Source organism: Globicephala melas, chromosome 11 (genome assembly GCF_963455315.2).
Source record: "Globicephala melas chromosome 11, mGloMel1.2, whole genome shotgun sequence".
Lineage (NCBI taxonomy): Eukaryota > Metazoa > Chordata > Mammalia > Artiodactyla > Delphinidae > Globicephala > Globicephala melas.
In genome coordinates this window covers 50,540,656-50,612,744 of record NC_083324.2, presented here as the reverse complement: position 1 = coordinate 50,612,744, position 72,089 = coordinate 50,540,656, and the positions used below count along the sequence as shown (strand labels likewise).

Sequence of the window (72,089 nt, the reverse complement as noted above, 5' to 3'; positions counted from 1 at the left end):
CCAGCCTTCTCTTTGCTTTCCCTTCTTCTGGCCATCTTTTTAGTCTATTATGCCGCCTCTACAGATGCTGAGCAAAATCAATAAATCATAGTTGCTCTATTTTAGCCAGAGGGAAGTTTCGGTAGGCAGGGCTTTTACATGTTTGCCTGAGCATCTGGGACTGTGTGGGTTGCCTTTTTGGAGTTTCTTCCTCACCTCCATCTCGAGCTGTGTGAACTTCCCTGACATCTGCTGACATCCTTGTCCCAGCAAAATGAGGGATGGAGCTCTCTCCACTGGCAAAATTGTGGCGAGAAGTCAGCACCCCAGCTGTGCACACATGTCCCCACACAGGGCTGGGGGAGTCTCAGACGTCTCTGGGGGTCTGGTCTGTGGATCCTTGGCACCTGACCCTCAGGATAGGGCCCGTGGCCTGGTGGAGCTCAGTGCAGGCTTGGACTCAGAGCAAGAACAGCAGGGGGTCCTGTGGCGTGTGCCTCTTGCCCTCACCTGGGGCTCCCCGCCATTTGTTCTGCACCCCAGCTGTCTTGATTACTGGTGGTTCCTGAGCAGTCACTCCTCACCCTGCCCCCGTTTCCCCCCACTTTTTTGCTAGGCTCTGACTCATTCTTCACTGCTCTCTGGGTGCTACCATCTCGGGGATGCCTTGGCCACCTCCTTCCTGGCCCCCTGCCTAGGTGAGGCAGCTGTCTCGCTCTGAGGCCCCTTGGTGCCGAATCCCACCTTTTCTTCGTTTCCATCACACATATTATGGGAGTCTGTTGACTCCTTAAGGAAGGGGTTTCACCTCATCAGTCGGAGCCCTTCTTCTCTGTGTTTCTGAACCTGACCCTCACTCTTCTCCCCTCCTGTGGTCATCCCGCTGGGATCCTCCTCATCTCTAGACAGACTCTTCCAGTCACCTCCTATCCAGTCTCCAAACCAGCCACCGGAGTGTCCTTCTAGAATGTAGGTCTGACTGTGTTGCTTCTGTCAGAGGCTTTTGGGGGTTTTCTCTTGCCCATAGGAGGCTGCATCAGCCTAAGTCCTGTTGGGGTGCGTCAGAGCAAACCCTAAGACAAAGAACCAAACACCAGCAGTTTATTTGGGGGATGAAGGGAACACAAGATGGGGTAGGGACTTGAGACAGGGAAGGATGTGCCTGTGAGCAGATCACCTGCAGGGTGCCTGGGAGACTGTAGCACGTGCCCCAGAATTGTTACTTAAGGGGTTATAAACCCAGGTTTTCTCTCCAAAATCCCATTGGTCATTAGCTGAGTGCACTCCCAGGGGTGGTAATTACCTGCCGCTGTGGCCTGCCCCACACAGCACCCAGCAGGCTCCACTGGTCCAAGGGTGCCTGCGGGCAGAGAGCACAGGTACGTGCAGGGAGAAGCTATATGTGGAACAGCGGGTGCTGAGGGCAGTGGGAGGGGCTGACAGGATTCCCCACAGCCTGGCTCCTAAGGCCTTCTGTGACGTGACCATTTCCCGACTTTCCAGCTCCTCTACCTACACCAGTCCCTGTGCTGCTGTGGGTTCCTGCAGAGCCCCGCTGGTTATTTTTTGCCTTCATGCTATTGATCATGATATGCCTTCTGCTTTGGACGCCCTTCTCTCATTTTTCCATCTGGTTAACATCTACATATTTTCCCAGATTCATCATCACCTTTTCCAGGAAGCCCTTCTTCTTTTTTTTTTTTATATGCTTTTCCATTATGGTTTATTACAGGATATTGAATATAGTTCCCTGTGCTATGCTATACAGTAGACCTTATTGTTTATCCAACCTATATTTACTATTTTGCATCTACTAGTCCCAAACTCGCAATTCACCCCTCCCCTACTCCCCCTGCCCCTTGGCAACCACAAGTCTGTTCTCTATGTCTGTGAGTCTGTTTCTGTTTCGTGGATAAGTTAATTTATGTCATATTTTAGATTCCACATGTGAGTGATATCATATGATATTTGTCTTTCTCTGTCTGACTTACTTCACTTAGTGTGATCATCTCTAGGTCCATCCATGGTGCTGCAAATGGCATTATTTCATTCTTTTTTATGGCTGAGTAATATTCCATTGTGTATATGTACCACATCTTTTTTATCCATTCCTCTGTCAGTGAAATTTTAGGTTGCTTGCATGTCTTGGTTATTGTAAATAGTGCTGCAGTGAACATAGGGGTGCATGTATCAATATATTTTTTTTATTGGGGTAAAATTGCTTTACAATGTTGTGTTAGGTTCTGCTATACAGTGAATTGAATCAGCTATATGTATACCTATATCCCCTCCGTCTTGGAACTGCCTCCCACCCCCCATTCCACCCATCTAGGTCATCACAGAACACTGAGCTGAGCTCCCTGCGCTATGTAGCAGGTTCTCACTATTTTACACATAGTAGTGTATTAATGTCAAACCTAATCTCCCAATTCATCCCACCCTTCCCTTTCCCCCCGTTTCCACATATCCATTCTCTACATCTGTGTCTCTGTTCCTGCCCTACAAATATGTTCATCTGTACCATTTTTTCCTAGATTCCACGTATATGCATTAATATACAATATTTGATTTTCTCTTTCTGGCTTACTTCACTCTGTATGACACACTTTAGGTCCATCCACATCTCTACAAATGACCCAGTTTCGTTCCATTTTATGGCTGAGTAATATTCCATTGTATATATGTGCCACATCTTCTTTATCCATTCATCTCTCGATGGACACTTAGGTTGCTTCCATGACCTGGCTATTGTAAGTAGAGCTGCAATGAACATTGTGGTACATGACCCTTTTTGAATTATGGTTTTCTCAGGGTATATGCTCAGTAGTGGGATTGCTGGGACATACGGTAGTTCTATGTTTAGCTTTTATAAATTTATTTATTTATTTATTTATTTTTGGCTGCATTGGGTCTTCATTGCTGCGTGGGCTTTCTCTAGTTGTGCGAGAGGGGGCTACTCTTCATTGGGGTGCACAGGCTTCTCATTGCGGTGGCTTCTCTTGTTGTGGAGAATGGGCTCAGTAGTTCTGGCACATGGGCTCAGTAGTTGTGGCACATGGGCTTAGGTGCTCTGCAGCATGTGGGATCTTCCTGGACCAGGGCTCAAACCCATGTCCCCTGCATTGGCAGGTGGATATTCTTAACCACTGTGCCATCAGGGAAGTCCTATTTTTAGTTTTTTAAGGAACCTCCATACTGTTCTCCAGAGTGGCTGTATTAATTTACATTCCCACCAACAGTGCAACAGGGTTCCCTTTTCCCCACACCCTCTCCAGCGTTTATTGTTTGTAGATTTTTTGATGATGGCCATTCTGACTGGTGTGAGGTGATACCTCATTGTAGTTTTGATTTGCATTTCTCTAATGATTAGTGATGTTGAGCATCCTTTCATGTGTTTGTTGGCAATCTGTATATCTTCTTTGGAGAAATGTCTGTTTAGGTCTTCTGCCTATTTTTGGATTGGGTTATTTGTTTTTTTGTTATTGAGCTGCATGAGCTGCTTGTAAATTTTGGAGATTAATCCTTTTTCAGTTGCTTCCTTTGCAAATATTTTCTCCCATTCTGAAGGTTGTCTTTTCATTTTGTTTACGGTTTCCTTTGCTGTGCAAAAGCTTTTAAGTTTCATTAAGTCCCACTTTTATTTTAGTTTTTCATTTCCATTTCTCTAGGAGGTGGGTCAAAAAGGATTTTGCTGAGATTTAGGTCATAGAGTGTTCTACCTATGTTTTCCTCTAAGAATTTTATAGTGCCTGGCCTTACATTTAGGTCTTTAAACATTTTGAGTTTATTTTTCTCTATGGTGTTAGGGAGTGTTCTGATTTCATTCTTTTACATGTACCTGTCCAGTTTTCCCAGCACCACTTATTGAAGAGGCTGTCTTCTCTCCATTGTATATTCTTGCCTCCTTTATCAAAAATAAGGTGACCGTATGTGCATGGGTTTATCTCTGGGCTTTCTGTCGTGTTCCATTGATCTATATTTCTGTTTTTGTGCCAGTACCATACTGTCTTGATTACTGTAGCTTTGTAGTATAGTCTGAAGTCAGGGAGCCTGATTCCTCCAGCTCCATTTTTCTTTCTCAAGATTGCTTTGGCTATTTGGGGTCTTTTGTGTTTCCATGCAAATTGTGCAATTTTTTGTTCTAGTTCTGTGAAAAATGCCATTGGTAGCTTGATAGGGATTGCATTGAATCTGTAGATTGCTTTGGATAGTATATTCGTTTTCACAATGTTGATTCTTCCAATCCAAGAACATGGCATATTTCTCCATCTGTTTCTATCATTAATTTCTTTCATCAGTGTCTTATAGTTTTCTGCATACAGGTCTTTTGTCCCCTTAGGTAGGCTTATTCCTAGGTATTTTTTTCTTTTTGTTGCAAAGGTAAGTGGGAGTGTTTCCTTAATTTTACTTTCAGATTTTTCATGATTAGTGTATAGGAATGCAAGAGATTTCTGTGCATTAAATTTGTATTCTGCTACTTTACCAGATTCATTGATCAGCTCTAGTAGTTTTCTGGTAGCATCTTAAGGATTCTCTAAGTATAGTATCTTGTCATCTGCAAACAATGACAGCTTTACTTCTTCTTTTCTGATTTGGATTCCTTTTATTTCTTTTTCTTCTCTGATTGCTGTGGCTAAAACTTCCAAAGCAATGTTGAATAATGCAGGTGAAAGTGGGCAACCTTTTCTTTTTTTCTTTTTTTGCGGTATGCAGGCCTCTCACTGTTGTGGCCTCTCCCGTTGTGGAGCACAGGCTCCGGACGTGCAGGCTCAGTGGCCATGGATCATGGGCCCAGCCGCTCCGCGGCACGTGGGATCTTCCCGAACCGGGGCAGGTACCCGTGTCCCCTGCATCGGCGGGCGGACTCTCAACCACTGCACCACCAGGGAAGCCCTGGACAACCTTTTCTTGTTCCTGATCTTATTGGAAATGGTTTCAGTTTTTCACCATCGAGATTGATGTTGCCTGAGGTTTTGTCATATATGGCCTTTATTACGTTTAGATAAGTTTCCTCTATGCCTACTTTCTGCAGGGTTTTTATTATAAATGGGTGGTGAATTTTGTCAAAAGCTTTTTCTGCATCGATTGAGATGATCATATGGTTTTTCTCCATCAATTTGTTATTATGGTTTATCACATTGATTGATTTGCATATATTGAAATATCCTTGCTTTCCTGGGATAAACCCCACTTGATCATGGTGTATGATCCTTTTAATGTGCTGTTGGATTCTGTTTGCTAGTATTTTGTTGAGGATTTTTGCATCTGTGTTGATCAGCGATACTGGCCTGTAGTTTTCTTTCTTTGTGACATCTTTGTCTGGTATTGGTATCAGGGTGATGGTGGCCTCATAGAATGAGTTTGGGAGTGTTCCTCCCTCTGCTATATTTTGGAAGAGTTTGAGAAAGATAGCTGTTAGCTGTTCTCTAAATGTTTGATAGAATTCGCCTGTGAAGCCATCTGGTCCTGGGCTTTTGTTTGTTGTAAGATTTTTAATCACAGTTTCAATTTCAGTGCTTGTGACTGGTCTGTTTATATTTTCTATTTCTTCCTAGTTCAGTCTCAGAAGGTTGTGCTTTTCTGAGAATCTCTCCATTTCTTCCAGGTTGTCCATTTTATTGGCATATAGTTGCTTGTAGTAATCTCTCATGGACCTTTGTGTTTCTGCAGTGTCAGTTGTTACTTCTTTTGCATTTCTAATTCTATTGATTTGAGTCTTCTCCCTTATTTTCTTGATGAGTCTGGCTAATGGTTTATCAGTTTTGTTTATCTTCTCAAAGAACCAGCTTTTAGTTTTATTGATCTTTGCTATTGTTTCCTTCATTTCTTTTTCATTTATTTCTGACCTGATCTTTATGATTTCTTTCCTTCCGCTAACTTTGGCGATTTTTGTTCTTCTTTCTCTAATTGCTTTAGGTGTAAGGTTAAGTTGTTTATTTGAGATGTTTCTTGTTTCTTGAGGTAGGATTGTATTGCTGTAAACTTCCCTCTTAGAACTGCTTTTGCTGTATCCCATAGGTTTGGGGTCGTCGTGTTTTCATTGTCACTTGTTTCTAGGTATTTTTTGATTTCTTCAGTGATCTCTTGGTTATTAAGTAGTGTATTGTTTAGCCTCTATGTGTTTATATTTTTTTACAGATTTTTTTCCTGTAATTGATATCCAGTCTCATAGCACTGTGGTCAGAAAAGATACTTGGTATGATTTAAATTTTCTTAAATTTACCAAGGCTGGATTTGTGACCCACGATTTGATCTATCCTGGAGAATGTTCCATGAGCACTTAAGAAGAATGTGTATTCTGTTGGTTTTGGATGGAATGTCCTAGAAATATCAATTAAGTACATCTTGTTTAATGTATCATTTAAAGCTTGTGTTTCCTTATTTATTTTGATTTTGGGTGATACGCCCATTGGTGAAAGTGGGGTGTTAAAGTCCCCTACTATGATTGTGTTACTGTCGACTTCCCCTTTTATGGCTGTTAGCATTTGCCTCATGTTTTGAGGTGCTCCTATGTTGGGTGCATAAATATTTACAATTGTTACATGTTCTTCTTGGATTGATCCCTTGATCATTATATAGTGTCCTTTTTCTCTTGTTATAGTGTTTATTTTAAAGTCTGTTTTGTCTGATATGAGAATTGCTACTCCAGCTCTCTTTTGATTTTCATTTGCATGGAGTATCTTTTTCCATCCCCTCACTTTTGGTCTTTATTTGTCCCTAGGTCTGAGATGGGTCTCTTGTAGACAGCATATTTATGGGTCTTGTTTTTGTATCCATTCATCTAGTCTGTGTCTTTTGGTTGGAACTTTTAAATGATTTACATTTAAGGTAGTTATCGATATGTATGTTCCTATTACCATTTTCTTAGTTGGTTTGGGTTTGTTATTGTAGTTGTTTTCCTTCTCTTGTGTTTCCTGCCTAGAGAAGTTCCTTTAGCATTTGTTGTAAAGCTGGTTTGGTGGTACTGAATTCTCTTAGGTTTTGCTTGTCTGTAAAGCTTTTGATTTCTCTTTCGAATCTGCATGAGATACTTGCTGGGTAGAGTAATCTGGTTGTAGGTGTTTCCCTTTCATCACTTTAAATATGTCCTGCCACTCCCTTCTTGCTTGCAGACTTTCTGATGAAAGATCAGCTGTTAACATTATTGGGGCTCCCTTGTATGTTATTTGTTGTTTTTCCCTTGTTGCTTTTAATATTTTTTCTTTGTGTTTAATTGCTGATTGTTTGATTAATATGTGTCTTGGCGTGTTTCTCTTTGGATTTATCCTGTATGGGACTCTTTGCACTTCCTGTACTTGATTGACTGTTTCCTTTCCCATATTAGGGAAGTTTTCAAGTATAATCTCTTCAAATATTTTCTCAGTCAGTTTCTTTTTCTATTCTTCTTCTGGGACCCCTATAATTCGAATGTTGGTGTGTTTAATGTTGGCCCAGAGGTCTCTGAGACTGTCCTCAATTCTTTTCATTCCTTTTTCTTGTTCTCTGCGGTAGTTATTTCCACTATTTTATCTTCCAGGTCACTTATCTGTTCTTCTCCCTCCGTTATTCTGCTATGGATTCCTTCTAGAGAATTTTTAATTTCATTTATTGTGTGTTCTTCATTGTTTGTTTGCTCTTTAGTTCTTCTAGATTCTTGTTAAACATGTCTTGTATTTTCTCCATTGTATTTCCAAGATTTTGGATTGTCTTAACTATCATTATTCTGAATTCTTTTTCAGGTAGCCTGCCTACTTCCTCTTCATTTGTTTGGTGTGGTGGGTTTTTACCTTGCTCCTTCATCTGCTGTGTGTTTCTCTGTATTCTCATTTTTCTTAGCTTACTGCATTTGGGGTCTCCGTTTTGCAGGCTGCAGGTTCGTAGTTCCTGTTGTTTTTCATCTCTGTCCCCAGTGGCTAAGGTTGATTCAGTAGTTTGCGTAGGCTTCCTGGTGGAGGGGACTAGTGCCTGTGTTCTGGTGGATGAGGCTGGTTCTTGTCTTTCTGGTGGGCAGGACCGTGTCTGGTGCTGTGTTTTGGGGTGTCTGTGATCTTATTATGATTTTAAGCCGCCTGTCTGCTAATGGGTGGGGTTGTGTTCCTGTCTTGCTAGTTGCTTGGCATAGGGTGTCCAGCACTGGAGCTTGCTGGTTGTTGAGTGGAGCTGGGTCTTAGTGTTGTGGTGGAGATCTGTGGGAGAGCTTTCACCGTTTGATATCATGTGGATCCAGGAGGTCTGTGGTGGACCTATGTCCTGAACTCGGCTCTCCCACCTGAGAGGCACAGGCCTAACACCCAGCTGGAGCACAAAGACTCTGTCAGCCACATGGCTCAGAAGAAAAGGGAGAAAAAAAGAAAGGAAGAAAAAAATAAAATAAAGTTATGAAAATAATAAATTATTACAAAAAAGAAGAGAGCAACTAAATGAAAAAACAAATCCACTAATGATAACAAGTGCTAAGGACTATAGTTAAAAAACAAACCAACAAATAAACAAAAACGGAGAGATGGAACCCAAGGACAAATGGTAAAAAGCAAAGCTATACAGACAAAATCACACAGAGAAGCATACACATACACACTCACAAAAAGAGAAAAAGGAAAAAAAATAAATATCTTTTGGGAAGTCTGAGGTCTTCTGTGAGTGTTCAGTAGGTGTTCTGTAGGAGTTGTTCCAGATGTAGATGTAACTTTGATATATTTGTGGGGAGGAGGGTGATCTCCACATCTTACTCCTCTGCCATCTTGAAGGTCTCCTCCATGTGCCTGTTTTTTCAAGTACTGAAGGGGGAGACCCGTGGAGCTGAAGTTCCAGGCAACAAAGCAGAGAGCAGCAAACATGGGGTACGGGAGAATATTCAAAGTCCGAGTGCTCACAGCCTTCTGGGGGAAGGCAGTTTTATTCTGAGCCTAGATTCCTTTTTTGCAGCATCTTTCTCAGATATGCCTCCCTCACCAGACCATGGGATCTATAGCACATGTGCCTCATCTGATTCCTCTTTGAGTCTCTAGTAATGAGTGAGCCTGTGGCCCGGTGCATAGTAGGCACTTAGTAAGTAATGCACTGGATTGAACCGTTCATCTGCAGTTCATTGTTTAGCACATGGTTGGGACCCTATACTTCTGTCCTGAGTTGAATTAATCTTTGCTCCACTTCCTTTTTTCATTGGAGGAGGCAGCAAGGGAATAAAACCAAGTCCTCCCCTACTCCAGGGCACTCTTCTACCCAGAAAGATTAGAGCTGCAAGTGGTGACCAAGGAGAGGCACAGAAGCCATAGGAGACAGAAAGCATCAGGGAAGGGCACATGTGTGTGTATCCACACACACACACACACACTTATGTATACACATGCAGAGAAATGTGGACAGACAGATCCACACACACACAGAGACAAATATAAATGTCAACAGACAGATCGAGAGGGGTTGGACCCACTAGAAAGGGGTAAACAGAGTAACAGGCATAAATGGAGGGAAGGGGAAATAGACAAAGAGAAGAATAGAAGGAGGAGGAGGAGGAAGGGAGAAAATAAGATCAAATAATGTGCTAATTGGGAAAGTAGTGAATAAAAGCCCCTGGAGGGAGGTTTCCCACCTCTCAGGGCAGCAGGGATGGAGGCTGGGGCTGCAGCCACTAGCTCTTCGTCTCCGTCCCTGTTGCTGGTCCTCAGGCGGAGGTGCGTACAGGGTTGTTGCTGTCGGGGGAGGACGAGGGGCTGCTGCGGGCCATCTGGAGCCACACGTCCCGGCACGCGTCTGCTGCCATGGTCTGGTGGCACCTCCTTTGGTGGCGAGTGGTGTGTGCTGTCCGCTGGACCTTCTTTGCGCCTTCTTTTAGGGGCTCTAATCCATAAGGAACAGCAGAGGGAGTCGGCAGCTGCCACGTGTCTGCCCTTGGCCGTGTGCTGTTGGATTTGCGGTGGCTCATGAAGGAATAATCACCCACATCAGTTTTTAAAGCTGCCTAATGCCCCACTCAGCCCAGCTGTCTAGAAGTTTGCAAAACAGGCAGCAAGGCTCCCTGGGAGAGGGCCACAGACACAACCGAGTAGCAGGCCTGCAGATGTCACTGCCAGCGCCCTGGACGGTTCCTGGGCGTTGTCATGGTGCTGGGGAGGGCAGAGAAGTGGTCCCACCTTCGTCTGGGTCAGAGGGCAGGAGCTGAGAGAGCAGAACCTCGTAGTACTGGAGGTCCCATATCCTAGCAACCAGCCTGGTCCCCGGCCAATCAGGTAGCTCACTTAGTTACTGCCTTAACAATTTTATATCAAGATAGCAAGTCTTTATAGTAAAATTTCTCTGTTAAAATACGGGTGTGATCTCTGTCTCCTGATGGGAACTTGGCGCATGCTCACATGGAATTCTCAGGAATTCAATCAGAGAGCATCTATTACTTGAGGGGAAAATCCGAAGTGTTCCACTAAGGAGTATTACCTTGTTTTATTGCTGCTATTTTGATCACTAAGGCTATAGCAGCAGCTGCTGCTCAGGTGATAACAATACCTCATATACGTACAGCATCTCATGTTTCACAAACACTGCCGGCCCCCTTTCCTCACTTGTTTTCCACAGGAGCTCCGTGGGCTAAGTACTGTTATCTCCAGTGACTTCACGGAAGGAGAGTGACTTGCCCACAGTCATAGCTCGTCACAGATGACTGGGTTTCAAACTAATTAAAAAAAAAAAAATTCCAGTTCCTCTTTTTACCTTGCAGCTTTTCTTGAGATGAATTCATTTGCAGGCAAGCAGTAGTTACCTCCCTTTCCTTTTTGGCTTCCCACCCAGCCTCCCCAGCTCTTCGCTCCCTAAGCTTTTGAATGTTATCTAGCTTTCCTGCATGAAATGGACCATAGGGATGCATGGACCAGGGGAACTAGGCTGTTTGGATCCTACCCATTCTTCTGGACATCTCCTTAATGCTGGCATGGCTCACATTTCCAGTGGGTTTGCATTTAAATGAAAAGCTTTCTAGAATCTTGGACTTAGACCTGGTGCACTTAAAAGGCACTTCCCAGAACACTCAATTTTATTAATACCATAAAACAATGTGCATTAAATAGCTGGATCATTTCACATTCAGAAGACATCTCCAATTTGAACTGCTTTATTTGGATGGTACTGAAGTATTCCTGTAAATGATGTTGCAGGTGGCACTGGGGAGGCTTGCCTGGAAGATGGAGGTCTTCCTTTCCTCCCTCCCTCCCTCCTTCTCTCCCTCCTTCCCTCCCTCCCTCCCTCCCTCCCTTCCTTCCTTCCTTCCTTCCTTTCTTCCTTCCTTCCTCTCTCTCTCTTTCACTCTCTGTCTCCTTCTCTCCCTCCCTCTTTCTTTCTTTCTTTCTTTCTGCTCTATTGTGGTATAATTGATATAAAAAAACCACATATTTAGAGTATACAAGTTGATAGGTTTGCACATATCATACACCTGTAATACCATTACTGCCACAATCAAAGTAACAAATATATTTAAAACGTTAGTTTTCTTGTGTTTCCTTGTGCCCCTTTGCTTTTTTGTTGTTGTTTTGAGAACACTTAACATGAAATCTGCCCTCTTAACAAATTTTTAAGTCCATAGCACAGTATGTTAACTATAGCATGATGTTGACCAGCAGATCTCTGGAACATATTCATCTTTATAACTGTAACTTTATATGCACTGAACAATAAATCCCCATTTCCCCCTTTTCCCATCCCCTGGCAACCACCATTCAATTTTTATTATTACGATTTTGTGGGTTGGCTGAGCTCTGCTGGGAGGTTCTTCTGCTCTACATGGTGTTGGCTGGGGTCACCCATGTGTCTACATTCAACTGGGAGTTTTAGTTGGGGCAGAAAGTCCAAGGTGGACTCATTGATGTGTCTGGTGCTTAGGTGTCTAGAATGGCTGGCATCTGGTGAGGCCTCAGTCTCCAGTTGGTCACTCAACATTTCTTCACACAGCTGCTGGGTCCTAAGAGAGTGAAAATGGAAACTGTCAGGTCTCTTCAGGCCTAGACTCCAGAGGTTGTATGACATTATCCTCACACTCGATGTGGAAAGCAAGGTTCAGTTCAGCCGTGTAGCATCTGAGGTCACTCAAGAAAAAGGAAAGGGCCTCGTAGAGGGTTTGAAGGATCTACCAGCTCTCAGGGGCTTTGTTCCCACTGAAAGCCATGACATTTTTGCGAGAGAATCTGTCAGTCCCAGCTTGAGGAAGAGCAACTAAAAGCTGCTTACTTGGTTCTAGAGAACACATTTTATTTATCTCTGAGAAGTAAGCTAGAAATGCAATGCCCTCAGGATTTGAAAACATGTCTTTAAATTTTAGGCACTTAAATCCAAAGGGAGGTAATGAATTTTGCTGCATCACTAAAGCTTCAACCTCTTTGACGAGCATATGTAACAAAAACAGAAAACTAAATGCACAAAATTACCATGGTGATGGCTAATTGTGGTGAATCTGCATCAGTTCACAGAAACGCAAATAACACTCCGGTAAGCTAAAGTGCTAAGATACAGAAAGTATTGTTCTGTTCAAAATGTTGTGAAAATCACAGTCTGCTCTGATTAAAATAAAATGTTAGCAAATTAAATATTGTTTAATAATGAAGAGGAAAAGAAAATCATTTTTTCCCCAAAGCTATTTGAGAATCTGGTTTAGGATGATGGTGTGAGGGGCTGGAACGTGGTTGATGTATACTCTTCACTGGAGAGAAATTTGAAAAAGGGTATGGATCTTTGTGGTCCTCCTGTCTCCCTCTCAGCATCTCTTTTTATGACGGCATCCTCTTTCCCAGATGCCCAGACATCTCCTCAGTAACTGACACCGTCGTGGGAACTACAGGGAAGACAAAGAGATGGACACTGCCTGTTAGGAGAAATACCAGCCTGAACTTTACCTACCGTCGTGCCCAGGAGGCCTAGACACCTGCCATCTTTGGGCAAACATTTTCCCTCTGTGAAACTGATAAAAGCTGTAATGCAAATAACACTCTCACTGGTAGTTACAGAAAGTATTGTTCTGTTGAAAATGTGAAAAATCACAGTCAGCTCCGTTAGACTTAATCTCCTCATTTGTAAAATGGGGAGACTATGTACCTTGAATGAGATAATGGATATCAAGCATCCAGAATGTGACAGTTGTTTAATGTCAATGATATTAGAAAAGGCCAGTGCACTTGAAGTAATGGCAGAGTCAGGGAGACCCTATAGTGATGTGCCAAACTGTGGTTTGGACTCCAAGTTCTGGAAAACTTTAGAAAAGGAGGTCAGCTTCCTGAATAAGGAGAGGCTTTAGCTGGGCTTGGCGGGGGCGGAGAGGATGTTCTCAGAAGGTATCTTAGGAGAGAAGGTGTGGAGGCAGAACAGGGTGCGTTGGTGGACAATGGGGAGACTTAAATGATTTCCATGAACTAAATGGAGACTAGTGTTGGGATCTGGGACCATGAAACCCAGACACAGGAGTCTACTTAGCAAGGAGACTTAACTCTGAGTGCCCTTAGGAAACTGCATCTATTCCCAACTCTTTAAAATTTGTGTGATGTACCCTCCCCCCCCACACCCAAATCCATTTCAGTTTCCCTTTTTCTCTCTTTTTTCCAAATCACACTCTCAACTTCACTCTATAGTGTGCTGGGCCAAAAAGGCCCAGGACTGGGCCTTTTAAAGGACTGGGCCTTTTAAAGGACTGGGCCAAAAAACAAATGGAGCACATCTTCCCATCTCTTCCTGCAAAACGCATTACATTTGTTTAACTGTGACTCAGATTTGGAACGACGGGAAAAGGAAAGGGCAACAGTGTTTGGGTGACGACAGCACCATCCGTTACCTTGCTGGGAGCCCCTGGAACTATGTGCGGAGGGGTGAACCGTGAAGCAAGCAGTGATTCAAGATTAATACTAATTCCTCATGCCTGTATTGTGATGTATAAGTGTTTCAAACGCTCTCATAGCCAGTAACTCATGTAACTTTTAGGACAACCCTATGAGGTTGTTAAAGTAAATGCTGTCCTTATTTTACACACGAGGGAGCTGAAATGCGTAAGAAAAAGACGGCTTGCCCCAAGTTACACAGCAGGCAGACGGTGAAGGGAAATGGGGATTCAGGATGTTTGTTATGTCCCCCATCACATGTTTGTTTGGTGGTTACTTCTCCCCCCATCCCTGTCCCAGTGGTGGACTATTGTTTGCAGACTTTTTGACGAGGGCCATTCTGACCAGTGTGAGGTGGTACCTCATTGCAGTTTTGATTTGCATCTCTCTAATGATTAGCGAGGTTGAGCATCTCCTCATTATTCACGTTTTGCCTACCTCTGCAGCTTCCTCTTGCTCTATTCTCTTCGTTCTTCCCACTCCTTCTCACATCAGGGTGTCTGTACACTTTCCCCCTTTGCGTAGAATTCTGCCCTATCTCCTCACTTATTTAACTCTTCCTTGTCTTTGCACACACAGCTCAGAGTTTGCTTCACAGAGGCGCTTCCCTAACCTACCAAATGTGGCCTCCCATTCATATGCCTTCATAGCTCTGGCTTTGTTCCTCATGGGGTCCTTTGCACAGTTTGCAATTGTATATTTACGTGAATATTAGATTAATAATGGTCCTCCATTGTTGACCGTGTGCTCCATGAGAGGAAGGGCTGATGTTTTTACTTAAGGACCTAGCAGAGTGTTTGATGTGTAATACACACTCCACAAATGTTTTCTGAGTATGAAATAGATACAGCTGATGTTGGTCATCTTCACATGAGTGAATATCTTGAAGCCATCCCTCAAACTGAACTCATTCTTTCTCCCTTAACCCTTGCCCTTCCCCTCCTACCTTGGACTCCCCTCTACGTGAATGGCCTGGCCGTCCACCAGTCACTCCACTAGAAATCTCTGTGTCATCCTTGATTCTCCATTTCCCGCCACGTGTAGTCACTAGAGTCCTATAGAGTCCATCTCTTTAATATCTCTTGGATGTGTGCCCTTCTCCTGAACCCCACCTTGCCTGTCTTAGTCAAGAGATTCTTTTGTTTGAAGTATTACAGTTTTCTTATTTGAGTTCCTGACTCCACCCCTGTCTCCCTTTCACTTTCTAAAATACTAATACACATATTGTTTCCTTTTCAGAGTTTCAGTGGTCTTCTATTTGGGTGAAAGATCCAATCTAAACCCCTTAGCATTCCTCTCATGCTGACTGTTGCTAACACGTCCAGTCTCCTCTTCCTCTTTTCCTTTCCTCTCCTCCATTCCTTTGTTCCTGACACAGTGATGCTCTTCCTGTGGTCTTCAAATGTTGCCAGGCTCGCCTACGCCAATGTGTTTTTGTTCATGCTCTTCATTCTTCCTGGGATGACCTTGCACACCCCGCAAATGTTTCCCTATCCTTCTAGCTCAGCTGCCTCACATCACCTCCTTCTCCTGGGAAGCCTTTCTTGCCCCCCACCTTAGGTTCCCCAAAACACTTCTTATACACCTGTTCTAAAATAAGTACTTATTTCTGAGTTTGGATTCCCAGTAGAAGGGTACCTGCAATGCTTAGCACAGTCATGCCTGGCTGACACTGAATCAGTGATTTTAAAAAATATGGATATGTTTTCCTCAGATGAGGCCATTGGTTGTCAGCCACAGGAACCCACCCACTTAAGGCTAATTAGTGTAAACAGGGTTTGTGGAAAGGTTCCCGGGAAATCTCATGAAACCCAGTGGTAGGCAGTTCAGCTGGGCTTTACCAGCAGTATTAGAAGTTGTCAGGCATGCTCTCTTTCTCTTTCTCTGGAGCTTCATTCTTTGTTGTCTCCTTTTATCTGCACATCTTCTCTCGTCTCTGCAGAGCTTGCAGTCTCTGAAGCTCTGTCCTGGGTCACCCAGCTTGGGTTACGAGTCTGCCCTTGACACATGCTGCAGTGCCAACATCTGACCTTCAGCAGTCCCTGTGTCTCAGTTCAAATTATCTAGAAAGGTTATTGGTTCCTGGCCAGCCACTGGGATGGCTGGCTTTGCATCAGTTCTATTCACTGTTGCTAGAGGGAAAAGTCACTTGGCCTGAAGCTGTTGGTTGGAGTGGAGTCTCTGAGAAAGGATGTGGGAGGGGCAGGAAAACTGATTGATGTGCTAAAGCAGGAACAAAATCATAGTTTTGTGATTTGCTTATCGGGACCACTGCAGCTGGGAGGGACGTGAATAGCTGAAATCATGGACAGTTCTCCAAGCCTTCAGAATCCCAGAGTCTGATGTTGACCTTGGCCCTATGCCAACCAGCTCCCTCATCCTGTCTCTAGCCTTAGTGTCTTTTAACCCAGCAAAACAGTCTCACACGTAAGACATCCAGTAGAAACCAACTGTTAAGTCAGCAAGGGGATGGCTGGGCTTTCAGGTGTTTGTTCAAACTGGGTTTACTCGTCCAAAAGTGATTCTGGGCAGACAGCGTGCTTTGTCCTGAACTGTCATTTCTGGAGGGAGTAGCTCTAACTACAGGTACAGGAGTGGGCTGTAGGCTCTGGCTGGGCCTTGCATTCTCCAACTCTTCTGCAACGAATTACTTTCCTGGATTTGAAAGTATCAAGAAGTGGCATGGAGTAGAAAGACCACAATTGTGGAGTCTGTTTCATTTTTATCTACAATCTTTGCGTGCTTCTATTTTTCCTTCTCTGATTATGCAGAGTAATTTCCTAGGGAACACATTTATAGAGCTGGGTTTTCTAGGCCCATTTTGGGTTTATGATGCAAAGAAGTCCTGGGATACCTCATCTATTGCCTCCAACCAGTAAGCAAGTGTGTCTTTTAACTCAAGGCATCCTGATTCTCTAGGCCATCCGATTAAAAAAAAAAAAAAAAAAAAAAAGGTTTGTGCTTGAGGTTCAGATGTGGTGAAATTGATGTTGCCAAGTCCTATTATCTTTTAACTCAAGGCATCCTGAGTCTCTAGGCCATCAGATTTTAAAAAAAAAAAAAAAAAAAAAAAAAAGGTTTGTGCTTGAGGTTCAGATGTGGTGGAATTGATGTTGCCAAGTCCTATTGTCTTTTAACTCAAGGCATCCTGAGTCTCTAGGCCATCAGATTAAAAAAAAAAAAAGAAAAAGGTTTGTGCTTGAGGTTCAGATGTGGTGGAATTGATGTTGCCAAGTCCTATTTGGACATTTGGCTGTGGGGCTTTAAGTCCAGTTTAAGAACTGGCTTTTTGAATATTATTTGGGCATCTAGGGGCAGGAGAATCAGGCTGAAAAGAAAACATTTCAGGGAGAATTATTGAACCTCCCAGGCTCTCAGTTTCTTTCTTTATGAATTGTGGACCATAAGGAATATAGTGTCTTGAACGTGGTAGTTGTAGTAAACAGTCAATTGAAGAAGGTGAAGGTTGCTGCTGTTCCTCCAGCTGTCTCTGGTAATAAATACGGTGCAAGCTGTGCTAATTCCCAGGACACCAGAGGGCCGGTGAACACACTGAAGGAGAAGCTTGAAATTTGGTGGTCTCCAAACTGTAGGCAAAAACTAAGCCTATTTGGGCGCTACACCTACACTCACAATGTTCTGTGGCCATATAGGGAGACTAAACTCTGCCTAAAAAGAAGTTAAGCAGGTTTTCTTTGTAATTAAAACAATCTACTGCAACACTGCTCAGAATTTTTAATATGCTTAGTAATATATATTAAATCTGGAGGTGCATATAATATCTAGCACATCAATCTTATTTTGTGTTACAGCCTTTTCCCCTCCTTTTTTAGTAGAATATCTTGTAAGGCTGTCATTATATGAAACACAGATATAACCATATAACAACTGAGTTCAGTAAACACTGTTGAGCATTGCTTGTGGACACAGGGCTGTGTTAAGTAGCAGGAGACAGACAGCATTTGTGTACCAGGCAGGACTCCTTCAGCTGTAAGAGACTGAGACCCAGTTTTAGCTGGCCTAAGTAAAAAATGGAATCTATTGACTCATGGAATTTGGAAGACCAAGGAGGGTGCTAAGGAGGGTAGCATGATCAGATCAAGGTGTCCAGAGAACATAGTTGGATTTCTCTATTTCTTGTCTCTTCTTGGTATCATTATGAGACAGGCTCAATTCATGCACCAACTATCTTAAGTTGGGTTCCCAGGAAGCAGACTCTTGAATGGAGAGCTGTGTAAAGATTTACTGGGCAGAGCTCTTGGGAATTATACCTAGGAAGAAGTGAGAAAGCCATGATTGGGCAGAGGAAGACACTGACCCCTGGAGTGGTTGCAGCTGAAGCCTCAGCTAACCCTACAGGAAGCTCTAGAAGCCTTCAGAGTTGTCTCCACATTGAAACAGAGTCTCTGCAATTGTATCTCTCTATTAGCAGGGCATTGGTTATAAGCTACTCTCCGGGAGGGAGCATAACTTTGATGAAATGTTTTTTCGTGGCAGATTCCTGGTGAGAGACACACCTCTGAGCCATCAGTAGCCAACACTTTGGCAGTTGGGGAAATGAGTGGCTTGGCTTGAAAAGGGTAATTGGACAGAGCATCATGGTCCACTAAAGTCAACCAACATGGCCCTTCCAGCTCAAGCCTTAGCCTTCTTACTATTTCAGAGGGAGAGAGACTTTCTTTTCAGGTGATGTTTGTGAAAAGGGAATTTCATTATCCAGCCTGGGTTCTTACTGCCCCTGTGATGCAGGAGGTGAAGTCATGTGGTTGATGCACCATATGAGGGAGGGGCAATCCCCAAAAGGAACACACACGGCATAGACAGAAAAGGGAATCAATTATAGCCTTCAGCAACTTATTGTACCAGAGAATGAGAAAGCATATCCACAAGTGATGAGTAATAGCACAAAAGATTTTATGGCAGATACTTCTAAAAACTGTGACCTGGGGTCACTTAGTCTTCATGTTTTATTGGTTAAGATGGAGAAGGGAAACTTGTTTCTAATTTACATTTGCACTTACCACTGTCTTTATTACATGTTTTAATTTTTTTTTTTTTTTTTTTTGCGGTACGCGGGCCCCTCGCTGTTGTGGCCTCTTCCGTTGCGGAGCACAGGCTCCGGACGCGCAGGCTCAGCGGCCGTGGCCCACGGGCCCAGCCGCTCCGCAGCATGTGGGATCCTCCCGGACCGGGACACGAACCCGCGTCCCCTGCATCGGCAGGCGGACTCTCAACCACTGCGCCACCAGGGAAGCCCATATGTTTTAATTTTGAAGATAACTGTACCTATACCATAGTGTGGGCTGGTCTGCTTTGATTAAAAATGTTTTTCGAAAAGACAAGATAAAAATTGTATAAGTTGGAATAATTTCCAACCTAAGGTACATAGATGTACTCTTCTGTGAATATTGCTAACTCCATTAATTATTTATCTAAAAATTTCTATGGCTTCATTACTAATGATATACTTTCTTATAGTTTTTGAATACTTATTATTTGCCAGAAACTCAAATAAGCAGTTGATAATCATCCTCAATCAATCTTTACAACAACTCTCACATAAGCACCAATAGTGTCTCCGTTTTACAGATGGGGAACTGAGGTTAAATGAAGTAATTTTTCCAATGTCTTATAAATAATAAATGGGATTTGACTCTAAAAGCTGGTGCTTAACCCCCCTGCTATGTTGCCTTATTACTCAAGTTGCCATTTTTGAATAGATCTTTTCAAAACTAGTTCTTACTCTAGTTGAACACTTAATTCACTGATTCTTGTATGATGAATTAAAGAATTGAAATGGGAAGATGTAACAAAATTGTACTCTTTAACTTATTTCAAGAGATATTTTTATCTGTATAGCAATCGTATCTTCAATGTTTTAACATTAAAATGGGTTTTACACATAATATCAGAAGAACATGAAAAATAACAAGGCTGGAAAGTTAACGCTTGATACTACCACCTTTCAGCCATTTTTCTCTTTGTGTTTCCTCATAGGTCTAGTTCAAAGGAAGATATTTTTATCTACCTGTATCCATGGCAGAGCTATTAGGTTGAACCATGTGGAATTTTCAATATTTGACCATTTTTTCCCTACAAAAATAATAATTTCATATGGTTCAACCTAATATTTTTCAGCGTTAAATTTAACACTTTGTATTAACATTTTCCATGTTATTATGTAGACTTCATAGTTGTCATTTCAATGACTGTCCAATATTCCATCAAGTAAAAGCTCACTTTAACTATTCCTTGTCTGTTGTCTTTAGCTTTTTAGTATTGTAAATGAATATCTTCATACAAAGACATTTATCTCTCCTTTGGGTCTTTTCCTTAGGATAAATTCTTACTGATGGAATTACTAGATCCAAGAAAATTAATATTTTATGGCTTTTGATATGTATAGTTAAATTACTTTACAAACAGAATCTATTTAAATTGCAATCAACAAGTGTATAAATGTACTAACTTCATCAGAACCTGATTAGCCTTGAGTATTATCATTATTTTCGATAATATAATAGGTGTAAAATGGTACTTAATGAATATTTTAATTTGTTTTTCTTTGATCACAGCAAGGTGGAGCATTTATGCATGTTTGTTTACTAATTTCAATTCCTTCTGCATAGATGATCAGATCATATTTTTTGTTCTTTCATCTATTGAGCATCTTATTTGTATATAATTGTGCATTTAATGTAATTTAGATATTTACCCTTTATCTTTCTTTAAAAAGAATTTTAATCCCTTATTTTACTCTTAGTTTTCATTATGTTATTTTAGAAGTCACAAAATAAATATTTTATACTGTTAAATCTGAATTTTTCCCATCAGTTAAAGCTTAGAAAATTTTAATTCCTGTATATATTTAAACATTTAATTTTTCTTTGCCACATCTTATATAAGATTTAAAAATATTCACTCTTTTAGTGATCTAAAATTTATTTTGATTTATGGTATAAGCTGAGGATATAAACTAATTTTATTTTAAATTTGCTGATCAGATATCCCAAACTATTTCTTATACCAATCTCTTTTTCCCCATTGTTTAGTGATGTTTCCTACAAGAATGTAAAAATGTTTAATGTGATAGAGTCTATTTCTGAAGCATTTATTTGGTTCCACATTTTTTTATAGTGCCAGATGTATTTTAATACCTAACAGGATGGTCTCCTCTAATGATTTTCACATCGAGAATATTTAAAATATCCCCCCCCCCCATTTGGTCCCTATTTTTTTCTTCTTAGGGCAATTTTATAATACGTCACTATTTCATAATTTGGTCAGGTTTAAAACTAGTATATTGGTTTCCTTTTGCTTCTGTTAGAAAATAATGCCACAAACTTTATGTCTTAAAACAACACAGACTGATTACCTTATGGTTCTGCAGATTAGAAGTTTTGCTTGGTTAAAATCAAAGTGTTGGTAGGGCTGCATTCCTTTCTGGAGGCTCTAGGGGAGAATTTGTTTTCTTGCTCTTTCTAGCTTCTAGAGGCCCTTGGTTCATGGGCCCCTTCTTCTACCCTTAAAGGCAACAATGCTGCATCTCTCTGTTTTTCATTCTGAGCAGAGCCAGAAAATATTCTCTAATTTAAAGGATCTATGCGATTAGGTTGGGCTCTGGGTAATCCAGGATAATTTCCCTCCATTGCAAAGTCTTCACCCTTAATCACATTTGTAAAGTCTACCCTGTAAGATAACATATTCAAAGGTACTGGGATTAGGATATAGAAATATTGGGGGGGGGCATAAATTTGCCTACAACAAGTAGCATCAGAATTTTGCTTGGGATTCTGTTAAATATATGTTAAATGACCTTGGAAGAACTGGCATTTGTGCAATATTTCATGTGCATATCCATCAGTAAGTTATAGTTCAGTCTTCATGGTGATCATCTGGTGACATTTTGAGGATTTCTTTAGTAGTTTTATAGACCTTATCTCCTTAATCGTACTCCTTAAACTTCCCTTTTGTGTGTTGCTGTTGTAAACAGAACTTCCCTTTGCCCAGATTCCTCCCTAGTACATTTTTCTAACAAGTTACTGTATGATGTCCTTAATTCTTTATGAAAATTTATTCCCTAATGTAATCTTAATTTGGCATCCAGTCTACAAGGAGAAACATATGCTGGCAATATGTGGTGCCGTGTGAATGCAGCTCCCAGGGAATCAGCCCAGCTATGCCATATTGAGAAGTCTCCACTTTCATTATTTATTTGAAAAGATGCAAAAATGCTGAGCATTGAGATGACCTTCAGCGCTCATGAAAGGTTGCTGAATACCACGTTTGACCTAGTTTGCTCAATGTCCTGAGCAGAAGGACACCCAGCAGTCCAGGAGCTGCCCTGGCAAAGGGAAGTGGCATATGGGCCTGGGGTAGAGAGGCAAAGCTTTGCTTAGGGACCCTGCACAGCCCCTCTTTCCAGGTGATTAATTTCTACTTCAGCAGGTTGCAGTTTGTGATCCACTTCCTTCTAAGTTTGATATGTTGAAAGCATTCTCGTGATGCAAAGGAAGGAGCTTGGGATTGGGAAACAGGAGGCCTGCTTCCAGCCTCACCTGAGAAATTGGTTGAGCCCATATGGTCCTGAGGAGGTAATGTGATTCCTTGGGGAATCAGTTCTCTTATTTGTAGTAATGGGGGTTGGATCCATGAGTCTGTAAATTGATGGAGATTTTGAAGATGGCAAAATGCATTTGAAGAAGGAACAAAGCACCAGTCATTTTAGTTCCCACTCATTTTTTTCTCTTTACATTGATTCTAGTGTGACAGGAAGCAGAGCTCTTTTTGACCCATTTACTCTAGAAGTATCTCTGACCTTGTGAGCTAATTCTCATCTCAGCCTATGAGCTCTTGCGAAGTCTCAGAATTCTCTGCTCTAAGTAGTAATGACATCCTTCCTAAATGATGGGCATGTAGGATTAAAAGCACATTGGTCTTCTGACATTGGAGCCTCCAGCCTCTGTTCCACAGAAAGCTTTTGCTGCAGAGGCCAAGAGGAGAAACCTCATAGGCTTGTCTTCAGGACCCAAATAAAGTCTGGATGGATTTGGCCTTTCCTAGGCAATCCTTCATATGGATCTTGTTGAAATTCTCCCCTCCCACTCTGTGTGAGCACTGAAATGTCTTGATATTGTGTTTCTTCATCAGCTACTATTCCCGTTCCCTGAAGATCAGTGGCTCTGATGTCTGATGAGCAGGGATTGGCCAGTGGGATCCAGAGAGTAGCTTGGAGATGGGAGGAAGAGGGAAGCCCTCAGAGCTGTGCTTCAGTGGAGGAAATCCCCAGAGAGTCTTGGGGAGAAGAAAAGGGAAAAATCGGTGGTGTTCTACAACCATGGCTTTTGAAAAGACACTACAGCATAGCATGCTGGAGCAGGAAGAGCCCTCAGCCTGAGGACCGGAGGGTCAGAGGGAGGGGCCAGGGCCCCAGCTGCCCGGCCAGATTGGAATTCGAGACACCAGATATAGCAGATGGCCATGCAGCGGGCTGCCTGCCTTCCCCCAAGCTGTGAGCACGGGTGGGATCAAGCTTTATGCTTCCTTATGTAGCTGCATTAAACTGAATGTAGGAATAGGGGTATTAGCAAAGGACTCCCTTAACAGCATTTTTAAAGAGAAGATCATATGGTGGAAATGAGGTTGGAAAGATCAGTGTGTGAAATGCAACTTTATCGAGGTGCAAGTGAGAGGTGGAGATGGCCTCTGAAGAGGGAGTTGGGAGCAGGAAACTTTCATCTTAGATTCACTTTGGCATTTGTACCAGTCCCCTGACATTTTGCAGATGACATTGTCTTTTCTTGGAAATCGCCTTGTTTGTTCTTGCTCTGTTTTGGAATAACCCTCCCAAGTTAGAAGGAGCTTGTTCTGGAGTTTATTCACAGCCTGTCGCAAACCTTGCCTGTGACCAGGAGCACAGTTTATAATCTGTTCCTGGACTTGTTGAGAATCTTCAGGCGGACTTTTCAGTAGAGTTCTATCTTAGCTCGGGCTGCTGTAACACAATACTGTAGACTGGGTGGTTTAAACAGCAGAAATATATTTCTCACAGTTCTAGAGGCTGGGAAACCTGAGATTAGGGTGCCAGCATGGACGGGTCCTGGTAAGGGCTCACTTCCTGGCTTGTAGATGGCTGCCTTCTTGCCACGTCCTCACATGGCCAAGAGAGGTGGAGCTCTAGTCTCTTTCTCATCATGGGGACTCCATTCTTGTGACTTCGTCTGAGCCTAATTACCTCCCAAAGGCCTCATCTCCTAATACTATTCCATTGGGGATTAAGATTTCAATGTGAATTTTGGGGGCACACATGCATGCAGTACGTAACAGCATCCAAGCCTTGGTTTAGCAGGTAGTGACACAGGCTCAGACTAATGACCACTGTGTTCACAGCCTGGAATTGAGGAATTGACCCAGACCATGGGACCACAGGACACATACTCTGCCACTCACTGCCTGAGTATTCACTGGGCATATTAGTTATCCTTTCTGAGCCTCAGTTTTCCTATCTGGAAATGCTGGGATGATATTTCCTATCCTCTACAGGGTTATTGGGAGGAGTTGCTGGGATAAATTATGCAAAGCAATTCATTTATAGTAAGTGATCAATAAATATTAATTATTCTTATTATCCATGTTCCAAATACAACATAATTTCCACCTATATATGTATTCCTTTGCAAACAGACGAAGACACTGTCAGAAAAGATAATTGCTTTCACAGATAGAAAGCATTTGAATAACCTCAAGTTGGCTGGGTAAAATTTTCTGCTCATCTTTATTTGCAAGGTCATCATCCAAGCTGCATGACTAGCCATCAGAGAGACATCTTGAAATAAACATTTTCAAGGGCACGTGGAGATAATGATACCTTGTGGAGCTGGACTGATAAAAAGCAAAAGAGATGGAGGAGGAGGGATTTATTGATGAGACACTCCCAAGAGAGAGCCGCCCGTAAAGATGAAGCCACACTGTCCATGACATGCCCTGGCTACATACATTAAATGAGCAAAGGAAGGCCTCAGTGATCCTACAGCAAAGCACCCCAGGGAGCGGTGAGTTTGTGCATGTGTGTGTATATGAAGCCTGTGTTAATAGCGTGCCTTGTTTGGGCTGTGAAATAAACTATGGGGGAGCAGAGGAGACTTGCCATTCCGTTAGTCTGCATTTTCTCTGATGCCCAATTGGCATCGTTATGACCTGGGAGGAAGTGAGGTTCACTTCCTCTATCCAGCAAGAGAGCTCCCAGGGCAGGCTTTGAGGATAATAGCGGTGACTAAGCAGCCACCATTTACTGACCAGGAGCTACTTGTCAGTTATGTACTAGTACCTTATACTCATTATCTCCAACCCTGACAGCAGTCCTGTGAAGCACCCCCATCTATGACATCAGTCTTTGCCTGGAGACTTAGGAAACTGAGGTCCAGAGAGGTTAGATGATTTGCTCAAGCTCACAGAGCTTATAAGTGGCTGAGTTATAGGTCAGACACTTGTAGTCTGAATCCAAAATCTGTGGTCTGTCCCCCCATACTTTCTGCCCACCTCCCCGCAAAATACTCCAAACAACAAACTGAGTGTAGAATCCTGCCTCTAGCATCTGGCTCTGCCCTGAATCCACATCGGCACTAGAGTGTGGTGGTTGGCAGCGGGATGAACCATTCTGGGAAGGGCTGTGATGACCCAGTAGAGTTGGACAGTGCCACGCAGTGGCCCGGGCTACAGGGGAACTGGTAGTGTCCATGGGGTTGAGAGGCTACTATTGCCAGCAGAATAGCAACAGGCTAAAGGGTGGAGGGCACATGACCCTGCTGGTGATTCTTTAACTCCATCGCTCTTTGCCTAGAGACCCAGAAGTGGGATTCAGATGTCTGCTGCCAGCTGTCTTCCACACCTAACTCCTTAGTCTGTTCTAAGTCTGCAAAGATAGTTGTTCTCAAAGCTTTTGGTTTGAGACAACCAAACCCCTGAAAAAATATGTATTTTTATCTTTTAGAATGTATCAGTCGGTCCTATGTGATTAATTTGTGTATTTAGGTTTTTCATATCTTACTTATATTCTTTTTCACATTAAGTTATGGGTTGAGAGAAGTGGATTAAAGTCTCCTGTTAATGTGCTTCTGTTTATTTCTCCTTTTTTTAAATATTTATTTATTGGCTGCATCGGGTCCGAGTTGCAGCACGTGGGCTTCTCTCTAGTTGTGGTGCAGGGGCTCATTACTTGTGGCATGTGGGCTTCAGAACGTATGGGCTGTGTAGTTGCAGCATGAGGGCTCTGTAGTTGCGGCATGCAGGCTCTCTAGTTGCAGTGCATGGGCTTAGTTGCCCCGTGGCATGTGGGATCTCAGTTCCCTGACCAGGGATCGAACAGGCATCCCTTGCATTGCAAGATTGATTCTTAACCACTGGACAACCAGGGAAGTCCCATATTTTTTCTTGTTTTTGATGATTTATCCTATGGTCTGTTCAGTGCTTTTTGCCCTGAATTCAACCCTAAGAGTGAGATTCAGAGCTTCTATTTTCTTTCGATTCGCATTTGCTTTTTGCTAACCTTTGTGCAGCCTCTTATTTTCAACCTTTCTGAGTTAGGCTGTCTTAGATATGTCTCTTGTATTATACATATCGTTGGTTTTTCCTTCATGACCCAATATAAGAATTTGGTCTCTTACTCGATGTTTACATACTTTACATCTATTATTAAAACAAATGAGTTGGATGTTAGTTCTGTCATCATATTTGATGTTATGTCTTCTATTTTTTCCTTTTTATAATCTGTCATTGTATGATCAGCTTCCATTGTGTGTGTGGAGGTGGGGTGGTATGTGTGTGTACTTTCTGGTGATTTGAAAAGTTTGTGCTCTGTTTTAATTTCTTCTGGTGTTTACATTGGTAATTTCACTCTTCTCTTCATTTAAACTCTATTGACTTTGCTGTAGTCAGTTTTGCTTCTACCTCTTCTCTCTCCATCTTTCCCTGGCTGTACCCAATCTTTGTCAGTTCTTTTTTTTTGGGTCAAATTTCTAGGGTTCACACTTATTCCTTTCAATATATTTATCTTACTCCATTGCTTTATCAGATTTAAATGATATATTTTGACTTCAGCCTAGAAAAAAATGACAAAGTCAGCATCCTTATACCACCTTCCACCTTTGTCTTCCCCGTCTCCTCCCAATTGTTGTTAGTAATATCATTTCTACATTATTGTTGTGTATAACATGTATATGCTATTTATTATTTTTAGTGGTGATAAAATACATATAACACAAAATTTCCCATTTTAATCATTTTAAAGTTCACAGTTCAGTAGTATTAAGTACATTCATGTTATTGTGCAACCAATCTTCAGAACTCTTCTTATCTTGCAAAACTGAATCTCTATATTTGCTTAAACAACTCCCCATCCTTCCTTCCCCACAGCCTCTGGCAACCACCCTTCTTTTTTCTGTCTCTGAATTTGACTACTCTAGGTACCTCATATAAGTGGAATCATACAGTATTTTGTCCTTTTGTGACTGGGCTTATTTCACTTAGCATAATGTCCTCAAAGGTCATCCATATTGTAGTATATGTGCATCTCCTTCCTTTTTAAGGATGAATAATATTCTATTGATTGTATCTACCACATTTTGTTTATCCATTCATCATCCATTGGTGGACACTGGGTTGCTTCTACCTTTTGGCTATTGTGATTAATTCTGCTATGAACACGAGTGTATAAATATCTCTTTGAGACCCTGTTTTCATTTCTTTTGAGTATATACCCAGCATTGGAATTGCTGGATCATATGGTAATTCTGTTTTTAATTTTTTGAGGAACCATCATCTTGTTTCCACAGCTACTTCACAATTTTACGTCCTATCAGCAGTGCAGAGGGTTCTAATTTTTCCACATCCTTGCCAATCCTTGTTATTTTCTGTTTGTTTTTTGATAGCAGCTATCCTAATGGGTGCAAAATACTATCTCATTGTGGTTTTGAGTTGCTTTTCCCTTATGGCTAGTGATGTTGAGCATCTTTCATGTGCTTATTGGCTGTTTGCATATCTTCTTTGGAGAAATGTCTGTTCAAGTCCTTTACCCATTTTTAAAATTTTTGGTTGGGTTTTTTTTTTTTTTTGATTGTTGTTGAGTTGTAGAAGCTCTTTATATGTTCTGGATGTTAACACATTATCAGATGTATGATTTGCAAATATTTTCTCTCATTCCATGGGTTGTCTTTTGACTGTTGTGTTCTTTGATGCACAGAAGTTTTAAACTTTGAGATAGTCCCAATTTATGTACTTTTCCTTTGTTGCCTATGCTTTTGGTGTCATATTCAAGAAATCCTTGCCAAATCCAAAGTTATGAAGATTTTGCCTTTTGTTTTCTTCTACTTTAAGTTTAAAAAAAATCTTTTAAATGCTTAGTGATATTAGTAATTTTTTTTCCTGTCCTTTGTCAACAATTTTTGTATTGTTTTCTGGTCAGTGTTCTCATTTCCTGTTTGTTTCTCTATCTCTCTATCTATGCACCTGGGAGTGAATGAATCATTTTAGCTTTTAGTTGTCCCCTGACAAAAGGACCAATGCATGGTTGTTTGCGATTGAGAATCTATCTTCTATTTACATCAGTCACAGTCAGCTTCCTGCAAAGTCTGTGTGATTCCTCATTGAGCTCCTTTCCCCTGTGACACTTTGTGCTAAATAGGATCCTAGAAAACCTCCTCTGACAGCTCACTGATGCCCTCTGGTTTCTCCAAATGAGAGATTGTTTCTCTCCCTAGAATGTACCATCTTGCTTGGACAACTGTGATCTGACAGTTTGCCTGAGATCTGTACCTGCTGGATTTCACTAGATTTCATAGCCCTTTGTCTTTTAGCACAGTTCAGAGTTCCAACAGTCTATTTTAGTTTGTTGAAGGTGGACTTTGGGTTTCTGTTTCCCATTCTCTTTGCTGTTGGGGTGACTTCCTAGAGAAAAAGAAAGGAGGACCTTACAGTGGGAATCCAAGTGGCTATATTCACTTCAGTTCTCTATCCCTTTTTCTTTTTGACCAGTTTGACAGCCTCCCAGTTTCCTAAGATACAGATTGGAGCACTGAGAGTCCAACTACACAGAAGTTATGGAACAGGATGGTTATAGACTGGACTTCTGACTCCATTACTTTCTAGCCATGTGACCCTGGGCAAAGAACTCTTCTGTGCCTTGGTTTTCTTCACAGTAGTAATAGCCAAGGTTTTATTGGGCGCCTGCTCTACTAGAGGCACTGTTCAAAGATTGTTGCATGGGCTTCCCTGGTGGCGCAGTGGTTGAGCGTCCGCCTGCCGCTGCAGGGGACACGGGTTCGTGCCCCGGTCCAGGAAGATCCCACGTGTCGCGGAGCGGCTGGGCCTGTGAGCCACGGCCGCTGAGCCTGCGCGTCCGGAGCCTGTGCTCCGCAATGGGAGGGGCCCCAGCAGTGAGAGGCCCGCGTACCCCCCACCCCCCGAAAAAAAAGATTGTTGAATGTCTTTGTTACCCAATACAAGTCTGTGTGCCCGATGCAGAATGAGCCCAAACAATACTGAAATGTCGGAGATGGAGCAGGGAAAGGTTTATTGCAGGGCTCTGCAAGGAGACGGATGGCTCATGCCTTAAAAAGCCCGAATTCTCAATTTTCGAAGGCTTTCAGCAAAGCTCTCTTATAGGAGAGGTGAGGGAGGGGCATGGTTAGCTGTTGCAAACTTGTTGGTGTCAGATCCTTTGTTCTTGCAGCTGGTCACATATTCCTATAGACCTCCATCAAAGCAAATGTTATTCCCTATTCTGAACGCTTAAATCCCGGAAGTAAAGCGACATCATTACCCCTCATTTTACTTGTTCAAGGTCTCAAGGCTCAACTTTCGCCCTCCAACGTCCAGGCCTGGCTAAGAGGAGGGGTCCCTGCGCGGGCCAGTCCCCCTACCCGGGAGCGCTGGTCCAGCACCCAGCCCGTGTCCTCCCGCCAGTGCCCAGCCTGGCTAAAAAGGCAGACCTCAGATGGTGGCGCCGTCAGATCCAGGTCGCCAGACCCCGCCCAGCCGTCATTGCTGAAGGAGCCAGGCGCCCAGGACCCAGCGGCCCTCAGGCTCCTCAGGCCGCCCAAACGGGGGCCAGGTCCCATGGACTGCGACCCAGGGTGACCGCTGCCACCGGGGCCACCACGAGACTGATCCTTGGTTGAGTGGGACTGCTAACCGCTCTGCGCGCTAACGCCCCATGCTAATGTTTGGGCGCCGGCCCCCCTGCTAATAGCCACACGCTACCGCCAGGTGGTAATGGCTGCCCTGCCCCGCCCCCACTGACAGCTGGCCCTGCGCTAAGGACCACGTGCTAAGAGCTGCACGCTATTGGCCACGTGCTAACGTCTGTGAGCCTGCCCCCCCCACCCCCCCATGGCCCACGTGCTAACGTCCATACGCTGCCCCGCCCCTATTACAGATGAACTCCTGTAAGCCTCACCTATTGTTATCCTTCTTTTACAGCTGAGGAAACAGAAGTAAAAGGTTGTTAAATAAATGGCGGAGCTGGGATTCACATCTAGGCCCTCTGCTTCCAGGGCTGTTGTGCTTGTTTGCTCTCCAGTCCCTGCTCGGCTGTGCAGTGGCCACCTTGCGGGGCTGCTGACAGGATTAAAACCTTAATGCTAGTCAAGCAGTGGCGCAGTGAGCTCGGTAAGTAAGATGTTTCTCCTCTTCCTTCTACCCTTTCTCTTTACATTGCTCATCCTTCTCCCCCTGCTTTTACCTGTGTTCATAACCTTTTGAGATAGGGCAGGGGAAAATGATGGTTTGATATCATTTTGTTTGACAAAAAGGTGCAAAATTGTCCAAAGCATTGAAAACTACTTCTTTCTTCTGAAGAAAAGTTTAAAATGCTGACCTTTGTACTGGAGATAAATTAGAAAACGATAAGGAAACTAGCTTTCAATCTTTGTGCCACTTAAAAAAAAATGTCCTAATGTCTTCAGGAGCTAAAATGGTGGCGAAGGGAAGGAACCTGTGACGGAGGACTCATCTTTATTGGAGTATAATTGCTTTACAATGGTGTGCTAGTTTCTGCTGTATAACAAAGTGAATCAGCTATACATATACATATATCCCCATATCTCCTTTCTCTTGCATCTCCCTCCCTCCCACCCTCCTTATCCCACCCTTCTAGGCGGGCACAAAGCACGGAGCTGTGCTATGTGCTATGCGGCTCCCTGTGCTATGCGGCTGCGTCCCACTAGCATTTTGACTGAGGACTTCCCCCCCCCCCGCCCCCGGTACGCGGGCCTCTCACCGCTGTGGCCTCTCCCGTTGAGGAGCACAGGCTCCGGACACGCAGGCCCAGCGGCCATGGCTCACAGGCCCAGCTGCTCCGCGGCACGCGGTATCCTCCTGGACCGGGGCACGAACCCGCTCCCCCTGCATCGGCAGGCGGACTCCCAACCACTGTGCCACCAGGGAAGCCCCATGACTGAGGACTTTTGAAGCAGCTGCTGAAACTCCATGAGGGCCTGGGTCTTGATCCTTTGGGGCCAGGTTGTAAGTCAAAGGGGGAAGGTGGAGAGCCATGTGGAGTGCCGTGCTGTCCTCTAGAGTGTGCTGCCTACTTACCTCATAAAGGTCTCTGGCTCTGCGTTCCAAATATAAAATAGGTCATAAAGTGGGGAGTTAGGGACCAATCATTGTAAGTCATCCTCTCCATCTTTCATGGTTTTCTCCTTGTGTTTGCTACACTCTCACTGCAGCTTTTTTCTTAGAGGATGAAAGGCACAGGCCGGAAAGTGGACTTCTTGGTCTGATTTTGTACAAACTTTTCAAACCCTGAGGAAGAGAGACAGGAGAGGAGGGAGGAAGGAAGAGGGAGAGAGAGATAGGTCAAGGGAGACCCACTAGACTCTGAACCCTAATTCCACCTTTCCTGTGGGCAAGTCTGATTGGTTTGGTTTTGGCTGGGTGTCCACATGGCTGCAATCAAAGGTGTCCAGGTTGATGACATACCTGCAGATGGTATAGGCTCTCGGAGAAGAGGACATGATTGGTGGAGAGCATGACTGGCATCTCTTGGGCACTAAATTGCCGTGTCAGTCTGCCAACTGGGACCCTGGTGTGGCAGTGCATTCTGCACTCCAGACGCAGTGACTGGGGAAACCAGCACCTGTATCCCTGCCTCCAGTTCCCAGCCCAGTCCCTGAGCCCACCCACCTCCTGACCTGGATTCCTAGTTTGCTGCCAGCCACCTAGTTCCTTTTAGTTGTCCGCTATGGACTGTTTGCCTTGGCAGTTGGTCCTCTTGGTGGTTCCCATGTCCTCTTCAAAACAGGCTTGCCTGGCATGTCGACGTTGTCTTTTCTCTGCCAGTTGATTTCTCTGTTGAGGGTCTTGCCCTAGCAGCAGGGCTCCCTGTATCAGACTTCAGCCAAAGCACTAAAAAATTCTCTTCTGGAAGCAGAGGTGGGCCAGTAGTCCTCCCTGCCACTTCCACGCACCTCTCTCCAGGTCATTCCAATCTGTTTTAAAGAGGGAATCAGACAATCTTGGGGGACATTTCATCCCTAAAATGTTCTCCAAGGAACGTTCAAAGATGGGCTGTTGTTTAGAGATCAGTGAAAATGAGATGGAATTTAAATATTAAGAAGAAAGCTCTTGCCTTCAGGTGAAGCTTACATTTGCATAATAATGAGGATGACTAGCCAGATGGAATTGAGAATCTGACTGGAATCTCAAGTTCTGGTGAGGGAACATTCACGTACCTGAACTGGCAATGGGAAGTGTGCTAATGAGAGGTTTGCTGCTGTCCATCACGTTCCACAGATTCGGAGACAAAGAAATAGAAAGAGTTCACAAATAGGTGATACAACTTGACATTAAACTTAATTAGGTTTGTTTTCCCATCAGCCCCTGACAGATGTGAAATTGTGGAGGTCTTTAAAGGGGGTGGGGGCAAATGATTCCCTTCTGTCAGAACTGCCTGACACTGTCATCACAGTGCTGTCATTGTCGTTATTGTTACTGTGTTAGAAACAATGGGAGAGAGGGAAAGGAAATCTGGAGTATGACCCAAATCATTATTGAGAACTAATGGGAACATCTAAAAAGAAAAGAGGAGAAGGAAATAAGGACTCCAAATAAACATTTTTGTATCTTGATGGTTAAGAGAGGGGAGACTTAGTATCTGGGTGATAGAATCAATAATTTAGAAGACACCTTAACTCAGAAACTGGGGAGACAAGGTTATGTTAGCCTGTCCCAGACCTGAGCTTGAATTCTTTTATTTGAGGCAACAGAATCTATTCTAGGGAAAGATGGAGGAAAAATGTGATGGGCAAAATTCCAAGATGGCCTCTATCATCATCTCCCCCTACCGTTGTGTCCCATTTAATTCCTTCCTTGTGAGTGTGGGCAGAACTTGTGGCTTGCTTCTAATAGAATCACACTCATGATCATGTTATATGGTGAAGGTAAAAGGATTTTGACTGAGTTAATAATGATTGGGGAGATTGTCATGTGTGGGCCTGACCTAATTGGATGAGCCCTTCAGAAGACGGCTTAGGGCTTCTTTGAAATCAGAGACTCCAAGAAACAGAGACTCTCCATTTCTGGCTTTGAAGCTGCCATGAAACCCACAAGGAGATGACTTCTGTCACCAACACAAGCGAGTCTGGAAGCAGATTCTTCCCTCGTTGAGCTTCTAGATGAAACCACAGCCTTGGCCCACATCTTGACTTCAACCTTGTGAGACCTTGACCAGAGAACCCAGCTAAGCCATGCATGGACTCCTAACTCACAGAAACAATGAGATCATAAAATGGGTGTTGTTCAAAGCCATTGAGTTTATGGTAATTTGTTACATAGCAATAGAAAACGAATACAGAAGTTTATTCTTAAATAAGTCAGTTGGGGCAATGCTATGTGCATTAGCCTTTCTGGTGGGAGGGCAGGGCAATTGGGGATTAACAACACTGGTGTCACATATACATTTCTGCAGCTGGCTAGATGCCAATCTAGGCTCTTCTTAACTGCTTGAGGATGTCTCCAAAGGCTGGATGGCTAGCAAGGCCTAGTCTCTGATCCCCAAATTACCATCTGTTCAAACAGGCTTCTTCATCTTTTCATTAGAACTAATAAAACAATGTGACTCACCCATGACCACACTTTCAAGGAAATGACTAAGCTTATATTATGGTTTCATTCATCTTTTATCCTTAAGTATCCTACTTCTTATTAATTAACTTTATTTCAGTTCAATTAAAAACAGCATTAGTTGAGCATTTACTATATTACAGGCTTCCTGTTGGGGTGGGGATGGGAAGTGGGGTGTGTTATGTCATAACTAATACAAAGAGTTGTGGTTCTACTATGTATATCTATATTTTCTGACTGGGTGCTCTTAGGAAAATTACCTACCTGAGCTTCATCTGAAAAATAAGATTAATGATAAGGACAACAATAACAGTGAATAGGATAATGATAGGGATAATAATATTGATAATATGGTTTTGAAAATTAAATGAGCAAAAATACGTGCAATACTGGCATTATAGTAAACTCTCAATATACGTTACTGTTACAATATTATTGTTTATGAGGGAAAATAAATAAGGGAAGGCTTCTTGTAGGAAGCAACCTTTTAATGAAGCCTAAAACTATTGCTAATATTTGATGAGGGAAGATATGGGAAGATTCCAAGCAGAAGGGCCGTCAGTGATCACAGACCCAGAGGTAGAAAATGGATAAAAAGTTGGGAAGACAGTGGCTTCCTATAGTTTTTCTATTACACCTTCCTTCTTTCCCTCTGAAGAACTTGACAGGCTATTTCTTTTGGACTAGAGCTTGGATTTTACAGTGGCCTCCAAGTTCCCATGAAGTTTACTTTTCTTTTTTACTGTAATTGGGATTTGAGCCTTGATGCTCAGGAGAATAAGGACAGTATGTGGCTGGTTCACACTTTCCTGAATGGTACAGCCTAAGCTCAGAGCATGGCCTGTTTAGATACCAAACTAAAGAGTGTGTGGGGTCTAGCTACACCAGCCTTCGGGGAATGGGAAGGTGCACAGCCTCAGATGTGGAAAGGCCCGTTAGTCATTAATTTCAGTTAGAGAAGATCTGTGGGAGCCCTGCAGAGCCAGGTGTGGCAGGGTAGTTTTCTCTCCTTGTCCTCCCCTTCTTTTCTTTTTCTCTGCACTCTTGGAAGTCAAGGCAAAGAGGCCAAGACTCACAGTTGTACATACAAGTTATACTAAAGAAGGGGGCAGTGTTATCCTGAGAAAGATCTTGTAGATGCTCCACTTTGAGGGTTGCAAGCTTTAAAATTCCTCTTACAAATGGCAGTAGGCACTTCCCTGTGGCCTATTAAGGTGGACCCTGCGGTGAGAATAGAGGGTCAGAGGGTAGAAATGGAAACAGGAAGGAGGAGGGAGATTAGGGAGAGGAGGACATCTTGGGTGCTCCTGTAAGGTGAATCGTGTGTGGGATAAAGGGAAAATTGATGGCAAACTAGAGCAATGCTTTGCTCATCTCCTGAATCCTGGAATTGTTTATGACTATCTACTGCCCATTGTGGATGCTTACCTGTGTGTCCCTCCTGCACTGTCCAGAAAGCTCTGGGGTTACTCTGGAGGGTGGGTTTGAAATTGCTTGAAACTGTTGCATGTGACACAATTTTTGCCTTCTTCATAAGCATCAGAAGATTCTTGGGTGAATGGGAAATATGGCAGCTTCCTGTTTCCTTGAACTAGTTCTGCCTCGAGTCCTGCTGTGAGAAAGTACTGATGAACTGGCAAGTTCATCGCGAAGTCTGAAACTTTATGGTCAGTTTGGTGCCAACTGTGGTTGATATCGTTGCTGGTTTTGCATGTTCAACATTATGTGGTATTTGCATCAGAAAATACGCTTATGAAACTTGCTATTTGGAAACAACACACTCAAGACTCAGAGTCTTGAGGTTCAAATATCTACCTCTGATGTCCAGTGGACCTGGACTAGTTAAACTCCCAGTACCCAGGTTGCTTGCTGTTCTGCAGGGTTGCATGTCAGTCTCTTCCCTCAGAGCACGTATCACAATTAAGAACTTGTTTATTGATTGTCTTCTCTAGGCTGTGAGTTTCCTGGGGACCGGGCTGTGTGTCTTCTCTACAGCTTTATCCTCAAGTCTAGCGCAGTGCCTTACATTGTCAACGCATATTTGTTGAATGCATGAAAGAATTTCAGTGACATTTCTCTGAGTCCGTGAATACGTATTGTTTAATGTCCAGGTACCTCTGGTATTTGTAAGGTCGCTGGTTTGTGTTCAGGATGTCTAGAACTAAGGACGACGGGCTCTGTGTGCGTTTGTTGATGCTCCCGCTCTTGCTGGACTTGGCCGCTGCTTTCTCTCTCTTCACCCTCTGCTCCCCCATCCTCTCACAGATGGTTCTACTGCCCTTCTCTGTAGCCTGCTTCATTGGGTGACCACGTTGTTGGGGAGCTAGAGGCTGGTGGTTATTTTAATGTTCACACTGGTTCTGCCTCTTTGGTGGGAGGTGCGGAGTACGTGGCTGTTCAGCAAAGGAGAAGAGAGGGCTTCCAGCAGCCCACGTGGGGCAGCTGTAGAGTAAGGCGGGAACAGAGGGGATGCCCACATTTCAAAAGTGATGAGTGCTAGGGAGTTCTTCAGCTAGAGCACCATGGTCTTGGCGCCGCTCAGATTGAACATTCTGTAGCATCTTCCAGTAAAAGGAGCACAACCCTCCTCTCTTGTGGTACCCTGGGAACTTCCATTGGGGGGTTCAGGCCTTAACTAGCATTGTCCTGGCCCTAATATATTTGGACACATGTCAACCGAAACCTTAAGTATCTCTTCCATTGGGTGTCTGAGATACGTTAGGTATCATAGTCAGAATCCTCCAGAGAAATAGAACCAATATTGTATGTGTGTGTATCTATCTATGTATAAATATATATATATATCTATATACATAGATATAGATATATATAGATACATATATGTGGTGTTTTGCCAGCTATCTGGGCATCCCTTGGACCAATCAACTTCACACTTGACCATCAAAACTAAAAATTAACCATCAAACTGGGTCTTGCTACACATCTGGATGGAAGTAGACTAACATGTTAGTGGTCCCGGGAACCAGACCCAGTGGGAGAGCAAAGCCCTCAGACCCTGGCTATCCTACCACAGAGCTTCCAGATGGATGACCACGGTGCCTGATGGGAGGGGGCGCTGGTGGTTATGACTGTGGATGCATTTGCATATCAGTTGTGCTGGAGGAGGAGCGGCACCATCCCGGTGCTGTGCTGGTGGCCCAAGCGCCCTTCTTTCCTTCTGCAGTGTAACGCCACTTGTCATCTGTTATTAAATATAATAATTACATTGTATCAGTCACTTCACAACTAACAAAGTCATTCTGACCAGCCAGAGACTTGGAGGAGCACGCTTCCCGGAGAACACCAAATTGGTTCCGAGCCATTTGTCATCATTGCTGTCATTGTCTTCCAGTGGTTATGATCATTATTAATAATGATGATCATGATCATTAGGCTTAGGAAGAAAATAATGATAAAATGGCTCTAATTAGGCATTCTGAATACATCATGTTCTTATCATTATGTTGTCTAGTATTAATTATAATCACTGTAATCACTCTAACAATACGAATTTCTGCTTGAGTTTGTCTTCTCTGTGATCAAAGCCTTGAAAGACATGCTCTTGTTAGCTTTCTTGACATTCTGGCAAAGGGAGTGTAGGTTTCCAGTCATGGTCCCGTGTATTGGAGTAAGTATGGATCCCTTCAGGGGATGTAATAAAGAACTCCAGAAACCAAAACACAGCAAAGTCAGCCTTGGGTAAACATGTTGTGGGGAGGTATGTCTGATATGGTACAATCCAAAATGAAATAGACTTCAGGAAGTTCAATTCTCCTTTCAAGTTGAATTTTGCCTCTGCCATTTCCCATCTGTGTGACCTTGAGAAATTTGCTTTGCCTCTCTGCTTTATTCTCCTATTGCAAGTAGAGGTAGTATATATTGTCTTGTTGCACTCTCCCTTTAGTTTGATGAAATAGGCAGTGTAGACTATAATAAGGTCCCGTGCTGTGAACTCTTGGAAGAAATCAAGTGAATGTTCGCTCCAGCACCTGGCACAGTGCTTGGTACATGGTAGGTTTGTTCTTAATGAGTATTGGTTGAATGAGTAAAGATATTGAAGGATTGATTGCATCATATAATTCATAGCTAGAAGAGATTTTAAGCAGAATTATTAATTTCTGATACTTAAACTTCTGAGTTACTTGAAATCAGAGCTGATCTGCCCTTTGCCCCAGCCCACTGCCACCCTCGGGCTCTGATGTCTCCACTCCCGTCACCTCCCGCCAGCAGTGGGAGAAGGACACCTCTGGACTGTGGGCATTAAACAAGATGAACACATGGCCCATGAATGCGGGCCATTACAGCTGTCAGCCCACCTCCTCTCCACTGTGACTGCAGCTCTCCCTTCAGGGACTGGCTGCCCTTGGGCTCACCCCTGAGCCCAGGCCCTTTCTGTAACTTAACTCTTCTCACATACCAACATCATCCACTGTGACTTGGACCTGTGCTTAGAGGATCATCCTGTTTGAGGAATACTGAAGTCGGCTAAAAATAGCACCATCTCTTAGCTATTCCAGCATCCTTCTGTTCTGTATGATCTATACTCTAATTTGCATTTAGGAGATGTGCTGACAAAGGTAAGCTCAGTTTTGTCTCAATTACTAGAAATTCCTCATTAGTAGGGAACAAATTAATGAACTCTTAGTTGTCTTGTTAAAGTAGTCATCACTAAGACTTAGTACACTGCTGTCTGGCTTCAAGTGCCCTGACCTCATTTACTCTTATCAAGGCCAAAGGCTGGGACTTCCCTGGTGTTCCAGTGGTTAGGACTCGGCACTTTGACTGCCGTGGCCCGGGTTCAATTCCTGGTCAGGGAACGAAGATCCCACAAGCCACACAGCGTGGCTGGGAAAAAAAAAATAACCAAAGACGTCCTAGTGTTTTCCTAGTATTGTCACATCCAAAGGCCACTTCCAGGCCTGGCTGTAAGTCCTTCTGTGCAATCAGCCATGTTTTTGTTTTTCCCTAGATCAGTGTTCTCAGAGACCATGTGTGTGAGGTAAAAGAACCCTGGATCCTCTTGGGAGAGAGGAACCTAGGAACCACATGGGAATATGTCAGGAGAGAGAAATAACCCTCCATTGCAGGGTTGTTTGTTACAGCAGCTAGTGTGTTACCCTGACTACTATGGACACTGACAGAGACATTCCTGGAAAGCAGGATGTTGATGAGATGGGCATTCAAGGGGGAGAGATTCCACACTTGGTGGAGCCATAATTCTGCTGTGCCTCTCTTATTCAGCCCTCCCTTACTCTCACAATCATCCCAAACTTCTGTCTGAGAGTTAGCAGCCTGCGTTGACTTCCTCCTGTGACTCCCACAGCTGAAAAGTTTTGGAGAATGATGTCCCAGGAGGGCCAGCATTGGGCATAGCATGCCCTTCACTAGCTCTTCTGCTGCGCCCCCCTCCTGCCCATATGAGCATATGGGTCAGAAGCCGGCTGCTCCAGAAGCCTCCTCACCCTTGATCCCATCCCTGGTCTCTGCCCAGAGGGCTGGGCCGAGGGATGGAGGTGCAGACCCGCAGAGCACAGGTGTGAGTTGGCCATGATTTCAGGCTAATGAACGCTCGTGGGCCCTTTTGCTGGTTGCCAGCTCTGAGCTTTGTGTGCTGGAAACATCTTGAACAAAATGTCATGAAGAGCATCTCGGCGGTGTCCTGCTGACTGAGGACACAGTGCTGCCGAGCTTGCCATCTGCCCGCAGCCTCTCTGAGGTAATTATATCAGAGTCTCTCAAGTCCTGGAGCAAGGTGGATGTCAAATGCACTTTCCTTCCTCTAGGAAGGTAATTTTCATTTTCTCAGTTCATTTGGAGCTGCATATGGTTATTGTTTCCAGGTGTGAGAGAGGCGTGCGGAGAGAAGATGGGGGAGTGTGTGGAGTGAGGAAGGAGAGGGGCATGGATGCTAATTTTGGCAACTTTTAATTAAACTATAGGCTGGAAAAATTCCATTGTTATTACTGCTCAGCTTTCTGACTGGAGTGGCTTAACGTCTTCTTTATTAGTGTAATAGTCTGAAAGCATTTTCTTTTTTCTCCAATTGCTAATTTGCTTAGGCAAAGGAAATGCGTCTGATAGCTCTTGGAAGGAAAATATTTTCCAAATTTGCTGAACACAGAGTTTTATGCTTTTTCCCTCTGCCCCGCCTGTAATTGCTTTTTGTTTGGGGTGGGAGGAGAGGGGGATTCAGTTCTACACATGAAGGGTGGTTAATGAGACTCTCACTTGGCAAGAGAAATGCAAAGCTGGTCCTCACTGGAAATGTGTTGTAAATGTGGGACTCCTCCAAGTCCTGTACTGGGTCACCTTCCCTGGGTGGCGGGTCTTAGGGTTCCTCTGACCTTGGGCAGCATTCAGGACCATTCTGGATAAGGAGGGCAGGGTAGTATCTCTTCCTTACGGAGTTACTTAAAGAATTTTTATAACAAAGGCTAGTGGCCAAGACCACAAAGGCATTGGAGGGCAGGTGGCTGTCCAGGTGCCCTTGGATCAGGTAACAAAGGGCTTGTAGACATTTAAAAGTGTGCTTTGAAACATTAATTTCATTGTTTTCACAGCAAGTGAACAAATTAGGCTTTATTTTACTTTTTAAAATCATTTTACAGTCGGAGAAATTGAATTTTATAAAGGAAAAATTGTTCACCCAAGGTTGTCTAGTAAGTAGATTGATGAACAGTCCCTATTTTCTTAGGACTGAGGGAGTTTCTGGGACATGGGACTTTCAATTTTAAAATGGAGTGAGTCGTGGGCAAAATGGGGTGAGTTGGTCACCTTATTAGTAAGTTCAATTCTGGGTCTTGAAATCCAAGGACAGGGTTCTTTCTTGTTCCTCACGGCTGCCCCTGGTATATGCACTGTATTAATTGTGGTGTTACTTGGCTTTATTTAGGCTTTTATTATTTTGCACATGGATACTAACTACCTTACCAGCGAAGTAATATGGCTGACCTAGAGCTGTACAGGAGAATGAACACCCCCAGTGTTAACAGTACCGGCTTGTGCCTTTTGAAAAATTGCCTTTAAGAGGTTTCATATTACTCCATTTCTCGAGACGTGTTTGGAAATTCCAAATCTTGCAATTTGTCGCTAGACCCATTTTTAGGGCCATTCAAGAGACTGAGTCTTATTATTTTGCAGTTACGTGTTGTGGCAAAATTACCTTTTAGTAATTTGCCTCGTTTCACCTCTCTTGCTCTTCTAGTTTTGGCCAAGAATATTTTCTTGCCTATCTGTCTCTACTATGTGTCATTATACCCTAAGACCAGCTTGTTTCTGTGGTCATGAATCTATAATAGTAGAAAATGTGGTTGATTATAAGTGCAGTTGGTGTTTGACGACCACCAGTATGGTTTTGTGAGTAACGAGAGGAAGTAACCCATCGAATACTGAACGTACCACACGCTAGTATATGGTATCATTTGGCACATTATTCAAATATAATGTAAAATAAGCAAGGATCCAGAATTTGGTTAATAAAAAGTAAGCATTGTTATTGTGCTGTAAGTGAAACCCCAAGAAGGTTTTAGAAAAGATGTTTAGAAGGAAGTACTAGTGGAGAACCATAGTCACAGGACATACACTCTGGCCATAGACTAGACCTTTGTTATTTAATTAAAAAGTAAGCCAATAGGGGATATCAATTTCTCTTTAAATTTAGTAGAAATATTACAAAAGCTTATTCAAGAAAGCTAAAAAAAACAAGGAGCATTAAAAAATAAGGAGCATTAAATACTTTTCCCCCGAGAATATTTTATATTTTATCACTTTTTAGCCTTACATTTCTATGTAGCATTAGGTCAAACCAATAGCAATTGTTTTAGGCCAGAAATGGTTGAGTACTGGCAATTTTATATGGTTCAGCCTAACATGACTATTTCTATCTTGCTGAGGGAGAAATGGAATTTATTACCGAGACTGTGAGTTATTGGAAAAACAGGGCAGAAAGCCCTTCTGATCTCCAGTATAGAGCTCTTTCTGTTTTTCTCCTTTATAGCTCCAGCTCCAGTGGCTCTCACAGAGCAAAAACTTGATAAATGTGTGTGATGGTTTTTGAAAAATGATCACAAATTTGTTGATACTCTTCCCATCAGGAGAGTCTATGTCCTTACCTCTTGAATCAGGCAGTCTTAAGATTTTTTTTTCCCCAAACAAACAACTTTTTATTGAAGTATAGTTGATTTACAATGTTGTGTTAATTTCAGGTGTACAGGAAAGTGATTCAGTTATGTATATATACATACATATATTCTTTTTCAGATTCTTTTCCATTATAGTTTATTACAAGATATTGAATATAGTTCCCTGTGTTATACAGTGGATCCTTGTTTATCTATTTTATATATAGTAGTGTGTATATGTTAATCCCAAACCTCTAAATTATCCCTACCACCCCTTCCCCCTTTGGTAACCATACGTTTGTTTTCTAAGTCTGTGAGTCTATTCCTCTTTTGTAAATAAGTTCATTTGTATCATCTTTTTAGATTCCACATATAAGTGATACATGATATTTGTCTTTCTCTGTCTGACTTACTTCACTTAGTATGATCATCTCTACGTCCATCCATGGTGCGGCAAGTGGCGTTATTTCATTCTTTTTTATGGCTGAGTAATATTCCATTGTGTATATGTACCACATCTTCTTTATCCATTCCTCTGTCAATGAACATTTAGGTTGCTTCCATATCTTGGCTATTTTAACTTATGATTATCTGGACCAGTGGAAGTGACACTATGTGAACCCCAAGGGTAACTCACGACAGGCCATGCAGTTTTTCCCTGGTTCTCTTAGAATGGTCATTCTTGTGCCACTCACTCCCCTGTGCATGCAGTGAGAAGCCCAAGTCACATGGAGAGGCCACATGGGGGTATGACCACACGTTGGTGATCATGTGGAGCCTAGCCTTTAAGTCATGATGTCCCAGGCACCAAACATGGAGTGAAGGGGCCTCCAGTATGTTGGCCCCCAGCTACTTGAGTCTTCTCAGCTGAGACTCTGGACACCGTGGAGCAGAGACAAGCCATCCCTGCTACGTTCTGCTCAAATTCCTGACACACAGCATTTGTGAGCATAATAAAATGACCATTGTTTTAAGCCACTAAATTTGCAATGCTATGTTATTCGTCAGTAGGTCCCTGAAACAATGTGAAAAGAACATGTACTTCTTGTCTAGGAAGTTGGGCATCACTCAGTTACAAAACTGAGACAGGTGCCCCCATGTCATCTGAGTTCCAACCGGCTACTGTCCCTGCCCATGGAAGCTCATGCTTGCCATTGACCATGCAGGAACAAAAGCCAGGAGTGTCAGGGTGACACCAGCTCTAATTGGCTTGATGCTCTGAGAAGCCTGAGGAGGGTTTCTGTCTAGTGAGGGAATCCCAGTCTGCAGACACTCAGGTTTGTCAGAAATACTTCTTGAAGGAAAGTGCTGTCAGTTGGGTTCGGATGCTGCTGGAATGCAAAAGGATTCTTCACATGTGCGTATCTTTTCATTTAAAAATAACTTTAAAATGTATTTTGAAAGAAGCAATGCATATTCATTATACATGAATTGAAAATACAGACAAGCCAAAGGAAGAAAGTAAAAGACATCTATAGTCACATCCAGAGGCAAGTGCTGTTACCACCTCCTTTCCTGGGCATAAATCATATGACCTATTTGTATATAACATGATGTAATATGTGATTATTACAATAAGAGTTATAAACATTTAATATGTACATTTTAACATATGAGATTATACTATCCATATTTTCTATACCTACTTTTTTATTTACATAGTTCCATGCCTGTATATAAAACTCTTATTTATTTGTACTGATTGCATAAGATGCATCACATGATTGTACTGTAATTTATTGCTTCTCCTGGTAATGGATGTTTACACTTTTCCCATACTTTTATTGTACAAATCATGCCATATCACCTTCTAAAGACAGTGCTTAAGTGATTCAGGCTGGCTGTTGGTTGAGGCTATTTCTTGTCTTTTGCACATCCCAGGCACATTTCTAATAGAAAATGCTTACCCTTATCCCCTAGGTCTTTCCTCACCCCTCACCCCACCCCAACACATACACACACACACACACACACACACACACACACACACACACACACACACACACACACACACACACACACACACGAATTCAGTGGGAGGACATGCACACCCACACAGAAATTCCACAAGATGGCTGTGGGATCTTGAGATTAGACATTTTCAAAAGGGAGCAGGCATTTTCGTTCTCAGACTTCGTGCAGGGTTGCAACCAACGTCTGCTCCTCCAAAGAAAGAAATATTTAAAGATGCTGTGGGAAGTAGGTTAGGCTGAACATTAAAGGTTTTTTTTTTTATTCCCTCACTGTTGTATTTGTAAATATCTCCCCTATGACTTTTGCAATTGGGAAATGTCAGCATAAATGTGAAATAAAAATGGTCTGGTCAGCTAGTTGGTTTAGGTTTTCTAAAATGGAGGAAATAAAGTAGAGATTAAAATGCATCTACATGGATTAAGCTCTTCTTCATTTTTTTTCTTTGTCGTCAAGCAAAAGGGACAAAAGCACTCCCTTGCTCTTTGCTAGCTGCGAATCAGTAGAGTAAAGGCTGTTCTTAACATTGTTTGCTTGAGTAAGCCGCAAACCTTTCACAGGACAATAGCAATGTTGCTCAGAGGAACACTTGGGATTTGGGATTTCACTATAATGAGAGAAAAGGAGGCTGAGTGGAGTTTGGATTTCTCCTGTTCCTTTCCAGTTCCTTGGTGTATTGCACAGCTTGCAGCATTAACCTTGAACTGGTTGAGTGACTGGTTTTTGCTCAGAGGGCAAGTGTGGAGAAAATTGTAGACTGGGGCTAAGCTTAGGTTTTGCTGTCAATCTGAGCTAAGTTAGAGTCATTTCCATTGCATTTGAAACATGGACATAATCAAACCTCATTGAACTTAAGTTTTCTATTTTGTATGATGTAGGCCACACAGGGTTGTCTTTGTGAGGGAAATAAGGGGGTAAACATAAAGCAATTGCACATAATAAACACTCACAAATATTGGTTTCCATCTCTGCCTAAGACACCGTTTTGTCTGTCATAGTGTGGTGAGCTGGAGAAAATAAAATTTGCTGGAAGTCTCCTGAGAAAGTGAGAGATATCTTTGAGAGAAAGCATTTTTATAAGAGCTTAGGGAGGTACTAGTTACCTGCCTCCTCTTCTGTCTCAAGGGGCCAGGGTATATTCTAAAAATATTTTGTGTGGTTAATGGAAGAGATTGTTTCATTGGTTGCTCTAGAGGTGTTGAGAGTGAAACCAGCAGATTCTGGGAAGTTGTGTGCACTGTGAAGTAATCCATCTCCGTGTGTCACCCCAAGTCTTCAGGAAGCCTCCCCAAATCATGAAATACTTGATTTTGAGTGATGGTTTTCTTTTGGAAACTGGTAAAGGAAATGAGATTGCTGTGGATTTAAAGACACCTAGGGATTCAGAGGCAACAGAAGCAGGAGGAAATGAACTTTCAATCGTGCAGATGTCGTGGAGAGGACTTATGACTATTACAGGCAATGGAATTGGGAGTCAGGACAAGTTTCACTGAGTCTCCCAGTGGCAGGTTGACCTCTGGGTTATCTTTTTTCTCTTTAAGGTTGTGCATCATTTGTGATTAATGTTTCTATTTACATGTCTTTCGGATATTGGAGCAAGACTGATTTAACCAAATCACAGTGAAATAAAACCTTTGCATCTGAGTCTTCTGCTTTCCAAATAGTTTAAAGAATCCTTTGGCCTGCTAACATTTTTATTGCGCTGTAAACTGTTTAGTGGTTTTCCTCACCAATCTTGGTGTCTTAGTCAGAAATAACATAGCTGACATCAGGGCTAGATGTAATCTAAAATTATTGCAAGAAATGTACTTGTTTGCCCAGAAAGTAATTTCTTTCCATTCTCATCCATCCCACCCCCCAACCCCCCACCCAGATCTTGGGCTTGTGCTTACCTGCATGCCTCCGTTATTATGTATTTTACACTCTACAGCCTGTGTTTAAGGACACAGGCTTTAAGTCAAAAGCTAGAGTTAGATTCCAAAGCTTGGGCCTAGACCATCTGGCGTCAGAGCTAGAGAACAGATTTCAGGTGGAGACAACCAGTAGGGGAACTATTCTAATAAATATAGTTGGATGGTCAAAGCCTGTGCTTCGTCTTGGACTTAAGTGTATATATTCAACAAACTGCAACCTTTCTGGATATTGACAACTTTATTATGGTAATTATTGGCGAGAAAGAGGATTAGCTTTGTGCCTGGCCTTTCATTAGATGTCTAAACATACACTATTTGTGTAATAAATCCAAAGTGCTCTAGAAAGAATTGTAGGAAAATTTTTCATTGTAAATAACAATAAAACCCATGCATTCAGAGTTACAGCTGATAATAAGGATACAACTAATATTGGATGCAGAATGATAAACTTAGGGCTTGTAATTTCAGAAAAAGCTGCTAGAATAGTAATTGGAATAACTCCTTTCAGTAAGATATTACAAGACCTGCAAGTGCTACTGAATGCTGAAGCTATTAGCCAGAAAAGATTACTTGGGGAAAAGGAAATGAATACTTTTGAGTACCCATAAAGTGCCAGATACTTATATATTGTCTCGTTGGATACTTATAGTAATTTTGAGATAAAAGTATTATTTTTACAGATAAGGACATTGAGGGTAAGAGAGGTTAAGGATTTGACTAATCTCATATGGCAAGTGACTGCAAATGGTGTGTCTAGAATTCAGCCTCTTAGATATATTCCCTTTCCATCAGGTCTCTGGAAGGTAAAATGCATTTGATTCGGAAGGTGTTCTACTTCAAAGCCCAACATAGGGGGTAGAACAGTTATCCATAAAGTCAAGAAATGAAAAGTTTCAACTTCACATTTATTGGCAGTTGGCAAATGTCCATCTTCCATTGTTACTCTAGCCTCTTAGAGAGAAAAAAATATGTTTGTGAGTATAGTGAAAAGAACTGGGCTTGTCGAGGTGTTTTCAGACATACAACTTTGAGAGTAAAGAAATGAGTTGAGGAAATTGGCTGACTTCTTAGAGGGTTTGCAATGTCAGAACTATGGTGGGCAATCCCAGAAACTAAACTTGTCAGTGCCCCAGATTTGACCAGGCTCAGGGAACTCAGTCATGTTTAGAGGAGACTACTTATTAACTTACAAACTAAGATTTCATTTCCTTTGACCATATAATGGTACTCAAGTAAATTTTTTTGTACTAAGATAATAGATATATAGACTTCATGTTGAAGGTTTATTAGTGAGTAGACACAGAAGGAATGCTTTGGATGACTATGTGGGTATTTTCTTCAGGCCACTACTGAGAGTAAACTATGTTTAGTGACCAGAACTTTCTTATTGGCTAGATAACGACTACTATGACATTCTTGTTCTTTTTTTCCTGGACTCCTTATAGATCTCAGTCCTTTTTAAGATTCAGTTGTAATTCAACTGTTTAAACAAGTGTCACACAAACATATACTCTAGTCACCTTAATTGGATCCCCACAAAGCCCTGCAGTTCACTGCTCTGAAATTGGAAAACCCAAGACAAGTCTCCCCTATTAATATAAGTCTCAGATGTTACACTTATTCCAAGGTTTGATGTTAACTTCCTGTAGCCACCCTATATACCAATTAAAAGCACATAAAACCCCTCTGAACAGAACTGATTTAATCTGACCTGACATTCAGCAATGAAATGGAATTCGAAAAATCATTAGCTAGAGATGAGAGTGTAGGGAAAGAAAATATAAGATGAATTTGGGCAAGATTTCTGTAAATCATAATTAATTGAAGAACAAATGAAGTATATAGGAAGGGATGGACACTGCATTTTATTTGGGGCAAGAGAAAACACTAGAAGAAATATTTCCTGGGAGAGAAGCTACAGTTCTGATTATCATTTTCATTAATGATGGCAGTAACATGAAAGGTTCATGTGAATTAAGCATTACTGTTTTCAAACATACTTTAAAAGTTTCTTTCAAATCATTCAAGGGTAGCATAGCATGCTTAAAGTTCTATTTATCTCAATTATGGTGTGTTTCTCTTTACATAATTGAAAGCTATTTAATGAGCACTCACTGCGTAAGAGGTGACTGCTAGGTGATATGAATAAGCAGAAAGGATGATCTTTTCCTTTAAGGAACATTTGCTTTAAATTCCGTGATAAAATATTCACACAGGAAAGGGTGTTTGACAACTGAGGGCCGTATATGCATTGCGCCTAGCAGATGGTACATCCTGCCATTGGGAAGGATTGTCATAACATCTTGGAGGTCAGGTCAGGAGCTGTGTAAGGTAGCGTTAACTCAGGTTAGGGGAGTTAATCAGTGCTGTTTACCTCCTAGAAAAGGTTGGATGTTCCCTTCAGGCATGAATCCTCTGTAAAGTCCTCAAGTTTTCCAAGAGGTTAGTGTTCTTATTTCCAGTTTGGCTACCTTTTCAGGGTAACAGTTCTGCACTTAAATGGCAGCATAGATGTCTGTGTTCAAGTTCTTTCTAGGGGTACATTCTGGAATTTACAGCTGTCTAGTAGTTATTAAAATTACGGTTGAGAAAAAAAACATTAAGGATGATTGCATAAAGGATGTGCAGTTATTTCCTTCTTTTGAAATGCAAACATCTCCTTCCAGACCCAAGAGAGCTGTGAACCTGGGCTGACTAATAATGGTCCCCCAAAGATTTGCACTCTGAGTGAGTCATGAGTTTATGGTGAGGAACATTATAAGAAACAGCCTTAGGAAACACCTTGTTCAGGCTGTGGAGAGTATGTTCTTGAGAATATCTTTTCTAATTTAGTGCAAAGCATAGAGAGAGATTTAAATCCATTCAGCAAGTTATCCAATCAATAGTCTAGGCTGGCTCATCAATGACACCTCCATCTTTGGCCATTTCAACGTTACTTGTCCCTCTATGGTAGTATGGGCAGGAGCAGAGAGAGTAGTGGAAGCTGAGATCCGCCACTGCTGTGAGCTGGTCCCTATTAGGAGAGGGGGCAAATCACCATTAATGAGAAGAGAATTGTCAAGATGGAGAAAATGACTCTAAATGAAATTATTTCCACTTACTGCATTATATGACGTAATTAGCCCAGATCTGCCCTGTTCAATATGGTAGCCACTAGCCACATGTGGCTATTTACATTTGCATCCAAATTAATCCAAATTTAGTAAAATTAAAAATCCAATTCCAATTCCTTGGTTGTACTAGTAACATTTCCAGTGCTCAATAACCACATGTGGCTACTTGGCTACTATAATGGACAACACAGATATAGAAAATTTCCTTTATTGCAGAGCCTTCTATTGGATAGCACTGGTCTAGAGCATAAAAAGGAGAGAATGACCCAAGCAATGAAGTCAATGGTCTATTCTCCAGAGTAATGTATCAGGATGTTTTCTATCTTTTTATTGCTTTACTTACCCCATTACGTTATTAGTATGTTACATTATCATTATATTATCTTTGACTGAGTTGGTAGAAGTGGATCATGCTTACTCACTTATTTTAGAATAAGGGAGATTTTCCCTATTAGCCAAATGTATGGATTCATATTTGTGTGTATGTTTATCTATCAGCCCTATCTATCTATCAATCAATCATCTAGGTAGCTAGCTATCATCTATCATCTGTATTCTTTGCTGCTTTCTCTTATTGGCTTTATGGAATATCCAAATTTAGTACATCAGCATAGATTCTTTTATGAACTGTGGAAAAATTCTGACTGGGAAAGTTGATTGAAACTAATGATTTAGAGAGTCTTTTGAATAATTTGTAGATTTCAAATTTTTCTCTGTACCTGCTTCCTATTACCACAGATAAACAAGAGTTAGGTGTAGTTTTTGTTAGTAAGAAAAGAGAGTCTGACAGATGCAGAGGGACAAAGGAAGGGACAGATAGAGATGAACAGATGAATAAAGGGAGAGACATTTATTGTGTCCTGTGAGCCTGTTACTAGGTGGGGTTATTCTCTTGTTCTTAAAATAACCCAGTGAAGTAGATTTCATCTTCATTTTATAGGTGAGAAAACAGGTTCAGCGAGGGATTTCACTTGCTCAGGGTTCAGAGAACTAGAAGATGGTAGTGGTGACATTCAAACTCACACTGTCTTACTCGAAGGATCCCGCATTTTTCCCTTCTGTCAGGTGCTAAGCTGTTATCTCTTTTCTGAGAGCTGACAGCTTACCCTCCATCTCTTTCTGTTGTTTTATATTTGCTTTTATCTCTTATCTTTTCTTCAAACTTTTTTATCTGAGGAATTTTTGTTCTCTTTACTTGAAAATAAAGAGTAATGTGTCTGAAAGATTTTCCCCTTGCTTTCCGGAGTAATTCTTTTTCTGAATTTTATTATACCTGCTTTTTGCTCTTATAGCTCTTCCAGTTTTTACCGGCATATTAAGCATTGGCCCATGCTGCTACATTAGTAATGATTGCTCATCTTTCCATGGGGGTAATTTTGTTTGGGTCTTTGATTTGCTCATTTGAAATGTGCGGGGTGGGGGTGGTGTGAACTAAGGCTGCAAGCTACTTAGGTTTGGTTATTTTGCATCCAAACTCCTCACTAAATCTGCTACATTCTCTGTTCTCATGGGGACATCTTTCAAATTTTGGCATTCTGCTCTTCAAACTAAGCAGAAGTTTAGTTTGATTTTTTGTGAGGCTAAATATGACACCACTGTCTCGTGATTTGATGTGAACAACATATACATGTACAGTTAAACAAATAATATAATGAAGATAAAATGCCCATTACCAAATTTAAATAATTCAGTTGTTCAAACAGCAGTTCATGGAGTGGGGAAAGCTGAACTATTAGCCCAATTTTCAGATGGTGTTAAGATAAAGAAAAAAGGAATAAGCTGCAAGAGCAATTGTAGCTGCATTTATTGATAATATATGGACAGGTACTTTCTGGGTGTTTGCATGGAAGATATCATTTACTTCTTACCCCTGGGAGCAGGTGTTGCTACATGTATTTTTCTTTTTTTCACATTCACGAGAGAAGAATCTCTTTTTTTTGTTGTTATGCATATATTTTTTAATAGATCTTTATTGGAGTATAATTGCTTCACAATACTGTGTTAGTTTCTGTTGTACAAAAAAGTGAATCAGTCACATGCATATATATATACACCTATATCCCCTCCCTCTTGAACCTCCCTCCCACCCTCCCTATCCCACGTCTCTAGGTCATTGCAAAGCACCAAGCTGATCTCCCTGTGCTATGCTGCTGCTTCCCACTAGCTATCTATTTTACATTTGGTAGTGTATATATGTCCATGCCACTCTCTCACTTCGTCCCAGCTTACCCTTCCCCCTCCCCTTGTCCTCAAGTCCATTCTCTATGTCTACATCTTTATTCCTTTACTGCCACTAGGTTCATCAGTACCATTTTTTTTAGGTTTCATATATATGTGTTAGCATATGGTATTTGTTTTTCTCTTTCTGATTTACTTCACTCTGTATGACAGACTCTAGGTCCATCCACCTCACTACAAATAACTCAATTTCGTTTCTTTTTATGGCTGAGTAATATTCCATTGTATATATGTGCCACATCTTTTTTATCCATTCATCTGTCAATGGACACTTAGGTTGCTTCCATGTCCTGGCTATTGTAAATAGTGCTGCAGTGAACATTGTGGTACATGACTCTTTTTGAATTATGGTTTTCTCAGGGTATATGCCCAGTAGTGGGATTGCTGGGTCATTATGGTAGTTCTATTTGTACTTTTTTAAGGAACCTCCATACTGTTTTCGATAGTGGTTATATCAATTTACATTCCCACCAACAGTGCAACAGGGTTCCGTTTTCACCACACTCTCTCCAGCCTTTATTGTTTCTAGCTTTTTTGATAATGGCCATTCTGACTGGCATGAGGTGATACCTCATTGTAGTTTTGATTTGCATTTATCTAATAATTAGTGATGTTGAGCATCTTTTCATATGTTTGTTGGCCATCTGTGTGTCTTCTTTGGAGAAATGTCTATTTAGGTCTTCCACCCATCTGTTGAATGGGTTGTTTGTGTTTTTGATACTGAGCTGTATGAACTGCCTGTATATTTTGGAGATTAATCCTTTGTCCATTGTTTCATTTGCAAATATTTTCTCCCATCCTGAGGGTTGTCTTTTTGTTTTGTTTACGGCTTTGCTTTTAAGTTTAATTAAGTCCCATTTCTTTATTTTTGTTTTTATTTCCATTACTCTAGGAGGTGGGTCAAAAAGATCTTGCTGTGGTTTATGTCAAAGAGTGTTTTTCCTATGTATTCCTCTAAGAGTTTTATAGTGTCTGGTCTTACATTTAAGTCTTTAATCCATTTGGGGTTTATTTCTGTGTATGGTGTTAGGGAATGTTCTAATTTCATTCTTTTACATGTAGCTGTCCAGTTTTCCCAGCACCACTTATTGAAGAGGCTCTTTTCTCCATCGTATGTTCTTGCCCCCTTTGTCGTAAATTAAGTGCCCATATGTACGTGGGTTTATCTCTAGGCTTTCTATCCTGTACCATTGATCTATATTTTTGTTTTTGTGCCAGTACCAGACTGTCTTGATTACTGCAGCTGTGTAGTACAGTTTGAAGTTGGGGAGCCTGATTCCTCCAGCTCCGTTTTTCTTTCTCAAGATTGCTTTGGCTATTCGGGGTCTTTTGTGTTTCCCTATGAATTGTAAAGGTTTTGTTCTAATTCTGTGAAGAATGCCATGGGTACTTTGATAGGAATTTCATTGAATATGTAGATTGCTTTGGGTAGTAGAGTCATTTTGACAATATTGATTCTTCCAATCCAAGAACATGGTATATTTCTCCACCTGTTTGTCATCTTTGATTTCTTTCATCAGTGTTTTATAGTTTTCTGAGTACAAGTCTTTCGCCTCCTTAGGTAGTTTTATTTCTCAGTATTTTATTCTTTTTCTTGCGATCGTAAATGGGATTGTTTCCTTAATATCTGTTTCTGATTTTTCGTTCTTAGTGTATAGGAATGCCAGAGATTTCTGTGCATTAATTTTGTATCCTGCAACCTTACCAAATTCATTGATTAGCTCTAGTAGTTTTCTGGTGGCATCTTTAGGATTTTCTATACATAGTATCATGTCATCTGTAAGCAGTGACAGTTTTACTTCTTTTCCAATTTGTATTCCTTTATTTCTTTTTCTTCTCTGATTGCCATGGTTAGGACTTCCAAAACTGTGCGGAATAAGAGTGGCAAGAGTGGACATCCTTGTCTTGTTCCTGATCCTCGTGGAAGTGCTTTCAGTTTTTCACCGTTGAGTTGATACTTGCTGTGGGTTTGTCGTACGTGGCCTTTATTATGTTGAGGTAGGTTCGTTCCCTCTGTGCCCATTTTCTGGAGAGTTTTTATCATAAATGGGTGTTGAATTTTGTCAGAAGCTTTTTTGGCATCTATTGAGATGATCATTAGGTTTTTATCCTTCAGTCTGTTGATATGGTGTATCACACTGATTGATTTGCGTGTATTGAAGAATCCTTGGATCCCTGGGATAAATCCCACTTGATCATGGTGTATGATCCTTTTAGTATGTTGTTGGATTCTGTTTGCTAGTATTTTGTTGAGGGTTTTTGCATCTATGTTCATCAGTGATATTGGTCTGTAATTTTCTTTTTTTGGTGATATTTTTTTCTGGTTTTGGTATCATAGTGATGATGGCTTCGTAGAATGAATTTGGGAGTGTTCCTCCCTCTGCAATTTTTTGGAACAGCTTGAGAAGGCTAGGTGTTAGCTCTTCTCTAAATATTTGATAGAATTCACCTGTTAAGCCATTTGGTCCTGGACTTTTGTTTGTTGGAAGATTTTTAATTACAGTTTCAATTTCATTACTTGTGATAGGTCTGTTTATATTTTCTAAATCTTCCTGGTTCAGTCTTGGAAAATTGTGCCTTTCCAAGAATTAGTCCATTTCTTGGTGGTTGTCCGTTTTATTGACATATAGTTGTTTGTAGTCATCTCTTACAATCCTTTGTATTTCTTCAGTGTCAGTTGTGATTTCTCCATTTTCATTTCTAATTTTATTGATTTGCATCCTCTCTCTTTTTTTCTTGATGAGTCTGGCTAAGGGTTTGTTAATTTTGTTTATCTTCTCACAGAACTAGCTTTTAGTTTTATTGATCTTTGCTATTGTTTTCATCATTTCTGTTTCGTTTCTTTCTGCTCTGATCTTTATGATTTCTTTCCATCTACTGACTTTGGGTTTTCTTTGTTCTTCTCTCTCTAGTTGCTTTAGATGTAGGGTTAGATTGTTTATTTGAGATTTTTCTTGTTTCTTGAGATGAGATTGAATTGATATAAACTTCTCTCTTACAACTGCTTTTGTTGTGTCCCATAGGTTTTGTGTCGTTGTGTTTTCATTGTTATTTGTTTCTATGTATTTTTTAATTTCTTCTGTGATTTCTTCAGTGATCTCTTGGTTATTTAGTAGCACCCTGTTTAGCCTCCATATATTTGTGGTTTTTACAGTTCTTTTCCCTGTCATTGATTGCCAGCCTCATAGCGTTTTGGTCAGAAAAGATGCCTGATATGATTTCAGTTTCCTTAAATATTCCAAGGCTTGATTTGTGACCCAAGATGTGATCTATCCTGGAGAATGTTCCTTGTGCACTTGAGAAGAAAGTGTATTCTGCCACTTTTGGTTGGAATGTTCTATAAATATCAGTTGAATCTATCTGGTCTATTGTGTCATTTAAAGCTCTGTTTCCATATTTATTTTCTGTTTGGATGATCTGTCCATTGGTGTAAGTGGGGTGTTAAAGTCCCCTACAATTTTTTTTTAATATCTTTATTGGAGTATAATTGCTTTACAATGGTGTGTTTGTTTCTGCTTTATAACAAAGTGAATCAGTTATACATAGACATATGTTCCCATATCTCTTCCTTCTTGCATCTTCCTCCCTCCCACCCTCCCTATCCCACCCCTCTAGGTGGTCACAAAGTACTGAGCTGACCTCCCTGTGCTATGTGGCTGCTTCCCACTAGCTATCTCTTTTACGTTTGGTAATGTATATATGTCCATGCCACTCTCTCACTTTGTCCCAGCTTACCCTTCCCCCTCCGCATATCCTCAAGTCCATTCTCTAGTAGGTCTGTGTCTTTATTCCCATCTTACCCCTAGGTTCTTCATGTCCTTTTTTTTTTTTCCTTAGATTCCATATATATGTGTTAGCACATGGTATTTGTTTTTCTCTTTCTGACTTACTTCACTCTGTATGATAGACTCTAGGTCCATCCACCTCAGTACAAATAACTCAATTTCGTTTCTTTTTATGGCTGAGTAATATTCCATTGTATATATGTGCCACATCTTCTTTATCCATTCATCTGTTGATAGACACTTAGGTTGCTTCCATCTCCTGGCTATTGCGAATAGAGCTGCAATGAACATTTTGGTACATGACTCTTTTTGAATTATGTTTTTCTCAGGGTATATGCCCAGTAGTGGGATTGCTGGGTCGTATGGTAGTTCTGTTTGTAGTTTTTTAAGGAACCTCCATACTGTTCTCCATAGTGGCTGTATGAAAGTCCCCTACTATTATTGTGTTACTGTCAGTGTCCCCTTTCATGGTTGTTAGCATTTGCCTTATGTATTGAGGTGCTCCTATGTTGGGTGCACAAACATTTATAATTGTTATATCTTCTTCTTTGGTTGATCCCTTGATCATTATGTAGTGTCCTTCCTTATCTCTTGTATCAGTCTTTATTTTAAAGTGTATTTTATCTGATACAAGTATTGCTACTCCAGCTTTCTTTTGATTTCCATTTGCATGGAATATCTTTTTCCATCCCTTCACTGTCAGTCTGTATGTATCCCTGGGTCTGAAGTGGGTCTCTTATAGACAGCATATATATGCATCTTGTTTTTGTATCCATTCAGCCAGTCTGTGTCTTCTGGTTGGGGCATTTAATCCATTTACATTCAAGGTTTTTACCGATACGTATGTTCCTATTACTATTTTCTTAATTGTTTTGGGTTTGTTTTTGTGGGTCTTTTTCTTCTCTTGTGTTTCCCACCTAGAGAAATTTCTTTAGCATTTGTTGTAAAGCTGGTTTGGTGGTGCTGAATTGTCTTAGCTTTTGTTTGTCTAAAAAGCTTTTGATTTCTCTGTCAAATCTGAATGAGATCCTTGCTGGGTAGAGTAATTTTGGTTGTAGGTTTCCCTCTTTCATCACTTTAAGTACATCATGCCACTACCTTCTGGCCTGCAGAGTTTCTGCTGAAAAATCAGCTGATAGCATTATGGAGATTCCTCTTTATGTTATTTATTGTTTTTTCGTTGCTGCTTTTAATATTTTTTTCTTTGAATTCAATTTTTGTTTGTTTGATTTATATGTGTCTTGGTGTGTTTCTCCTAGGGTTTATCCCATATGGAACTCTCTGTGCTTCCTGGACTTGGGTGAGTATTTCCTTTCCCATGTTAGGGAAGTTTTCCACTATCATCTCTTCAAATATTTTCTCAGACCCTTTCTTTTTCTCTTCTTCTTCTGGGACCCCTATAATTCGAATGTTGGTGCAGTTGGTGTTGTCCCAGAGGTCTCTGAGATTGTCTTCAGTTCTTTTCATTCTTTTTTCTGTATTCTGCTTCTCAGCAGATATTTCCACCATTTTGTCGCTTAGCTCACTTATTCGTTCTTAAGGCTCAGTTATTCTGTTATTGATTCCTTCTAGTGTATTTTACATTTCAGTTATTGTGTTGTTCATCTCTGTTTGTTCTTTAGTTCTTCTAAATCTTTGTTAAACATTTGTTGTATTTTCTCAATCCATGCCTCCATTATATTTCCAAGATTCTCAATCATCTTTACTATCATTACTCTGAATTCTTTTTTCAGTAGATTGTCTACTTCGTCTTCATTCATTTGGTCTTGCAGGTTTTTACCTAGCTCCTTCATCTGTGACATATTTTTTTGCAGTCTCATTTTTTTTTTTCTGTTTTTTTATGAGTGGGATCGTGTTCCTGTCTTACTGGTTGTTTGGCCTGAGGCTTCCAACACTGCAGTTTGTAGGCTGTTGGGTAGAGCTGGGTCTTGGTGCTGAGGTGAAGACCTCTGGGAGATCTCACTCTGATGACTATTCCTTGGAGTCTCAGGTTCTCTGTTAGTCCAGTGGTTTGTACTTGGAGCTGCCACCGCAGGAGCTTCAGCCCGGCCCCTGGCTCATGAACCAAGATCCTGCAAGCCATGCAGGGCAGCAAAAAAAAAAAAAAAAAAGGAGAACAATATAACAAAGTAAAAAATAAAATTAGACTAGAAAACTAACAGCTATGTTAGAATAAAAATATAGATGAAACAACAACTGGAAGGTAAAACAGTGCCACAATAGTAAAAAAGAGGAGGAGAAAAAAAATAAAGGTGGAAAAGGCTTTGGCTGTGGAGGGTGGGGCCTATGCAGGGGTGAGGTTTGGGCAGTGGGTGGGGCCTATGCTTAGTACCCACAGGGCTGGAACAGGTGGGGGTGCGGGGCTTTGTGGGGGTGGGGCTTAGGCTCAACCAAAAAGAAGAGGCCCAGGTGCGCCTCCTGCCTCTGGTCTCAGAGGGCAGGGGACCCCACCTGGGAGCCCAGCAGGCTTCCTGGGCTCGAGTGTGTGGGGCAAACGCCCTCTCTTGCTCTTCCTGTCCTGGAAGGCCCCTCCCGCCTGCTTCTCCTGATCTCCCTGGCCTTGCTCCTATGTCCCGGGGACCCACGCAGCCTGGAGTGGGCTTTGGAGGACAGGGGATCAGCCTGGGAGCTTAGCAGGCTCCCTGGGCCCCAGTGGGTGGAGCAAACGCCCTCGGCTCCTCTCCTCTCCTCCCATCCCCTCCCACCTGCCTCTCCTGATCTCCTCAGCCTCCCTCCTGTGTCCCTAGGACTAACTCAGACCGGAGGGGACTTCTGAGGGTGTAGGACCCAGCCTGATAGCTGGGCTGACTTCCCCAGCAGATTGGGCAGGGGAAATGCTGAGCCTGATCCCGGCTGATCTGAGCCCTCAAGGGTCCCTTCAGGCGTGGAAACCCCTCCCGCCTCTCAGCCACCCCTCAGGGGCACTGGTCCTGTCCGGCCTCCACTTCTCCTTTCCCCCTCAGTCCCCCCACATCCTACTCGTTCGCTTGGGGGTTCTTCCCTCTCCTTGGGCATCAGGGTCCCCCACCAGCGTCCATCAGGTGCCCTAGTTGTGGGGAGATGTGAACTCTGAGTCTTCCTACACCACCATCTTGACTCCTCTGAAGAATCTGTTTTGTTCACTACATGCATTTAACAGTTGAGGAAATTGAGGTTCAGAGACATTAAATAACCTGTCCAAGGTCATTTAGCAAGTAGGTGGCAGAGCTAGAACTTGATTCTGGTTTTTCATTTATGTTAGTGAGGGGTTTGGGAAGAGAACTTCACTCATTAGAATCTCACTCTGTTATTACAACAGTTTATAAATGCTGAATCAGGAGTGCTGAGGAAATTATGCAGATATTACAGAGTAGGAATAATTAGATGATAACAGAGAAAGGCTCTGGCTAAAAACATTGAGCATAAGAACAGTGTTGCATTTCCTAAATAAAAACGCTTCTCTTGAGGCAGGGGACCTGGATATAGAAGGGTTAGGTGTTCTCATGATTGAAAGGGATGTCCTTGGTGGGAGCTGGGGGCTCTCAGTCCTGACTGTACCCAGCTGAGTGATTAAATACCGCAGGTATCTCTATGGAACGCTTTCATCCTCAAGTTCTGTGAGATCCCTCATTACCCACTAGACTGCCCATGAGATGTTCAGACTGTCCCACAACCACAGAGAGTTCTTCTACTTTTAAGGCAATGGTTTTAAACTGGTTGAGATGTCCTCTGGGGGAAATCTGACAATATCTAGGGATACTTTTAATTGTCACAGCTGGAGAGGGTGGTACTGGCATGTAGTGAGTAGGTGCCAAGGATGCTGCTAAACATCCTACAATGCACAGGACAGCTCCCTACAGCAAAGAATTATCAGCCTCAAATTGTCAGTAGTGACAAGGCTGAGAGATCTTGCTTTAAGGTAAACAAGCGAACAGACAGCAGACCTTTAGTCCTCCAGGTCTAAGGAGGACTTATAAGAGGGAGAGGTTTGGCCAGAGGGAGGAGCAATGAAGACACTAGGAAATCTTCAATATCTGAGTTCACTTAGGTTGGCTCCTAAAGGGAATTTGAGGAATTTACATTAAGGCTTTGAAATTCAAGCTCATATTTTCTGATTCCAAATCCAATGATTTCCATAGTTCCCTCATCTTAATTTAGCAAGTGTCCAGTACAGTATCATAAAAGATTTCTCTTGCAAAAAATATTTTGTTAGAAAATAACTAAAGTGGAGTTTAAAAATATAAACAAGTTTGTTAGTGATGAACATTTTTTAAAATGAAGCGTTTTCAGTGAAGGTGCATTAAGGTTAAAGTTCCAAATCTCAACTTTTTATATTTTTTAAAAAAAATTACCTTTGGCAAAATGGTGCATATGTGTGAATGTCTATATAAAAGTCTCAAATATAATTTACTTCAGTCAGTTGCTGGGAAAATTGCTCTTTGTTAGAACAAATATTGGTCTTGATGTGATGCATTAAAGGAAGAAAGTAAGATAACATTGATTTACAAAATGTTGGGGGGAAATTGTTAGAGGGATCTGGGACTTCAAGTATACAGTCCAATTTTGTTAATTAGTTTTATTTTTTTATGACCCAAGTTTATTTTTATTTATTTAAAATATTTTTGTTTATTAAAAACAATAAAGAAGGTAAAGAGTGAAAATTCCTCCTTAATTTCTCTTTCCATTTTCCCAGTTCCTCACCTTTTTCCTCAAAGAAACTGTTAGTTTCTTCTGTTCTCTTCCAGAATTTCCTTGTACGTATTTAAGTAAATAAAAACATGCCTTGCCTTTTTTTACATGTAGACTTGTCCTACTTACAATGTTCTTTATCTTATTTTCTCATTTAACAACGTATCTGGATGATGTTTCCATATTAGTACGTAGAGAGCTTTCTCTTTTGTGTGTTTTTTCACTACTACAGGATTTTCCATTGTTAGAATGAGTCATAATCTACTTAACTAATTGCCACTGAAGGACATTTGTTGTTCCCAAACCTTTATTACCAACTTTACACATATGCTAATTCAAACATTGTTCAGGTATGTCTGTGAGATAGTTTTTGAGAAGAGGAATATGAGGGGTAAAGTGTATATATATTTTTATTTTTATTTATTTGGCTGCATTGGGTTTTCGTTGCTGCGTGTGGGCTTTCTCTAGTTGTGGTGAGCAGGGGCTACTCTTCATTGTGGTGTGAGAGCTTCTCATTTCAGTTGCTTCTCTTGTTGTGGAGCACAGGCTCTAGGTGCATGGGCTTCAGTAGTTGCAACACGTGGTCTCAGTAGTTGCGGCACACGGGCTTCAGTAGTTGCGGTGTGTGGACTCAGTAGTTGTTGCATGTGGGCTCAGTAGTTGTGGCTCGTGGGCTCTAGAGCTCAGGCTCAGTAGTTGTGGCGCATGGGCTTAGTTGCTCCGGGGCATGTGGGAATCTTCCCGGACCAGAGATTGAACCCATGTCCCGTGCATTGGCAGGTGGATTCTTACCCACTGTGCCACCAGGGAAATCCCTGTTTTTATTTTTGAAATATACTGTGTCATTGTTCAACAAAGGGGTTACATTCCCACCAGTGATAGACAAGAGAGGTTGTTCCCATATAAACTCATTAATAAGCGTATGCTATTAAAATTCTGGGTTTTTGCTAATAGAAATGAGTTCATGTTTGGATGCTTAGAACTATTTGTATTTCCATTTTTGTGAACTGCCTGTTCATGTTATTTGCCCATTTTTCTACTGGGTTGTGATCTTTTTCACGATTATTTCTAGGAGCTTCTTATTATGCTAAGAATTCATATCCATGAAATATGTTGCATATATATATTTCCCGGGTTTTCAGTTGTTTTTGCCATCATATGATGTATTTTGCCATTAAGAAGGTTTAAAAATAACTTTATAGACAAATTTATTAATCTTGTTTTATGGCTTTCGGATTTTGAACATAATTAGGAAGATCTTTCACTCACTGAGATTATAAGGGAATTCTCCTTTGTTTTATTTTAGCACTTTTCTGTTTTCCTTTTTAAATTTAGATGTCTGCTCCATTTGGAGTTTAACTGGTATGATGTGGGTTATAGCTCCAATTTCATTTTTTCCTTCCAAAAGGCTACTAAGTTGACTACTGAGTAGTCTATCTTTCTCCCACTGATATGATTTGGCAGTTTTGTCAGATACTGTTTTTGTTTCCTTTTTGTGTAATCTTTGAGGTTTTTGTACCAGTGTTATATTTACTTCATAATTTGTATGTTTTCCTTTGTTTTCTATGTTCTGAAACATTTAATGTTGGATTTCTACTGTTCAAAGTTTTAGTATATTTCCACTGTGAAATAGTTAGGGACTGGTGCTTTGTTAAAAGGTAACTCTTTGGTAACTTTTCTATTTCTTCTATGGAGATCAATGAGTTTAAATTTTCTGTTTTCTTTTTCCTGGGATCAGTTTTTGTAAATTCTATTTCCCTAGAAAATTATCTATCTTATCTAGATTTTCAAGTTTATTTGCATGGAATTTGGCAAAGCACTCTCTATGATTCTTTAGTTTTCTGTGCATCTTGTCATTTTTTCCCTTTTTGTATTTGGCCTCCTTTTTAAAAAACATAAGATAGAAGGAATTCCCTGGTGGTCCAGTGGTTATGACTCTGCACTTTCACTGCTGAGGGCCCAGATTGAATCCCTGCCCAGAGAACTAAGATCTCACAAGCCACGCAGTGTGGCCAAACAAACAAAAACATAAGATAGAGAATTATATATATTTTAACTATTCCTCCCTACACCCTGCAAAAATCATATTTACTTTTATTGGCTCAATTATCTTCCTAGTTTTTAATTCATTAATTTCTGTTATTACCTCTATTAATTTCTTTCCTTTGGTTTATTTTACTGTCATATAAAAATGGAATGTATAATTATTTTACTCTTATCTTAGTTGAATAGGTGATTAAGTTTATTAATTATTCTCTGAAAACTGTTTTAGTTGATTTTTATAAGTTCTATATCTTTTGTCATCCATGCTTTCTAGAAATTCTGTAATTTCAGTTTAATTCTCTTTGATTCAAGAGTTGTTTAAGGGAAAAATTTTAACTTTTAGGAGTAGAAGGACCCTTTTGTTTTCTCCTTTTGTAATTAGATTCTAGTTTTAGTCCATCATGATTGGAAAACCTCCCTGTCCTCTTTTTACATTTTGGAATCTATTGAAGTTTTATTTGTGGCCTAATACGTGGTCAAACTTCATGACTATTCCATGGGAACTGATATAAAATGCATTTGTTATTTTAGGGTAATGAATTTGATATATATCAATCAGGACTATAGGCAGACCTCATTTTATTGCACTTTGCTTTATTGCACTTCATAGATGCTGCATTTTTCCCCCCAAATTGAAGGTTGTGGCAACCCTGTGTCAAGTGAGTCTATTGGTGCCATTTTTCCAATAGCATTTGCTCACTTCTTGTCTCTTCGTCATATTTTGGTAATTCTTACAATATTTCAAATTTTTCATTATTTTTTTTTATGGTAATCTGTGATCAGTGATCTTTTTTCTTTTTTTTTTTTTTTGCGGTATGCGGGCCTCCCACTGTTGTGGCCTCTCCCATTGTGGAGCACAGGCTCCGGACGCGCAGGCTCAGCAGCCATGGCTCACGGGCCTAGCCGCTCCGCGGCATGTGGGATCTTCCCGGACCAGGGCACGAATCTGTGTCCTCTGCATCAGCAGGCGGACTCTCAACCACTGCGCCACCAGGGAAGCCCCTATGATCAGTGATCTTTGATGTTACTATTGCCATTGTTTTGGGATGCCATGAACCATTCCCATATAAGGTGATGAACTTAATCGATAAATGTTGTGTGTGTTCTGACTGCTCCACTGACCAGCCATTCCCCATTTCTCCCCCCTTCCTCAGGCCTCCCTATTCCCTGAGACAACAATGTTGAGATTAGGCCAGTTAATAACCCTACAATGGCCTCTAAGTGTTCAAGTGAAAGGAAGAATCATATGTCTCTCAGTTTAAATCGAAAGCTAGAAATGATTAAACTTAGTGAGGAAGGCATGTCGAAAGCCCAGACAAACAAAAAGCTAGGCCTCTTGCACCAAACAGCCAAGCTGTGAAGGCAGAGGAAAAGTTCTTGAAAGAAATTAAAAATGCTACTCCAGTGAACACATGAATAATAAAGCAAAACAGCCTTATTGCTGATATGGAGAAAGTTTTAGGGGTTTGGTTAGAAGATCAAACTAGCCACAGCATTCCCTTAGGCCAAAGCCTAATCCAGAGCCAGGCCCTAACTCTCCTTAGTTCAGTGAAGGCTGAGAAAGGTGAGGAAGCCACAGAAGAAAAGTTTGAAGCTAACAGAAGTTGGTTCATGAGGTTTAAGGAAAGATGCCATGTCCATAACATAAAAGTATGAGGTGAAGCAGCTGATATGGAAGCTGCAGCAAATTACTCAGAAGGTCTAGCTAAGATAATTCATGAAGATGGCTGTACTAAACAACCAAATTTTAGTGTAGACAAAACAGCCTTCTACTAGAAGAAGATGCCATCTAGGACTTTCATAACTAGAGAGGAGAAGTCAATGCCTGGCTTCAAAGCTTCCAAGGGCAGGTGATTCTCTTGATAGGGGCTAATGCAGCTGGTGATGTGAATTTGAAGCCAATGCTCATTGACTATTCCAGAAATCCTAGGGCCCTTAAAAATTGTACTTAATCTACCCTGCCTGTGCTCTCTAAATGGAACAACAAAGCCTGGATGAGAGCACATCTGTTTACAACATGATTTACTGAATAGTTTAAGCCCACTGTTGAGACCTACTGCTCAGAAAATAAATATTCCTTTCAAAATATTACTGCTCCTTGACAATGCATCTGGTCACCCAAGAGTGCTGATGGAGATGTACAACAAGATTAATGTTTTCATGCCTGCTAACATAATATCCATTCTGCAGCCCATGGATCAAAGAGTCATTTTGAATTTCAAAGCTTATTATTTAAGAAATACATTTCATGAAGCTATAGCTGTCATAGGTAGTGATTCCTCTGATGGATCTGGGCAAAGAAAATTGAAAACCTTTTGGAAAGGCTTCACCATTCTAGCTGCCATGAAGAACATTTGTGAGAAGAGGTCAAAATATCAACATTAACAGGAGTTTAGAAGTTGATTCCAACCCTCATGGATGACCTTGAGGGGTTCAAGACTTCAGTGGAGAAACTCACTGCAGATGTGGTGGAAATAGCAAGAGAGCTAGAATTAAAAGTGGAGCCTGAAGATGGGACTGAATTGCTGCATCTCATGATAAAACTTGAACAGAAGAGAGATCGCTTCTTATGGATGAGCAAAGAAAGTGATTCCTTGATATGGAGTCTGCTCCTGGTGAAGATGCTGTGAAGGTTGTTGAAATGACAACAAAGGATTTAGAATATTACATAAACTTAGTTGATAAGGCAGCAGCAGGGTTTGAGAGGATTGACTCCAATTTTGAAAGAAGTTCTGTTGTGGATCAAATGCTATCAAACAGCACTGCAGAGAAATCGTTCATGAAAGGCAGACTCAATCGATGTGGCAAACTTCATTGTTGTCTCATTTTAAGAAACTGCCACAGCCTCCCTGACCTCTAGCAACCACCACTCTGATCAGTCAGCAGCCATCAACTTTGAGGCAAGACCCTCTACCAGCAAAAAGATCACAATTCGCTGAAGACTCAGATGATGGTTGGCATTTTTAAGAAATAAGGTATTTTTAAATTATGTACTTTTTTTAGACATAATGCTATTGCACACTTAATAGACTACAGAATAGGGTAAATATAACTTTTATATGCACTGGGCAATCAAAAAATTCTTGTGACTTGCTTTATTGCAGTATTCATTTTTATTGCAGTGGTCTGGAACTGAACCCACAATATCTCAGAGGTATGCCTGTACTTCATCAGCTTTGTTATTTAGATTTTCTATATCTTTGCCTCTTGTTATACTTTTTTGGTCTACTTAACTGTCAAGAGCTGACAGAAACGACTTAGCTTCCTGTTACTAGGGCATCTCTTTATTTCTCCTCATAGTTACTGAGATTTCTGATTCATAAATATTGCTGCTAAATTATTTGGTGCATAGGTGTTCGTAACTTGAAAATCTTCAATTTGAACAGCAAATATTACCAAGTGGCCTTCTTTGTTTCAGTTAATGCTTAGATTTGGAGCCCTACTTCTACCTTGTCCAGTGTTAGTATTGTGACTCCTGCTTTGTGTATTGCTTGGTGTTGCATGAAATAACTACTTAGCCCTCTTTTCTATTTCTCTGAATCACTTTTTAAAGATGTGTCTAAAAAACAAACAACCCAATCAAAAAAGGGGCAGATCTAAATAGACATTTCTCCAAAGAAGACATACAGGTGGCCAAAAAGCACATGAAAAGATGCTCAACATTGCTAATTATTAGAGAGATGCAAATCAAAACTGTTATAAGGTATCACTTCACACCAGTCAGAATGGCCATCATCAAAAAGTCTACAAATAATAAATGCTGGAGAGTGTGTGGGGAAAAGGAAACCCTCGTATACTGTTGGTGGGAATGTAAATTGGTACAGCCACTATGGAGAACAGCATGGAGGTTCCTCAAGAAACTAAAAATAAGGCTACCATATGACCCAGCAACCCCACTGCTGGGCATATCCAGAGAAAACCATAGTTCGAAAAGATACATGCACCCGTATGTTTATTGCAGCACTATTTACAATAGCCAAGACATGGAACCAACCTAAATGTCCATCGACAGGTGAATGGATAAAGAAGATGTGGTACATATACACAATAGGATATACTCAGCCATAAAAAATAATGAAATAATGCCAGTTTTCAGCAACATGGATGGACCTAGAGATGATCATACTAAGTGAAGTATTAATAAGTCAGAGAAAGACAAATGTCATATGTTATCACTTATATGTGGAATCTAAAAAAATGATACAGATGAACTTTACAAAACATCAACAGACTCACAGACTTAGAAAACAGACTTAAGGTTACCAAAGGGGAAAGGTGGGGGGGAGGGGTAAATTAGGAGATTGAGATTAACATATATGTACTACTCTGTATAAAATAGGTAATCAACAAGGACCTACTGTATAGTACAGGGAATTCTACTCAGTGCTCTGTAATAGCCTATGTGGGAAAAGAATCTGAAAAACAATAGATATATGTATATGTATAGCTGAATTACTTTGCTATACACCTGAAACTAACACAACATTGTATAACAACTATACTCCCAAAAAAAAAAAAAAAATCCTCCTCTTGGGAGAAATCTCATCAAAAAAAAGATGTGTCTCTTTGATTTTGGCACAGACTTTGATTTTGTTTTGTGAGCCACTCTGAACATCTCTTTCTTTTAATACATAAGTGAAACACATTTACTTATTTATTTATTTTAACATCTTTATTGGAGTATAATTGCTTTACAATGGTGTGTTAGTTTCTGCTTTATAACAAAGTGAATCAGTTATACATATATATATGTTCCCATATCTCTTCCCTCTTGCATCTCCCTCCCTCCCACCCTCCCTATCCCACCCCTCTAGGTGGTCACAAAGTACTGAGCTGATCACCGTATGCTATGCGGCTGCTTCCCACTAGCTATCTGTTTTATATTTGGTAGTGTATATTTGTCCATGCCACTCTCTCACTTTGTCCCAGCTTACCCTTCCCCCTCCCCGTATCCTCAAGTCCATTCTCTAGTAGGTCTGCGTCTTTATTCCCATCTTACCCCTGGGTTCTTCATGACCATTTTTTTTTCTTAGATTCCATATATATGTGTTAGCATACGGTATTTGTTTTTCTCTTTCTGACTTTACTCTGTATGACAGACTCTAGGTCCATCCACCTCCCTACAAATAACTCAATTTCGAGTGAAACACATTCATATATATATATATATATATATATATATATATATATATATTTTTTTTTTTTTTTTTTTTTTTTGCAGTACGTGGGCCTCTCACTGTTGTGGCCTCTCCCATTGTGGAGCACAGGCTCCGGACGCGCAGGCTCAACGGCCATGGCTCACGGGCCCAGCCGCTCCGCAGCACGTGGGATCTTCCCGGACGGGGGCACGAACCCGTGTCCCCTGCATCGGCAGGTGGACTCTCAACCACTGCACCACCAGGGAAGCCCCATTTATAGTTTTGATGTAACAGATACATTTGCTTTGCATTATGTTAAATTATTTTGGTTTTTTTTCTCTCTCTTTTTTTTTTTAAGGTCTTCCACTATGTGGTTTGCTTTTGGCTTTCTTTTTGTTTGTTGGTTTGTAGTTCTGTAATGTTTTTTAAACTTTTTTTTTTGCCATCCCACGCGGCTTGCAGGATTTTAGTTCCCTGACCAGGGATTGAACCCAGGCCCCCCGCAGTGGAAATGCAGAGTCTTAACCACTGGACCTACAGGGAAGTCCCTGTAGTTGTGTAATTTGTAAAGGTTTGAATTTTTGTTTTAGTGTTTACTTCCATAATTGTAATTTTCCATGGCTGCCTACTTTTCTAGGCATATATTAGTTCCCAAACATGAACTAAATATAAATTAGTATCATCTGTTTCCTAAAACTTCCTCTTCTTTTCTCTATTACCTGATGTTACCCAATGGATTGAAGAAAGTGCTTCTTCTGTAGTGTTAAATGTGTCTCTACTTAGCAGTGTCCTTAAGAAAAACTTCACCATCTTTTCCTTGAATTTCTGCATTTCTGCATTGTGGTCCTTATTCAGTGAGGTATTTATTTCATTAATATTGCATATAAATTCTGGTAAAAGCATGGTCACAGTTTTCATCTGCTCCCTGGCACCGTTTTTCTGGTAAAGGTTTTTGTCTATTGGTAAGTTTTGCTACTCTCTCCTGTTTTTCATATAGTAAGTTTGTATCCATATCTTATCTCTTTATTATTCATATTTTAATCAGTTTATTTTCCTGGATGAGCTCCTTATGGCTGCTCCTTGGTGATGGTGGGAGAGGGTTAACGGACGCCCAGACTAGCCTTCCAGACTTCACAATCCAAGGGTTTTCTTTGTTTTGCTGCCACAGAGACAGACTGCTTCCTGAAAATATAGCTCATCTGTGCCTTTTTTTTTTTTCCTTTTTCTTTTCCGAGTATAGCCTCATTTCCTCTGTCTTTCCAAATCAAATTGAGTCCTGGAGGGCTTTTTCCTCCTACCTGTTTACCCCAGTTTCTGCACTTTTTGTGACAAACAAGAGTTACAGTACTTCAGGAGGAGTCCTCATCTTCAGGAAGCGTATTTTTTTTACTGGAACTCACTGAAGTCTACCTCTGCTGGGCTTTTTCACCCCATTTTTCTTCTTGCTACTTCTTCTTGTGCAGCCTCTGCGTCATTTCAGCTGCTTTTGAGGGCTCTTACACAAATTTTGGAGTCTCTAGACTATAGGTGTCCTGGTTTTACCAGAAATGGAACTTTTAACTTAATTCTCATTTTTGCTTTTGTAAGATTTTCAGTAGGAGAAGTAGTTATCTTGGAATTCTTATCCAATTTTAAAATATGCTGTTTCAGAAGCATAGGTCAGGGGCAAAGTGAAGTGCTTCTGGAATTTGTTAGATATACAACTTCACCCACACACTTCTCAGCCATGGTAAACCTGGGGGGAGGAATGGGAAACCTTCTGTAATCGTCACTTTTAGTTTTATGTTTTTAATTCTGGCTCCTCTCATCCTCAGAGTCTGGGTATCTGTCAGACAGCTAGGGATGTGTTTCTGAGTTTCTTTAAGACAGTGACGTCTCTCAGATTATGCAGTCACGTGAGAGACAATGAGGCAGTGCTGTGACATCCTATGTGGCCTGGTGTTTGTGCGTAGTTCTGTCCCCCACGGATTTCACACCATCTCCATGCTCCCACCTGCTTATACACAGACACAGCTATAGAGGATGGGTAAGAAAATAACTGTGGATAATAGACTGGCCTTTTAAAAACCACCAGTCGTAATATAGAATCAATGAGCATTGCAGAGAATGGCTAGGTCACTATATGGAGAGCAGTCTTTGTTTCTGGGTAACCTGGAAGGTGTAAGCATTCCATGAGATTTGATATGTTTACTCACATGACATCATACCATTCCTATCACTACCTTTGAAGGTCAAGGACAAGGTTATCTATGTATTCCTTTTATTATTAACCTTTAGAGTCACTTAGCTGCTTAGCAACACTGTAGTACATTTTGTGGGTTATGGTCAGTCACGTTGAAGGCAGAAATGGTTGGGGGATGGGTTGAGTAGTGATAGCAATAAATATGAAAAAGCTTTTGCACAGCAAAGGTAACCATAAACAAGACGAAAAGACAACCCTCAGAATGGGAGAAAATATTTGCAAATGAAGCAACTGACAAAGGATTAATCTCCAAAATTTACAAGCAGCTGATGCAGCTCAGTATCAAAAACACAAACAACCCAATCCCAAAATAGGCAGAAGACCTAAATAGACATTTCTCCAAAGAAGATATACAGATTGCCAACAAACACATGAAAGAATGCTCAACATCACTAATCATTAGAGAAATGCAAATCACAACTACAGTGAGGGGGCTTCCCTGGTGGCGCAGTGGTTGAGAGTCCACCTGCCGATGCAGGGGACACGGGTTCATGCCCCGGTCCGGGAAGATCCCACATGCCGTGGAGCAGCTAGGCCCGTGAGCCATGGCCGTTGAGCCTGCGCGTCCGGAGCCTGTGCTCCACAACGGGAGAGGCCACAACAGAGAGGCCCACATATCTCAAAAAAAAAAAAACAAAAAACTACAGTGAGGTATCAACTCACACCAGTCAGAATGGCCATCATCAAAAAATCTACAAACAATAAATGCTGGAGAGGGTGTGGAGAAAAGGGAACCCTGTTGCACTGTTGGTGGGAATGTAAATTGATAACAGCCACTGCGGAGAACAGTATGGAGTTTCCTTAAAGAAGTAAACATAGAACTACCATATGACCCAGCAATCCCACCACTGGGCATGTATCTTGAGAAAACCATAATTCAAAAAGAGTCATGTACCACAATGTTCATTGCAGCTCTATTTACAATAGTCAGGACATGGAAGCAATCTAAGTGTCCATTGACAGATGAATGGATAAAGAAGATGTGGCACATATATACAATGGAATATTACTCAGCCATAAAAAGGAACAAAATTCAGTTATTTGTAGTGAGGTGGATGGACCTAGAGTCTGTCATACAGACTGAAGTAAGTCAGAAGGAGAAAAACAAATACCATATGCTAACACATATATATGGAATCAAAAAAAAAAGGTTATGAAGAATGTAGGGGCAGGACAGGAATAAAGATGCAAATGTAGAGCATGGACTTGAGGACATAGGGAGGGGGAAGGGTAAGCTGGGATGAAGTGAGAGAGTGGCATAGACTTATATATACTACCAAATGTAGGAAGCAGCTGCATAGCACAGGGAGATCAGCTCGGTACTTTGTGACCACCTAGCGGGGTGGGAAAGGGAGGGTGGGAGGGAGATGCAAGAGGGAGGAGATATCGGGATATATGTATATGTATAGCTGATTCACTTTGTTATAAAGCAGAAACTAACACACCATTGTAAAGCAATTATACTCCAATAAAGATGTTAAAAAAAATAAAAATAAAGAGCCAATATATTAAGTTCTGTGCTGTTGGTGTTACAAAGATGAATCAATCTTCTGCCTCATATGCAAATGGAAGGCTGCAGGCTAGCATTTATTGAACACCTATTACGTGGCAAATATTGGGCTAGGCATTTTACTTAGTTCTTTTAACAACTCTAATGTGTAGGCACCACTAGCCGTATCTTAAAGAGGAGACATCTGGAGCTCAGAAAGAGCCCAGATTCGGATCAATGACCTCAAAGCTCACCCTCCTTCTGCCGCACCACAGTGGTTCCATTTCCATAGAGGGAACAGGCATGGGTACCATTCCCTGATATGGAAGTGACGTGCTGAGACTGGAAATGAAACCAGGCAGATTGAGGGTTCCCGATTTAAGTACCTGCGTTAAGGTGCCCTGGAAACCTGGGTCCTAAGATACTGTTTGAAATTCTGTCTGTGTCTGCGACTGGAGAGTGGCTAGAAGGGAAGTACAGGTTGAGGGATTAAACACTTTGGGGGGCACTTAATGCCAGGAAGATTAAAAACTAATAACAAAACATAAATATTATCCAGAATGCATTGTTTCTCACTCAGAAAAATATGTAAGCCAGCAAGTCTCTTATTTTTCTTTAAGAGAAAGACTATAAAAGTGTGTCTCATGCTTCTCACTCCTCAGGGGTTGGTCTCACACTTCTTGGCTTGGCATTGCTGTGGGAAATCTGATGCTCCCTGTTGCCACTCTAGTGGAGAATTCAACACTTGTTCCTGGGTTGGCTCTTCCCAACCACCTCCATTCTCATGGCCTCACCAAGTCAAAGTTATCTTCCCACTTGAACATCATGGGTCTTTGTGTTGAGTCTACTCTACTCCCTTCCTCACATGCATTGGCTCTCCGTGCAGGAATTTGAAGTAGAACTTTGCCGTGTGCCATTTCCCATGTCACGTGAAGATGACATGGCTGTGTAATTAAAAAGTTTAGCAACACTGACATTTCTGTGTTTGTGCTAGAATTATCTCGATATTACTAGGTACTGAAGGATGCTGCCACCTGCTAGGAACATATACTTATGTTTGAGCAAAGGTTAATGAGTCTATTTCGAAAAAGGATTCAGGTGTGGCCTCAAGAGTGACTTGGTACATTCTAAGTTAACCAAGCTGTGTGTTCTGAGAACTAGGTCACTTTGGGGTGAGATAATTTGAAAGTTCCTTTCAGGGAGGTGGTGGGTAGAATAGTGGTTTGATTGATGATTTCAATCTTACATGTAAGACAAATGTTCTCTGCCTTGACTAGATGCTCAGTCTTACAGGTCTGTGGGCAGATATTAATTCTGTGTCAAATTGTACATTCGTAGGGGTGCAAATGTCCCTTTATCTTAATCTCTGTTTATTTGTCTTTGTGTAGCTCAATGCTCTGCATAAAGGTGGCAGCCATTGATAGGGTATATACACAGTGACTTAAATTG

At 41.4% G+C, this 72,089-nt stretch overlaps 1 non-coding gene across 1 annotated transcript; it reads left to right on the top strand.

Moving 5' to 3' along the window:
• Window positions 1-38,665: 38,665 nt before the first annotated feature.
• Window positions 38,666-38,737, top strand: TRNAQ-UUG (transfer RNA glutamine (anticodon UUG)). The gene has a single exon. It is a non-coding gene; the product is annotated as a tRNA-Gln (tRNA).
• Window positions 38,738-72,089: the final 33,352 nt, after the last annotated feature.